Source organism: Entelurus aequoreus, linkage group LG05, assembly GCF_033978785.1.
Source record: "Entelurus aequoreus isolate RoL-2023_Sb linkage group LG05, RoL_Eaeq_v1.1, whole genome shotgun sequence".
NCBI classification, from domain to species: domain Eukaryota; kingdom Metazoa; phylum Chordata; class Actinopteri; order Syngnathiformes; family Syngnathidae; genus Entelurus; species Entelurus aequoreus.
The window spans coordinates 52,491,620-52,563,708 of NC_084735.1; the positions used below are offsets into that span (position 1 = coordinate 52,491,620).

The following is a 72,089-nucleotide window of genomic DNA, read 5'->3' on the forward strand; positions in this document are numbered from 1 at the left end:
ACCTGGCTCTTACCTTTTGTCTTCCTCAGAGTTCCTGTGTTTCCCTGTGGGCGGAGTTGTGAGACGTGCACAGCTGTGTCCAATCTCACCAGCACTACTTAAGCAGCATCTTGTCAGCTGGATGGCACTCGGCAATTCCACTCCTCGACTCTACTTGTATGAAGACTCCTGTGCTCCGTGTATTTATGCTACTTACCTTCTTGGCTATTTCCAGTGCCATCCAGCTTGGTATGTACTATGTTAGTTTGCACGTCTTGCAACTCCGACCCAAGTTTAGCTAGTTTTGTATATTAGCTTTTGTTCTTTTTAGCACGGTGCTCTTTGTGTGTTCTCTTTTAGCACCGTCGCTTTTTGTTATCTCCTATTTTTGGATCATTGTTGTGAGTGCTTTTTCGTTAAGTAAAGAACTGTTTAACTCACATTCCATCTGCATCCTTGGGTTCCTCTGTTCTATATTTAATCGAACTGTGACACTGAGCGCGCCTCTGGACACGTCCACGGGCGATCCTCCCCAGCCGGGGCAACACACCTTACGCTGATGATGACACCACACACTACTTAGACCAGCGCGTCCTGCGTTCCAGTGCCAGAACGTAGCTACCTGTATTGTACACTAGTCTCTGTCTCCTGGATTCGAGCTGTGTCTCGTCCCCCTGGACTTCTTGCTGCCTTCCCGGATCTCGACCTTTCGCCTGCCCATGGACATTGATGCCTCTCTCCAGCCCACGGACTTCCGAGCCTGCCTTGCCCTCTCTGGACTTCCGCATTTTTCACAACAGGCACCTTCAACACCTGCCGGTAATACTGTAAAGTTAATCACATAGTCGCACACCACATATTTTGGCTAGTTGCACACTTTATAATCTTGTACTAATAAACCCGCCTAAGGCTAAGGGACGTCCCTGTCTCAGTGTCGTCTCCTTCTCCACTGCACCATTACAGAAACTAGACCTTGTGAGATGAGGTTTGCCGACCCCGGAAGCTAGCTAAGTTGTCTCGGCGGTCAAATAGTTTGCTTGCCACTTCCACTCGAATCGAGTGGTACCACAGGTTTATACAGCGTTGGATGGATGCTCCAACTTGTGAGTTCAAATATTTAATTTATTTAAACTTTTCATGTTTAGAATGTTTTTTTTACAATTATTAAATTTTTGACAGTACCACGTAATATGTTTCAATTGCTGAGGCGGGTTTATTGCTTTTCAAATGTGCCGTAAAATCGCCTGTTTTTGTACACTGTTGAGAGTGTTCAATTCCCAGTACTACGCAAGTGTGCTTCTGTATTGTATTTCTCCAGCCGTGGTCTTGTGGTTGAATAAATTATGGTACTTTCAGAGGTATTTATTGAAGTCGGACTAAGTAGGACATCACTGAAGGCTGAGGTGGGAAACGCACGGCCCGTCACTGGTAGGTTTTGAGCAAGTTTTTTTAAAATCATATTAATGACACTCTTGAACTGTGACTAATCATGATTAATCACCGATTATTATTTGCTTGCATGAATACTATTTGCTTCAGAAAATACCCAATATTTGGATACAAATGCAATTTTTTGTGTCAGAATGACATACAGGAACATTTTCTAAATGTTTTACTGAACTGCAAATCAGTGATTTACTCACAGTAAGTATAGTGAGAATGAAGTGCACATTTTGAAAGTCTTTGTGATAATATAGCAAACTAGGTGCAGGTGTACAGTGTGCAATGCTCCATGAAAGTCAAGATTGCAAGTGACTTGTACACACGCGGACCGCTGCAATTTCTGCCCTGTGAGGGTCTCCGCTCTGCTCCCGTAGCAGCACCATGAATTTACCATGAATTGATTTACGTGGACCCCGACTTAAACAAGTTCAAAATCTTATTCGGGTGTTACCATTTAGTGGTCAATTGTACGGAATATGTACTGTACTGTGCAATCTACTAATAAAAGTTTCAATCAATCAATCAAAAACCAGCTTGACTGCCTGTGAGTGCTTTGGAACAGGGGAGAGGCTCACAGCAGCACCCGTTACTGCTCGTTGAGGACAGTACTTCTGCTAGTCATAGTCTCCAAGACACAAGAGTCTCTTATAACACCGGAAAAAGTCTTAGATTTGTCGCTAGAAACGGTTTTTTAACTCTAAGGTATCTGTGGTGAACGCAGGTAAACTGCAGCCAGCATAGTTAGTTGTCCTTTGTCTCCTGTCCATGTAGCATTTATGCTAGCGATGCCATCCTCACCTTTATGTTTCGCTTTAAGATACTATTTCGAACTTGATGTGCACCGATGATAAGAAATGTTGTCGCTGCAATACTAACAACTAATTACCTCAATTTTATCTTAAAGTTCAGTTGGAGTTTGTTTTGAAGGGCGCAGAGCACATCGAAAATTAGAAATCAAGCCATGGTGACATTGCAGGATACACTTCAAAATAATATAAACGCGACACTTTTGTTTTTACTCCCATTTTTCATGAGTTGAACTCAAAGACCTAAAACTTTTACTGTATACACAAAAAACCTATTCCTGTCAAATATTGTTCACAAATCTGTCTAAATCTGTGTTAGTGAGTATTTCTTCTTTGCCAAGATAATCCAACCTCACAGGGGTGGCATGTCAAGATGCTGATTATACAGCATGATTATTGCACCGGTGTGCCTGAGGCTGCCCACAATAAAAGGCCACTCTGAAATGTGCAGTTTTATCACACGAGTTTTGAGAGAGCGTGCAGTTGGCATGCTACTGCAGGAATATCCACCAGAGCTGTTGCCCGTAAAATTAATGTTTATTTCTCTACCTTAAGCCATCTCTAAAGGTGTTTCAGAGAATTTGGCAGTGTAACCACACCAGCAGGTGCATCTCCATGATCATCTGAGACCAGCCACCCGGACAGCTGCTGCAACAATTGGTTTGAATGACAAAAAAATTTCTGCACAAACTGTGAGAAACTGCCTCAGGGAAGCTCATCTGCATGCTCCCCGTCCTCATCTGGGTCTCGGCCTGACTGCAGTTTGTCGTTGTAACCGACTTCAGTGGGGAAAATGCTCACATTCGATGGCATCTGGCACATTGGAGAGGTCTTCACGGATGAATCCCGGTTTTCACTGTTCAAGGCAGATGGCAGACAGCATGTGTGGCGTCATGTGGGAGAGCGGTTTGCTGATGTAAACATTGTGAATGGAGAGGTCGATGGTTGGGATGGGGTTATGGTATGGGCAGGCGTGTGTTAGGGAAATTACCGAAATGATTCCCGGGCGCGGCCACCGCTGCTGCCCACTGCTCCCCTGGATCAAATGCAGAGAAGAATTTCACCACACCTAGTGTGTGTGTGACAATCATTGGCACTTTAACTTTAACTTTAACAATGAACGCAAGTGCATTTTATTGATCAGAATTATAATCAGAATCTGGTTTATTTGGTCAAGTATTCTTGCATATACAAGGAATTTGTCTTCGGCAGTTGTTAGCTCTCTAAACATACAACAAATAGACACGTATACATTCACTGAGCAAGCAAGTACTCTAGGTGCATACTTTACAGCAAGACATACTAGTCACCTATCAACATTATATACAGGCAAGACTTTAACAGATTTGGTGGTGCAAAGTACATATATATACATAACAGAAATATGTAGTGACAAAAAATGTAGAGAAGGAGTAGTGCAAAAAAGCCAGGTACATGGTCTGCAATGTAAAATAAGCTTGTGATGTGCTATAAGTCTGTAATGTGCAGGATGCATGAGTAATAAAGTCAGTAGTGTCAGTAAAGTCAGGCTGTGGAACGGATCAGATTGTGCTGGCCACCATATCTACTGTTCAGGAGAATGATGGCAGTGGGAAAGAAGCTGTTCTTGTGTCTAGTAGTTTTTGTGTGCAGGGATAGGTATCGTCTCCCAGAGGGGAGGAGGTTCTTTGGTGATGTGTGGGGTCTTTGGTGATGTTCTCTGCCCTCTTCTTAGTCTTGGACCCCGACTTAAACAAGTTGAAAAACTTATTCGGGTGTTACCATTTAGTGGTCAATTGTACGGAATATGTACTTCACTGTGCAACCTAATAATCAAAGTCTCAATCAATCAATCAATCAGTCCTGCTGGAGTACAAGTCCTGTAGGGGGGAAGGGAGGCACCAATGATCTTTTCCGCTGATCTGATTGTGCGCTGTAGTTTGCATCTGTCCTTTGTTGTGGTTCCCCCAAACCAGACAGTAATGGATGAGCAGAGACTGGATTCAACTGTAGCAGTGTAGAGTATGACCAACAGCTCTTATGGTAGGCCATATTTTCTAAATTGACATAGGAAGTACATCTTCTGCTGAGCCTTTTTGAGGATGGTGCTGATGTTTTTCTCCCACTTGAAATCCTGGGCGATGATGGTTCCCAAGAACTTGAAAGAGTTCACCATTGACACAGGGCTGTTGGATATTGCGAGGGGAGGCAGCACTGAGGGGTGTTTTCTGAAGCCTACAGCCATCTCCACAGTCTTTAGAGTATTCAGCTCAAGGTTGTGTTGACTACACCAAAGCACCAGCCTCTCAACCTCCTGCCGATATGCAGACTCGTGGATGTGCAGTCATCTGTGTATAGGGAGAAGAGCAGTGGAGAAAGGGCGCATTCCTGTGGCGCTCCAGTGTTGTTTGACCTGGTTCCAGATGTGATGTCTTTCAACCGCACATGCTGACTCCTGTTTTTCAGGAAGCTGGAGATCCACTGACAAGTACCAGGAGGCACTGTGAGGTGGGAGAGTTTGGCGGTGAGGATTTCAGATATGACGGTATTAAACGCGGAGCTGAAGTCAACAAACAGTATCCTGGCATAGGTCCCTGGTTGGTCAAGATGTGATGATGAAGGGCATTCCTATGTTAACGGCATCATCCACTTTATTGTTTGCTCTGTAGGCAAACTGCAGGGGGTCCAGTTGGTGGTCTATGGTGCTTTTACAATGGGACAGCACTAACCATTCAAAGGACTTCAAGACGACTGAAGTCAAGGCCACAGGTCTGTAGTCATTCAGTTCAGTGATTGAGGATTTCTTAGGGACTGGAATGATGGTGGAGTTTTTGAAGCATGACGGGACTTCACACAGCTCCAGTGATCTGTTGAATATCTGTGTGAAGACAGGTGCAAGTTGGACAGCACAGGTCCTGAGACAGGAAGGTGTAACTCTGTCAGGTCCAGGAGCATTTCGGATGTTCTGTCTCTGAAAGAGGCGGCGAACATCTTCCTCATGTATTATTAGTGTGGATTGTGTGTCGGGCGGGGGATGGTTAACAAGGTGAGTGGAGGTGTATGCAGCTGGACTGGAGTGGGTGAGGAGTGTAGATGGTCCTTTATCAAAACGACAATAGGAGCTATTCAGCTCCTCAGCAAGGCCACAATTAGCATCAACATTGGGTGATGGTCTTTTGTAGGTGGTAATTTCTTGAAGACTTTCCCACAATAAAGACGAGTCTGATAAAAACTGGACTTTTATTTTCTCAGAGAATTTATTTTTTGCAGCTCTGGTTTCCTTATTCAAAGTGTTCCTGAATGTTTTGTACAGAGACCTGTCTCCCGCTCTGTATGCCTCCTCCTTTGCCTGACTCAGCTGGCTCAGTTTTGCTGTGAACCGTGGTTTGTTGTTGTTGAAGGTGCGTAAAGTTTTTATTGGCACACATACTTCCTCACAGAAACTAATGTAAGATGTCAGTATCTGTGAGTTTGTCCAAGTCACTTGTGGCATCCTCAAACACACTCCGGTCTGCGCAGTCAAAGCAGTCCTGTAACTCTTCCTTTGCCTCATTTGTCCATTTCTTTACTGTTCTGAATGCAGGCTTTGCAGGTTTTAATTTTTGTTTGTAAGTTGGGATGAGATGGATCAAATTGTGATCAGAGCAGCCAAGAGCCGCACGAGGGACAGAGTGGTATGCCCCTCTTAGACCCACAGTGATATATTTACAACATTTTTATTTTATTAAAAAAAAAGGGTTAAAAGTTTTTTCATTTTACCCCCCCCCCTCCACATTAACATAGTCATTGGGGTCTATTGTTCAGTCTAACAACAATGACTTTACATTCGAAATTTGTATTTAAGGACCGCCTACAGGCTATAGAATCTCACACAACTTGAAAATCTTCGCAGAGTGACAACCCTTTTCTTTACTGGACCAAATTGATCAAATCAATGTAAGTAGAATGCATCTAATATTTTTTTACTGTAATCTTTATAATGTCTAGAACATGTACGTATATTATTATTGTGAAATACCTCCAAAAATATGATTTAGATGATGTTTTATATTGGTTGTATATGTACAACCATGGGTCAATGTGGTAGCAAATATTCCCTTGTGACTAGTTTACGTACCAGGATACTGTGTAGTCTAAATAGATATGTTTTGTCAGGAATCTACAATATATTTTTATTTACACACACTTATTCCTTCTGTCTGTGCACATTTGCACTTTAATATTGCAAACTAAAAGTAAAAAAAAACATTTAGTTAGGCAGAAGGCTAAACTAAACTATGCATATTTTCTAAGTGTAAGTGTTGAAACTTACACTTAATATTTTTGTTTTAAGGGTTAATATTTTTTGTTGAAAATTATTATGGTTGTGAATTCATTTTACATTTTTTGTAAATAAGACACATTTTGTACTATTAAAAGGGGCACTTTATTTCCTATGTTACACCGCTATTCTCGCGAGGTTTGGTTTACTATTAGAGACTGCGAGACCTGCATCCGCCCAGACATGAAAAAGACTTTGAGCAAGCCATCAGCAGCAGCAAGAACATTTCGCTAGCTGAACAAGATATTTAGTTATATTGTGTCGAATTGTTCTGTATATTTATTAAGTACATTGGTTTAATTATTGTACGCTTATTTAGTATGCACAAGACTGAAGTATTTGCTGCCCAAGAACCTCCGAAGTGGCAGGTGGCCACGAGGTAGCTATTTTGTTTAGCACTTTAATTTCTTGTGACTGAACTATCTCTAAAGCATTGTATTTCATGTCTTGTCCTGTAGTTTTCACGGCATAAACCCAGTAAAGAGCCCGTCTTTAAGAAGCCGTGCCAGTGTTGTCATTTCGGAGCTACACTAAGTGCTGCTGCAACTTAGTAAAAGTTTGTTGTTCTAGGATGATAATGGTATTTATGATAAGCATATAGATGGGTAATAAATAATAAATGGGTTATACTTGTATAGCGCTTTTCTACCTTCAAGGTACTCAAAGCGCTTTGACAGTATTTCCACATTCACATACACATTCACACACTGATGGCGGGAGCTGCCATGCAAGGTGCTAACCAGCACCCATCAGGAGCAAGGGTGAAGTGTCTTGCCCAACGACACAACGGACGTGACTAGGATGGTAGAAGGTGGGGATTGAACCCCAGTAACCAGCAACCCTCCGATTGCTGGCACAGCCACTCTACCAACTTCGCCACGCCGTCCCTAGGGTAGGTTCATGTTTTCCTTCTCTTTGTGCACATTTGTACATTACTTTTGCAAACTAAAAGTTAAGAACAGTTGTTATTAGAAGGCTTCTGCAACTTTATAAAACAGGTTATTTTGTTCAAGGATGGTGTTGAGAATATAGATTGGTAATTCACCACCAGAACAGGTTCCTTTGTGTACAGGTGAATTAATTCCTTTTAGGATGATAATAAGGTCAGCCAGACAGTATTGTTTGGTTTGTGAATACGGTACTTGGGTACTAATAGGGTACTAATGGGGTATCAGTTTGCCATCCAGCCAAACCCCATGCAATGGTCAATCAGACACTATTGTTTGGGTTGTGAGGATGCTAATTTAGTAGAATGTGGAATCATTCTTCTATTCTATAGCTAATCAATTTGTATTTTTTTGTCTTTTCAGAATGTCAAGGCAAGGACATCGCTACAGTGTTCAGGATGTCATCGACGCCATCCAGAATGGAGAGAGTGATCTGGATGTGGATATTGGTGACACTGATGAAGAGTCAGATGAAGAAACCTGTGGAGTACTGGACAGAGAAAACCAACCACCCACTGACTGCCCAGCCGATGAAGACATTGAGCCTCAGCTGGCCACATCTTCCAAGCCCCATGCCAAGCACCGTGACAGATATCGCTGGGAGAAAAAAGATTTCACCAGGCCCAATACAGACTTTTCTGGTCCACCTCTGACTGAAGACGTGACCACACTACGCACACCACTGGAATACTTCCGTCAGTTTGTGTCCACAGACATGATTCAGTCTCTGGCATCACAGACGAATGAATACAGCCATCAAACAAAGGGGACAACTCTAAACACCAGTGCAAAGGAAATGGAGAAGATGATGGGCATGTATTTGAAGATGGGCCTCGTACAGATGCCAGGAAGTTGCATGTACTGGGAGACAGATACACGGTACCCCCCTGTTTCTGATGTAATGTCCCGCAACAGATTCCAGGCTCTGTTGACATCCTTACATCTAGTCAACAACTTGACAGTGTCTGAGACAGAGAAGAAGGATAAACTCTGGAAAATCAGACCATAGCTTGATTCATTCAGAGAGAAGTGCCAGAAGGTGGTCCCAGAAGAGCACAACTCAGTGGATGAGATGATGATTGCTTTCAAAGGAAGATACAGCAGCATCAAATCCCGCCGCTGGTACCTGTACATCTTCTGGCACACCATCACACTTGCTGTGGTCAACGCCTGGCTCCTCTACAAGCGCGACTGCCAAGCTCTCAAGGACAAACCTGAGCTTAACCTGCGAAGGTTCCAAGCACAGATGGCATCCGCTCTCATTCTGGTGGACACAGCCACTCCAAAGAGAGGACGACCTTCAGGCAATGGCAGCCCAGTCACAAGCAGCCCAGTCACTGGCAAGAGACCATCCTCGGCTCCAACTAGCACCCCATACAAGAAATCGTGTGGACACCTGCCACTGGATGTACGCCACAATCAGATTGGGCATTTACCCAAGAAGACAACGAGAGACCACTGCAGGCATTGCCCTACTGGGTACACCAACACACAATGCCACAAGTGTGAAGTGCGTCTCTGCTTCTCGGACAGCAAGAACTGTTTCCTGGACTTTCACTGCAAGTGAACATAGTCAGCACATGCATGCTGGTTGCCAGAAGAACAATGCAGAACTTGATCACACCAACAGTGATGTACACATGACACATTACCAAAATCTTACGCAAAGCCAACTTGTATATACAGCATAGACCACCCTAGAAGTTCCTGAAAATGTGTGTTTTTCATTGATTCAAATAAAATTGACTGTTCATAAAAATGAGTAATGTTGTTATTATAATTATTATTTTATAGTGTTCTGAGTCAAGGTGATGAGCAATAAGCATTCAAATGAACCCTTAGTTGTTTGACTGAAGTGAAAACATGTGGAACATGTTGTTCAGAAAATGAATACAAATGGCTTATGGAAAATTTTGCTACCCTTTTCACCCAACGTTGTATAGTTACAACGGTTCCATAAAACCTTATCAAAATATGAAAAATTTGCCAACACTTCATTTTAATTCCCAAATGCCCCCTACAACACCATCTGACAGGTTGAATATTTTTTTATTCATATATTTCTATGTCCGGGTCTTACAGGGTTTTTAAGAGCCGTGTAGCAGTGATCTAGTGTGTTATTGTCTCTGGTGGGACATTAAATGTGCTGTCTGTATTTCAGAAGTTTGTGGTTTAATTTAGCTCTGTTAAAGTCGCCCATAAAAATGATCACCGAGTCCGGATACTTGTGTTCTGCAGAGTTTACCTGCTTCACTCACGTCGGTTCGGGCGTTAATATAAACTCTGACCAGAATGAATGAAGAGATTTCCCGCCTGGAGTAGAATGGCTTACAGTTCAGAAAAAGTGACTCCAAGTTCGGGCTGCAGTATTTACCAAGAACAATAACATCTGTGCACCAACCTTCGTTAATGTAGAAGCAGATTCCCCCTCCTTTAGTTTTTCCTGATAGCTCTTTTTGCCGGTCTGCGCGATGTAAACCGAACCAGGGTAGAAGTAATCCGTTATCAGGAATCATATCACTTAAGCGTTGTGGTGAAGCAGAGGGCAGCCGAGTGTGCAAAATCCTTGTTAGTCTTGTTCAGAAGAAGCAGTTCATCTATCTTGTTGGGTAGGGATGGAACTTTCGCCAAGTGCACTGCCGAGAGAGGCATGCAAAATCCCCGCTGGCGAAGTCTCACTAAAGCGCCGGCTTTCTATTCCCTCGCCTCCTCTTACGTCTCAAACAAGCGACAGTTGCTCCACTGAACAAAACTTCCCAAAAACTTCCTGTATCGACGAAGTTGTGTGAAATTGACTCTGAGGTTTGCTGCCTGATGCACAACAGTTCCTCTGTGCTGAAGTAATCCACTTTGCATTGTTAAATTCCACAAAAAAAGACAAAAACAACGCAAACAAGAGAGAGCGATGTACCAAGGCTGCCATCTTGTCACATTTTGAATGCACAGAGATACCCAGAAAGGATCCTGAGGCCCATTATTTTGTCTTTCACCGAGACCATCATCTCATGTTGCAGCATGACAATGCACGGCCCCATGTTAAAGGATCTGTACACAATTCCAGGAAGCTGAGAACATCCCAGTTCTTGCATGGCCAGCCTACTCACTGGACAGGTCATCCATTGAGCATGTTTGGGATGCTGTGGATCGGCGTATACGACAGCGTGTTACAGTTCCTGCCAATATCCAGCAACTTGGCACAGCCATTGAAGAGGAGTGGACCAAAATTCCACAGGCCACGATCAACAATCTGATCAACTCTATGTGAAGGAGATGTGTTGCACTGTTTGAGGCAAATGGTGATCACACGCAGTGTTGGTCATCTTACCCTAAAAAAGTAATTAGTTATAGTTGCAAATTACTTCTCCCAAATTGTAATTGAGTTAGTAACTCAGTTATCTCATTGTAAGAGTAACTAGTTACTCACCTAAGTAACTGATACGTTATTTCTCATTTCGTTATTTTATACTCTATTACGTTTTAAAACATCTTTAACGTCAAAGATGTTTATACTAAGTGATTGAAGAATAAAAACTCTGTATGCAGTATTTTAGAACATTTGGCATTCATCTGAACTCAATAGTGAACTCAATCAACGTGTCATATCATATGCATAGCAATTAAAAATCTATACAAATATTCCGTAAAGTAACAACATTAAATATTAAATGTAAACTCAGGTAAAAAGAAACAAAAGAACATTTGGTCTTTAAGTAGTGCAAAAAAATACAAGTAAAATAAGTAAAATACAGTATCCTTCATCCACATTTTATCAACCATCCCAACATTTATCTTAACTTGATGGCTTAATTCTTAAACTGAATTTAACCATTAGTAGGACTTCATGCACAATAGTCAATATTTACAAAACTGCAAAGTAGTAGTCTTATAAATAATACAAAAACATTCTTCTCAAACGAGTTTATCAAGGATCATCATCAGGTCAGTTGCATCAAGTCTCCAAGTTTATGTATTGTCCACTTATTTACACAGGGAAACGTAAAAAGTATTTTTATGCTACGCCTCTGGCTAAGGACGTGTGTATGTGTGTTGTGAAACGGAGTTACGATGCATGTCTTTGTGATGGGACACAAGTAGGGGATTTTATTTATTATGTTTTATTGCTACAGTGTTTTATTGCTGTGGATTTTAATTGCATGTTTTTTTACATTTTAGAATTTGATTGTATTTTTAATAGCATGTTTTTACACTTTGGAATTTGATTGTATTTTTAATTGCATGTTTTTACTCCTTGTGGACTTTGCTGGCATTTTAAGACATTGCCCCTGGCAACCAAAGTGCCCAATCACACGACACCTGAAGTTAGACGCACCTGTGGAGCATTTGCACTTCACCCATTTAAAAGAGAACAGGCAGAGAGGGAAGCGACAGGAGGAGGAAGCGACCGGAGAGGATTGACAGGCTTTGCCAAGAGCGACCGGGTGGACCCACACAGGGTGGGAAGGAACCCCCGGACTACACAGCAGACCCCGCAGGCTACCGGAGTGAACCCCAAGAAGCCCACAACACGCAGGGGCAGAGGAAACTCTGCCCCTGAAGTAAGTGACGTGTGTTGTGGATTTGTGGGGGCAACCAACTGCCTTGGGCTGTGGGCTTGCGGGCTCGTGCGTAGTACGCTGGCTTTGTGGTCCTGTGGACAGGGGGCGATTGGGACCCAGAGACCTGCGGCGTCCCCCGGGAACGACCAAGAGGCGGAGCGAAACGGGACGGGTACGGCCACGTAGGTCCCGCGAGTGACCGGCGACTGGCGAGGAGAGTGGGCGTACCCAATACTTCGACGCGGAACTACAGCAGAGGCAGGAGAAACCCTGCCTTGCGTGTAAGTGTGGCGTCAGCCCGGAGAGCGTCTCCGTGGTTTTAGAAGATTTTATCCCCGTGGCCTGCCTCCATTTTAATTCTGTGTGCAGGAGGACGCCGTGGAAGTGTGCGGAGCCAGGACGCTAAACCCCTAAGCCTGTCGCGGCTGTACCCTCACCATGATATTGGTATTTTTAGCGTTGTAAACTGGACTGGTTTTTAATTTGTATTGTAATAAATTGTGAACGAGCAAAATCATCTTCCCTTATTTTGGACAGCTGCTCTCACTACATTGGGTTCTTAATATTTATATTTGTTTTTAGCAACATTTTTATTACATTTTAAATTTCCACCACTCGGGTCCATTACATCTTCATCATAATTAGTTTATGAGTGCGGTAGAAGCAGCAAATACACATAGCTCACTTATAGTCTGTAGATGTCACGATGACTCGCCAGCTGATGGCGTCAAAAATAAAAAGGTGACATTTTTACTGTTCACATATTACGGTCTGGAACAAAGCTACACGTTTTTGTTTTGCCTCTTCCATGAAATGCTCAGTCATTCGCAAACAAGGATAGGGCGAGGGTCACCACTTTGTGAACAAATGCGTGAGCAAATTGTCGAATAGTTTAAGAACAACATTTCTCAACGAGCTATTGCAAATAATTTTGGGATTTCACCATCTACGGTCCGTAATATCATCAAAAGATTCAGAGAATCTGGAGAAATCACTGCACGTAAGCGATGATATTACGGACCTTCGATCCCTCAGGCTGTACTGCATCAAAAAGCGACATCGGTGTGTAAAGGATATCACCACATGGGCTCAGGAACACTTCAGAAAACCACCGTCAGTAACTACAGTTGGTCGCTTCATCTGTAAGTGCAAGTTAAAACTCTACTATGCAAAGCGAAAGCCATTTATCAACAACACCCAGAAACGCTGCCGGCTTCGCTGGGCCCAAGCTCATCTAAGATGGACTGATGCAAAGTGGAAAAGTGTTCTGTGGTCTGACGAGTCCACATTTCAAATTGTTTTTGGAAACTGTGGACGTCGTGTCCTCCGGAACAAAGAGGAAAAGAACCATCCGGATTTTTATAGGCGCACATTTGAAAAGCCAGCATCTATGATGGTATGGGGGTGTATTAGTGCCCAAGGCATGGGTAACGTACACATCTGTGAAGGCACCATTAATGCTGAAAGGTACATACAGGTTAGGAGTGACATGTGTTGCCATCCAAGCAATGTTATCATGGACGCCCCTGCTTATATCAGCAGGACAATGCCAAGCCACGTGTTACAACAGTGTGGCTTCATAGTAAAGGAGTGCGGGTACTAGACTGACCTGCATGTAGTCCAGACCTGTCTCCCATTGAAAATGTGTGGCGCAATAAGAAGCTTAAAATACCACGATGGAGACCCCGTACTGTTGAACATTTTAAGCTGTACATCAAGCAAGAATGGGAAATAATTCCATCTAAAAAGCTTCAAAAATTGGTTTAGTTCCCAAACGTTTACTGAGTGTTGTTAAAAGGAAAGGCCATGTAACACAGTAGTACAAATGCCCCTGCGCCAACTTTTTTGCAATGCGTTGCTGCCACTTAATTGTATGTTAATGATTATTGACAAAAAAATTAAGTTCCTCAGTTTGAACATTAAATATCTTGTCTCTGCAGTCTATTCAATTGAATATAAGTTGAAAAGAATTTGCAAATCATTGTATTCTGTTTTTAATTGCTAATTACACAAAGTGCCAACTTCACTGATTTTGGGTTTTGTATTTCTGGACAAACAAAAGCGGCTGAAAAGAAGAGTTAACGGCGAAGGAGAGCATAGATTGCTACAATCAACCGAAATGTAATGTGCTGACGACTTCGTGTTTGTGCGGATCATTTCAAGTAAAACATTTTGTAAGTAAAAAAGAATCTAAAATAAATACTAGTCCCACTTTGCATTAACTTAGTGTGCTTGGTCAAAGAACTTTAAAAGTAGTTGTATTGATAAAAATAGTACTCACTTCTCTTATCCGGACTGTAGCCTCCACATAAAACAAAAGTGAAGCGACATGAGAACAACATTCTCTCAGGCCTGCCTTGCAGGCAGTGTGCTGAGATGACATTAGATAGGTTATCCGTGATTATCCAGAATGTCGGATTTGGAATCATTTCTGAGACTGCATTTTTCTCGCCTGGCTTGACGACACAATGTCTACTGGATTTATGCAGATAAACATGAACGTCACCAACCCATTCACAAACAAAGCCGCCATAACTATCTGGACTCCTATAATTCTGAAAGACTTTTAAAGTGTAAAATGGGTTGGGTTGAACAATTAGGTAGTTCACAAAGTCCAGTAATGAGAGAACAGGGAAGATGGTTTCTGCTCCACTCAGATTTGCCGATCTTGTACGAATCCTTAAATTCAATTACGGCTATTTACTCCTTGTAACGACAAAGGGACTTCTTATCTTATGACCAGAGGTGGGTAGTACCGCGCTACATTTACTCTGTTACATCTACTTGAGTAACTTTTGGGATAAATTGTACTTCTAAGAGTAGTTTTAATGCAACATATTTTTACTTTTACTTGAGTATATATATAGAGAAGAAACGCTACTTTTACTCCGCTCCATTTATCTACATTCAGCTCGCTACTCGCTACTGATTTTTATCGATCTGTTAATGCACGCTTTGTTTGTTTTGGTTTGTCAGACAGACCTTCAAAGTAGGATCTATTGCATGCCTGCGTTCCACCAATCAGATGCAGTCACTGGTGACGTTTGACTCCGTTTCACCAATCAAACAGAACATGACCGCCTTTCAGCGGCAAAATAACAACAAGCTTAAACTTACATGAACTCAACATCAAATTTGAGGAAGCACATCGCGGTAAGTAACGTTAGTAGATATTTTGGCTGTCACCGTAGGCTGATGTTAGCTTCCCTGCTATGAATCACTGTCAAATGTACATCGAGTGGGGACATTTATTAGCGCACTGCAGCCTCATAGACACACATACACACACACACACACACACACACACACACACACACACACACACACACACACACACACACACACACACACACACACACACACACACACACACACACACACACACACACACACATACAAACACCAATCAGAAGTTTGTTCCCAGGTGCAGCCCACACCTATCAGTTTATGGTTTGCGTAAAGGCTAACTTATTTTCCTTTGTAATCTCTGCCTACTGAGCCTATGGTGCTGTTAAGTTATTGTGGCTCAATTTGCCTTAATTTTTTTTATGTTAATGTATTATTATTTAATATATATTATTGTTTTAGTTGCTTAAGAGATATTCCTGGCTCTGAATTTGCACATTGCTATTTTTATGTTTTTGTGCATTATTTGTTGCTGTCATCATTAAACGAACAGGTTACTCATCAGTTACTCAGTAATTGAGTTGTTTTTTCACAACACACTTTTTACTTTTACTCAAGTAAATATTTGGGTGACTACTCCTTACTTTTACTTGAGTAATAAATCTCTAAAGTAACAGTGCTCTTACTTGAGTACAATTTATGGCTACTGATTGATTGATTGATTGAGACTTTTATTAGTAGGTTGCACAGTGAAGTACATATTCCGTACGATTGACCACTAAATGGTAACACCCGAATAAGTTTTTCAACTTGTTTAAGTCGGGGTCCACTTAAATTGACTCTACCCACCTCTGCTAATGACTCACAGTAGTTCTGGTCAAAGGCTTCCAAAGAAGACGGGAGAGCCATGGTGGTGGCAAAAGTGGCAAGAACTGAGCAGAAACGGCTAAATATCAAAGCGGTGTCCCAGGGCCAGCAAGGTCATTGGACATCATGGGAAGGTCTCACAGTCTATGTCATGGTCTGACCTGTGGAAGATCCCCAAGCCAGGCTCAGCTTCCTGATCAGAGCAACGTACGACACCTTGCCTTGTCCCCGAAACCTCCACCAATGGTTTGGTGCAGAGGAGACCTGTCCCCTCTGCAACACCATCAATGCAAGCCTCCAGCACATCCTGTCGGGCTGCACGACAGTGTTGTCGCAAGGCTGCTACAGATGGCGAGGTGTCAGAGACCTGCAGAAAGGAGGCGAATAGCAGACCTTCCACTCTAGCCAGACATCCCATCCAGTTCGCGAGGGCTTGAGAGGGTGCCAAACCCCCCCGCCAGAGAGCTACAGCAAGACTCCTCTCACCAGGAAATGAGTGGAGCATGAGGGTCGACCTGGGGAAGCAGCTCCAGTTCCCCAGGGAGATCGTCGAAACATCGCTACGGCCAGACCTGGTCTTCAGGTCAGAGGCTTTCAAGACGGTTCTTCTGGTCGAGCTCAGTGTCCCATGGGAGGGAGGGTTGGAGGCTGCTTATGAGCGGAAGTGAGCCAACTACTCTGACCTGGCAGCAGAGTGCAGGGAGGCTGGCTGGAAAGCTGTCATCTGCCCTGTGGAAGTGGGGTGTAGAGGCTTCGTGGGTTCCTCAACTGCCCGCCTACTCTGAGACATTGGATGCACAGGAGCGGGGCATCGGAAAGCCATGAAAGAGCTGGCTGAGGAGGCGGACAAAGGCAGCTTCTGGCTGTGGCTAAGGAGGAAGCATAAGAGTTGGGGGGAAAACACCTAGGGCATCAGCAGGGAGTGGCAGGGAGATATCCCTGCCATCGCTCCGCCACCATGAGACGTACTGGGGTTAAAGGAGCGAAACATTGATGAATGGCGGTCCCCAGCTGAGGACCCGTTTATGCCCACAGTGGTGTTCAGTGAGGTTTCACAGCACACCTGTTCAAAAGGCACTGGAGGAGGTGCGTCAGGCAGCAATGCCCAGCAGGAATTCCATCACCTGTATCTTGATATGCTCCATCGTGTCACAGCTGGTGCAATGTTATTTTGCACTGAATAGTTTGGAAATATTACGTGTAGCGTTCTTGTGAATGATGATGCTCCACCTTCAAAATGGCTGCTGCGATGCACTTCTGGAAAAAAAAATCAAAATCCCTCTATACAAGTATACCATGCAAGAAGTACACTGTAACGCGGGGCTGTGACTCCTCCCCTTCGACCCAACGTAAAACAAACAGGAGTAAAATAAACAACTTTACTTAAAATGCTGCACGAAACACTGCACATTGATGTAGTTCTGTGAAAATGATTGTCTTCTGTGCAAATTTAAAGAAAGTGGACAGTGTGTGATTTCCTGCAATACTGTCAGTCTGAAGTTTTTATTTATGGTTTGTTGAAATCACACATTGCACAGCTTTTATTTTTCTATCAATACACAGTGATGCCTAGAAGGCAGGCAACCCTCCTGAACAGTTTCAACCTCAGTTTGTATGGCTTGTTGAGTTAGCACAGGATTAATATATAAACAAGTTGATAAATAGAAGAGTTTTTGTTTATGCTTTACTTTGTTTTTTGTTCAATCCTAGATGGGCTGTGACTTAAAGTTTAATTGCTTTGTAGACACCCTGAGATTAAGTCTACATTAATTGTGTTCTTCATGGTGTTTTTGAAACTGCACCGATTTTTTTCCTCCGAATATTCAACCAACTTGAAGTGTCCTGTCAAGAGGATTATTTGTGATATGTACATTTTCAGAAAGTGCTTGTTCTATTTTGGGCTGAAGTAAAACTAGGAAAACAATCTGAAGTTGTCGTAGTTGTATTTTTTAGTTATTACGCCATGATTTTACCCATACGGCCAACATGGGAATAGATATGCTTCAATTCGCCCCTGAGCTAAAATGAGTTTGACACCCCTGATGTAGAGCCTATCAGATACTTTACCTTCCTTGTTTAGGAAGTTGAAATTATTTGTGTACCCTTTATTATTCTCCCTGTAATTTGTAATACGTGTGTCATTCTATTTCATATTTCGTTAGGGAGTCCGCATTAAGCCGGCATTCAACATTTCCTTAGTTACCTTATTAAATAAATGTCTGTTTCTTTTTCCTACCATCGATGCACTTGAAAATGTTTTATTTGAATTTGAGAAGCAAATAAACAGTCTCCTCCTCATTACAGTTGTTGCTGTTTTTATTGAATGATATCTGCTCTGTAGAACTTGCACCTGGCTCGCTGACAACAAGCTATCTATACACTTGGGTAAAACGGAATCCATCCTGTTTGGGTCCCACATCAACCTTAAGAAAGTCAATGATTTCACTATAAAAGTGGGTGACATTGTTATCACCAGGAAAGATGAGGTCACCTACCTAGGTTCCATTCTAGAGGCTAATCTTTCCTGTGATAAAATGGCAACCAAGGTAATCAAAAAGGTCAACCAACGAACGAGATTTCTCTATAGAATCTCCTCTCTGGTCAACAAAAGCACCATGAGGATTCTAGCGGGAACTCTTGTTCAACCCTTTTTCGATTACGCATGCACTTCCTGGTACCCTACACCTCCAAAACCCTCAAATCTAGACTCCAAACATCCCAAAACAAGCTAGTCAGGTTACTTTTAGACCTCCACCCCAGATCCCACCTCACCCCAACCCGCTCCTCCAAAGTGGGCTGGCTCAGGGTGGAGAACAGAGTAAAACAACTTACACTGAGCCTAGTCTATAAAATCCGCTACACCTCCCTGATACCGAAGTACATGTCAAACTACTTCCTTAACGTAAATGACCGCCATAACCACAACACCAGGGGGAGCTCCACTAACCACGTTAAACCCAGATTCCGATCTAACAAAGGTCTTAACTCATTCTCTTTTTATGCCACATCAATGTGGAATGCGCTCCCAACAGGTGTAAAAGAAAGGGAATCTCTATCCTCCTTCAAAACCGCAATAAAAGCACACCTCCAGGCAACTTCAACCCTAAACTAACACCCTCCCCGGATTGTAAATAATCAAATGTAAATAATCAAATGTAGATACTTTTTCTTATGCTTTCTGATCTCTCTCTCTCTATGTCCACTACTTGCTGTACATACCCTACCAAGTCAGACCTACACTGTTTCAGTGTCCATTTCTCTGTTCTCAATTGTTGATGACTGAAGTGATGATAACAACCAAACCTAACCCCCCCTCCACATCCCACACCCCGGATTGTAAATAATGTAAATAATTCAATGTATATACTCTAATGATTATCTTGTGTGATGACTGTATTATGATGATAGTATATATCTGATAGTATATATCTGTATCATGAATCAATTTAAGTGGACCCCGACTTAAACAAGTTGAAAAACTTATTCGGGTGTTACCATTTAGTGGTCAATTGTACGGAATATGTACTTCACTGTGCAATCTACTAATAAAAGTTTCAATCAATCAATCAATCAATGCTTCTGGGTTATATACCGTGCTGTGAGACTGACGCATGCGCGACACGAACCGTCCCCTCGGCTACACCCCCCCTCAAGAAATCTGGTTTTCATGCGCATAATCCAGGTGTGTTAATCCGATTTTTCAAAAACCAAACATGATCGGATTAAGGTGTTTCCATGGGCTGGAGGGGGCATATTTAGATGTTTCCATGGGCTGTAGGGGGCTTATTTAGAGCTAAACTATTCGAGAAATCTGACTAATTTAGTCCATGGACACGTACTGACTGACAGTGGAGGGACAGCGATGAGAGAAAATGATACTAGTGTATCCTTTGATCAGTGGATTTCTCCGCTACTGCCGATAATTTTATCACCCCCACCCTTAATGCTCTCTGCAGACACTATGCGCTTCATTCAACCAAACTGTAGTGACGCCTCACTCCACATTCTCAGTAACGGCAATGTCGTTGCATAGATGGCAACAGTAATTAATTAGATTACTTACTTACTGAAAAAAAATAATGCCGTTAGCAACACCATTATACTCTAACGTCGTTATTATCAATACTGGTCACACTAAATACTGACTGCTTTTCTGACACCCCCAGACCCCCAGTGAAGCTAAACTTCACATTTCAGAGGGCCCTTTTATTGTGGGCAGCCTAAGGCACACCTGTGAGACAATCATGCTGTTTAATCAGCATCTTGATATGCCACACCTGTGAAGTGGGATGGATTATCTCGGCAAAGAAGAAGTGCTCACTAACACAGATTTAGACAGATTTGTGAACAACATTTGAGAGAAATAGGTATTTTGTGTATATAGTAAAAGTTTCAGATGTTTGAGTTCATCTCATGAAAAAAGGGAGCAAAAACAAAGTGTTATGTTTATATTTTTGTTCAGTGGATTTAGATCGAACATGTATGTTTATATTTGACATTTAGCGCAAACATTTATATTTATAGTTTGGATTGAAATGTAACATTTAGATTTAGTTTCAACATTTAAATCTAAATTTAACAATGAGATTTGGATTTAACATTTTAGATTTAGATTTAACATTTATATTTAAATTTAACACATAGGTTTAGATTTAACATTTATATGTATATTTAACATTTATATTTAGATATAAGATTTACATTTAGAGTAAAACAATTATATTTAGATTTAATATTTAGGTTAAAGTTGCCATATGTAATAATGTGGCCAGAAATGGTATTGCAATCACTGTCAAAATTCTGTAGTCCCCTCCCTCTCTCCTTGACTGAGGTTGCCAGATACGCAGCCAAATCCAACTGGATGGACTGTGCTACTCCAAGGAACTTCAAACTTCCACTGCCTCTTACTAGGGGTTGAGGTGCTGGGTCCATAATAGATGAACAGACAAGCATTTTGTCAATAACAAATCTCTAACGAGCACATTTTACACAGAAAGTAGGCTATTTTCAGGAAGAAGTATGTCATGCCTGCGTACAATATCACAAGAAATGGCAATCATATGGTTATTGTCAGTACTATCAGAAAACAAAGACTAAAACAAACTACAACCAACCCTAGCAGTGGTTATACTGGTGAAAATAAGGACAGCATGCTTAGCAGACATTTTACCAAGGTAGCCTATAGGCTACACCAGTGGTTCTCAAATGGGGGTACGCGTACCCCGGGGGGTACTTGAAGTTATGCCAAGGGGTACGTGATATTTTTTTAAAATGTCTGTCAAAAAGAACTGTGAGAAGAAATGCAACAATACAATATTCAGTGTTGACAGCTAGATTTTTTGTGGACATGTTTTCTGTCTTAAAGATTTCTTTTTTTGTGAAGAAATGTTTTGAATTAAGTTCATGAATCCAGATGGATCTCTATTACAATCCCCAAAGAGGGCACTTTAAGTTGATGCTTACTTCTATGTGTAGAAATCTTTATTTATAATTGAATCACTTGTTTATTTTTGAACAAGTTTTTAGTTATTTTTATATCTTTTTTTCAAAATAGTTCAAGAAAGACCACAACAAATGAGCAATATTTTACACTGTTATACAATTTAATAAATCAGAAACTGATGACATAGTGCTGTATTTTACTTCTTTATCTCTTTTTTTCAACCAAAAAGGCTTTGCTCTGATTAGGGGGTACTTAAATTAAAAAAATGTTCACAGGGGGTACATCACTGAAAAAAGGTTACACGAATGAGGAATTATTTTATCATGTGATTAGGCTGTCTCCATACGTTTCACATTGCCATGATGACTGCCATGCTAATGTTGGAACCCATTTCCTCACTGACACTACCCATATCCAAATAGGTTTTATTTGTCAAAAATATATTTTGCCCTGTCAGTTGGAATACACATCGACATATAGGCTAACAGGCATATATTTCCCCCGATAACCTATATGTGGATGTGTCATTGACCCGAGTTTTAGCATGCTAAGCATTACACTAGGGGCGAAGCGCCATCACACTATGCATTCGTTACACGAACATACTAGCTTTGTCAAACAAGATCATAGACTATATTGGACAATATAGTTTACATACAAAATTTCCATTTCCAATTATTACAAGTAATAAGAAAACGTAAATGCCTTACTTACCTATCAAGGAGGAAATGAGCAAGTTTGGCGTCTGATAAAAAAATCTTCTCCACCTTTAATCGTCTCCATCTTTCAAAAGCATGCCCGATACAAATACTCGTTTTGTTCCTGGCTTTGTCATGAATAAGTTGAGAATCGTAACGACGCCTTTTAGATTTACTAAGGTGTGACATGTTTAGTAACTTTACCAATGGCAGTAGCTAGACCAGGGGTCGGCAACCCAAAATGTTGAAAGAGCCATATTGGACCAAAAATACAAAAACAAATCTGTCTGGAGCCGCAAAAAATTAAAAGCTATATTACATACAGACAGTGTGTCATGAGATATACATTTAATTAAGAGGACTTAAAGTAAACTAAATGACCTCAAATATACCTACAAATGAGGCATAATGATGCAATATGTACATATAGCTAGCCTAAATAGCATGTTAGCATCGATTAGCTTGCAGTCATGCAGTGACCAAATATGTCTGATTAGCACTCCACACAAGTCAATAACATCAACAAAACTCACCTTTGTGCACTCATGCACAACGTTAAAAGTGTGGTGGACAAAATGAGACAGAAAAAGAAGTGGCATAAAACACGTCCTAGAAAGTCGGAGAAAGTAATACATGTAAACAAACTATACGGTGAGTTCAAGGACCGCCAAAATTAGTAGGACAAAACGGCGCTCGCCAAATACTCGAATCGGTGAAGCATGTTTAATATAAACAGTGTGCTTTATAACAATTAGGGAGGTTTGTGTCATGTTTGTCCTCCTACAGAAACCATACTAAAACAAAAAAATAGATTTTTTTTTTTTTTCCCCCCTCATCTTTTTCCATTCTTCATACATTTTTGAAAAATCTCCAGAGAGCCACTATGGCGGCGCTAAAGAGCCGCATGCGGCTCTAGAGCCGCGGGTTGCCGACCCCCGAGCTAGACTAAGATGACGGTGCGTAACTGGCAACCTGGATGTGACACACTCACAGACTTTCTAATTGGTCAAACGGTAGAGGACGGGACATCGAAAAGAAAACAGTAACACGATTTTGGGGCTGTAAATCTAATTTTGAAATGAGCATATCGCGGCTGAACTACGGTTATCAGTTAGAGAGGTATTCTAAAATAACATGATTTATTAATGCCTTTTGACATATCAGGGCCATTTAATGATGACTTGACATGAGATTATTACATGTGGCTCCTTTAATATTTAGAATACACATTTAGATTTAGATTTAAGATCTAGGTTTGTATTTAACATTTAGCGCACACATTTAGATGTAGATTTAGATTAAATATAAGATTTATATTCAAATTTAAGATTTTAATTTATATTTTACTTTTAGGTTTAGATTTTAAAAAATGATTTAACATTTTAGATTTAGATAAAAAAAATTAGATTTAGATTTAACTTTTAGATGATCCCGGGCTCGGGATCTTTCTGTGTGGAGTTTGCATGTTCTCCCCGTGACAGCGTGGGTTCCCTCCGGGTACTCCGGCTTCCTCCCACCTCCAAAGACATGCACCTGGGGATAGGTTGATTGGCAACACTAAATTGGCCCTAGTGTGTGAATGTGAGTGTGAATATTGTCTGTCTATCTGTGTTGGCCCTGCGATGAGGTGGCGACTTGTCCAGGGTGTACCCCGCCTTCCGCCCGAATGCAGCTGAGATAGGCTCCAGCACCCCCCGCGACCCCAAAAGGGACAAGCGGTAGAAAATGGATGGATGGATGTAGATTAATTTTTTTTTTTATTGAGAATAAACATTTAGGTTTAGATTCAACATTTAGATTTAGATTTAAAGACTTACATTTACTAATAACATTTAGCTTTAGATCTAGATTCAAAATTTATGTTTAAGATTTAGATTTGTACTAAACATTTAGATGTATTACTTAGAGTCAACATTTGATTTACACTTAAATGGGATGAAAATGAGTTGTGTTGAATGTGAGAATTATATCTGCTAGAAAAGTGTGACTGAACGTTTGCATTCGGCACCCCATATGTGTATGCTTGAACTACTTCAGAGCAATAAACCAAAAGTGGGTCCAAATTAAAATAAAATTAAAATTAAAATAATTTAAAAAAGTAAATCCAAATCCTGCTATGTTTTCCTTGACTTTGACTCATTTTCTAGTCCATTTGCCAGTTGAGTGACACTGTATCTGCATGTGCATAAGAAACTGCTCGCTACTGCCAGTCATTTTTTGCGTAAAAGAGCCGTTCAAAAGACTCGATTCGTTCGCAAATGTCACATCTCTAATATAGAACTCTTGTATGAAAAAACAATACAATAGAATTAAATACCACCAACTACATTAGTTTTATGGAATAATGTAATCATAATGTACATTATTTACTTTGGCGAGTGGACTTCTACGGTATCTCCTCGCAGCTGCTTCAAACACGCCATCATCAGCTTTTCCATATTTTCATGGACAAATGTTTGCCGTTTAGATATTATTTCAACGTACTTGGCTGGCGTTATCAACCTATCTTGCTTCAGTGTGGTGCAGAGTAGTAGTGCTACGCTCCAACTACTTCACCAAGTTAGCGAGCCACACCCTTATGTCATAGCCTCAATCTCACTGTGCTCTGAAGGAAATGTCCCGCTCCCTGCTACACTTCAGTGACAGTCTATTTTGATCGTGCTAGGGGCGAGATAAGGGTTGGTGCTTTAATGGCCATGAATGAACTTTGCACCCAGCGACAGTTTTACACACAGATGGAGTCCTCTCGCTCACCTGCCCGTTCAGGAAATGGCACATTGCAGTGGAACGGATAGCAACTCTTTGGAGATACTTTTCAGGTACAGTAATTTACATTATGTCTGTGTATATCGTTTCTAAAAGCTATTTTCCAGCACTGCCATTTCTAGAGTGGAGGAATCAATACATTCACACAGTTTTTTTCACTCACAGATTAATTGTTATCGAAATATAATTGTTTTGGTTAATAAGCAGAGTTTTCCTCTTTTTATCTTTCAGGATTTTAATACCATGGACATTAATTATTGCATCTGGCTAATGCTGTGTACATCTGGAGGTCAGTATTACATGACAGGAAAAATATGAAATGGTTTTTACAGTGTTGCCATTTATAAACTATTTTGGCAAAGCTAGTGTTTGCTCCCTTCTGCATCCGTGGTTTGTAGTTATTTTAGGATTCAGTCATCCATCCATCCACAAATATCCATTAAGCTTTTAATGAAAAACTACTTAATTTCAAACCCAATATATAGATTAAAAAAAACAAGAAAACAGCCTACATGTCTGCTTTGTGCTATTATTAGCATCAACATTTCTCCTGTTTGCTCTTTTTCCCCCCCTTTTTTATTTTGTTATGCATTTGACTATTTGTAAGCAACATAACTCAAATATTTTGATTAGACTTTCATGAAATGTCAGTAATGGCATAAGGAACAATGATTTGATTTTAGGTGTGATCCGGAACATTTCTAATATGTCACTTTAAGTTACACAGCTCAAATTTTCTGTGTGTGTACACTACCGTTCAAAAGTTTGGGGTCACCCAAACAATTTTGTGAAACAGCCTTCATTTCTAAGAACAAGAATAGACTGTCGAGTTTCAGATGAAAGTTCTCTTTTTCTGGCCATTTTGAGCGTTTAATTGACCCCACAAATGTGATGCTCCAGAAACTCAATCTGCTCAAAGGAAGGTCAGTTTTGTAGCTTCTGTAACGAGCTAAACTGTTTTCAGATGTGTGAACATGATTGCACAAGGGTTTTCTAATAATCAATTAGCCTTCTGAGCCAATGAGCAAACACATTGTACCATTAGAACACTGGAGTGATAGTTGCTGGAAACGGGCCTCTATTCACTTATGTAGATATTGCACCAAAACCAGACATTTGCAGCTAGAATAGTCATTTACCACATTAGCAATGTATAGAGTGTATTTCTTTAAAGTTAAGACTAGTTGAAAGTTATCTTCATTGAAAAGTACAGTACTTTTCCTTCAAAAATAAGGACATTTCAATGTGACCACAAACTTTTGAACGGTAGTGTATATGACATCGTCCCTGCATCCACCCACAGAGACAAAGACAGTTGATGACTGACAAGAGGATTCACTCTGTTTGATTGATTCCGCAAAGAGTGAACCCTCTTAGTCTTAGACTTGGACAAATTTAATTGATCCACAAGGGAAATTGTTCCACACAGTAGTTCAGTTACATAGGATGGAAAGGATTGTGCACACAGGGGCACAAAAAGAGGGCGAAAACAAAAAGGTATAAAGTAGACTAAAAATGTACCATAGTAGCAATAATATAAAATACAACATATATGTAATATTTACATATTATATATACAGTATATAATATATACTGATAAATTATATATACTCTTGCAGCCTGTTTGGTAGGGTAAAACGAACAAAATGGCAATTTCAATTATCCTTTGAATAATTACCTCCACCAGGAGGTTATATATTTACTGGGGTTTATTAGTTAGCAATACATAGTTAAAAAAAACAATGGGCGGGTTTTAAATAAACTTTAAATAACTTAATTTTTGTCCTTAAAATTCTATAGACAATACCCCATAATGACAATGTTAAAATGTTTTTTAAATTTTTTTTACAAATGTATCAAATCTAAGAAATCACATGGAGATAAGTATTCAGACCCTTGCTCAATACTTTGTTGATGCACTTTTGGCAGCAATTACAGCCTCAAGTCTTTTTGAATACAATGTCATTAGCTTGGCACACCTATCTTTGGGTAGTTTTGCTCATTCCTCTTTGCAGCACCTCTCAAACTCCATCAGGTTGGATGAGAAGCGTTGGTTTTCCCCCAGGATGTTTCTGTATATTGCTGCATTCATCTTAGGCTAGTCAGGGAGGTGACCAAGAACCCGATGGTCACTCTGTCAGAGCTACAGCATTCCTCTGTGGAGAGAGGAGAACCTTCCAGAAGGACAACAATCTGTGCAGCAATCCACTAATCAGGCCTGTATGGTAGAGTGGCCAGACAGAAGCCATTTTTTAGTAAAAGGTTTGCTAAAAAATTATCTGGTCTGATGATACAAAGATTGAATTATTTGGTGTGAATGGCAGGTGTCATGTTTGGAGGAAACCAAGGCCAATACCATTCTTACAGTGAGGCATGGTGGTGGCAGCATCATGCTGTGGGGATGGGGAGACTAGTCAAGATAGAGAGAAAGATGAATGCAGCAATGTACAGAGACATCCTGGATGAAAACCAACATTTCGCAAGCAACCTGATGGAGCTTGAGAAGTGCTGCAGAGAGAAATCGGCAAAGCTGCCCCAAAGTAGTTCCAAGCTTATGGCATCGTATTCAAAAGACCTGAGGCTGTAGTTGCCGCCAAAGGTGCATCAACAAAGTATTGAGCAAAGGCTGTGAATACTTTTATTTTTAATAAATTTGCCAATTTATATTGTCATTGAATTTTGAGGACAAAAATACATGTATTGCATTTTGGAATAAGGCTGTAACATAACAAAATGTGGAAAAAGTGAAGCACTGTGAATACTTTCCGGTGGCACTGTAAATTTAGTAAAAACAGGCCGCACTTTAGTCACACTGATATAGATTGTAAAACAAGTCAACACCACCTTCATCAATCCTCTTGATCAATTCTCCAACAGCCCCACCTGGTGATGTTGTACAGCCAACTGTTACCATAATTGTTACCTTTAGTGCTGTTCTGAACAAAGTGACAACAGTATCACCTGATTAAAACACAAAGATTGTTTGAGAGTCAGGGGTCAAAAGTGGCACTAAATGACTGACTATAGAAACTTTTTCTAGGTCCAATGATCTTCACATAACACATGTAATCCAAACTGTTTGAGTTTCAGTTGTCAAATATAACAAATTAAATATTTGCAGGCCTTGAGCAAACATGCAAGTGCCTCACATTCCTTTTTGTTTTGAATGATGCAAAGAATACCCAAAGGTGACCACTGATAGATGAAAGAGTCACAGACATCCGTTTTGCCTTTGATTCACTTTTTTATTTCATAAAAAAAAAAAGAGAAAATAATCTATATGTGTATATATATGTATATATTGGCTAGTCTATTGAGCTAGCAGCTAAGCAGCTGAGCACAGGCTAGACATATGTAATAAGTGTCCTTAAGTGAACAACATTGCAGTCTAAAACATGACATTTGTCAATATAAACAAGCATCAAATAATTATAGATACATACTATTTACACAAACAAAAAAAGCATATTAGAGGGTGTCCAGAAACAAACGTTTCTGCAACATTCAACTCACTGCGTCTACTCTTGAGCTTAACGTAATGAACTATTGTGGCCACTAGATGTCACCATAAACGCTTTTCACGTTGACTTAAAGGCAGCATTAATCCAGTGTTAGGAGGCTAAACATACACACAGAACAAGCCACGAGCAGGCATGCTAATAGCTAAACTAGTCGCTAAACTAGTTTGAAACAACACTAAGAAATAAGTGCTTGGTAAAGTTTAAGAAGTGTAGATAAAGAAAAGTAAGCAGATATTAACAACAAGTAGATTGGTAAGATTTAGAAACAGGATAATATAACAACTGTTGGTGTGTCAGCATTGACACAGTCAGTACACGTCACGGTACGAGGAAGATCGATCCACGGTGTCGACTACAAGGGTAATATCAATATATAATCCACACTAGTGATCGGTATCTCTATTTTCTCAAAACTACTATTATGTAGTTTTTGGTAATGTTTACAAAAACATGGCCTAATTCTCTGGACACCGGAGGACTTTGAGTACAGGAAGGATTCAAAAGAGTAATAGATAGTTAGATTCTGTTGGGTTATTCTGGACTATGGACTTTGTTTTGATCATCCATCCATCCATCCATTTTCTACCGCTTGTCCCTTTCAGGATCACGGGGGGTGCTGGAGCCTATCAAATCATTGTATATAGTAAAATATAATAAGGAAGTAGTTTAAATGTTGTGCTGATATTGTTAATCTGCCCATGGCACTCACCATAGCAAATTGAAAAATGTACAGTTGATTCATGTGATCGGAATCGGTATTGGTATTGGTCAATCTCACACATGGATGATCGTTATTGGAGTCGGCAACAAGAATCCCTGATCGGAACATCCCTAGTAGTATTTCTAGTAGTATCCCCCATGTTACAACAGAAAGTAACCAGATATTAACAGTAAATTAGCAAGTAGATTAATATTAGCTTTGACAAAATAATACAACTGAAAAAGATGTAATACATCACTGCATATGTCAGCTACAAAATTAGGAGGCTTTGTAACCCTTTTTGAAATACTCACATAATAATTTACATACCAAATGATATATTGTGTTGTATATTGTTATCGCAGAAGGCCTCAATATATATCGCAAGATATATTTAGGGCCTTATCGCCCATACTGATACCCTAGCCCAGCGGTTCTCAAACTTTTTTCACCTACTACCGCCTCAGAAAAAGTTGGCTGTCCAAGTGCCACCCTAATCACCAACATTAATATACAGTAGCGAAGTAGGCCTAAGTGTTCATTAAAAACAAGGCAGTGTCACGCCCTGGTGACTGTTTTGGACTTATGTTGGCTTTTTCTCTGCTGGCTGATTGGCAACCTGAACACACCTGCACCCGGTTGCCAATCAGTCTCATATTTAAGTCCGGCGCTGTCTCCCTGACAGCATCGGTTCATTCTCATTTGCACTTTCTTGTTATGCACTTTGCTGCTTTGCCTATAGATCATTTACAAAAGAAGTTCCGTGTCTTTTGCAATCCCATTTGCACTCGCTTTCTTCAATCAATCAATCAATCAATCAATCAATGTTTATTTATATAGCCCTAAATCACAAGTGTCCCAAAGGGCTGCACAAGCCACAACGACATCCTCGGCTCAGATCCCACAGCAGTTGCTTATTCTGCCACTCCCCTGTGGGTGTGTTTTCTTTTGTTGTACTAAAGAATATAATTTTTTGCTCACCATCTCCCTGTCGTCTGCTGCATCTTGAGGTCACGTGGCTAAGCTGCATTCCAGCTCTTGGCAGGCAGAGATTTTATTCAACAAGTATATTTTTTAATATTTTTGGCCACTGTAACATTGCAAACATTTTGACCTGTAACACTGTTTGAACATCGGAAAATAAAACGTTGTACTTTAATCATGTGATACTTTGGCGTACCGCTAGTGGTACACGTACCACTGTTTGAGAATCACTGATATACGATATTAATATCGGGTCCGAACACCCGTAATAATGAGTCTGTTTTGTCTTGAAAAATTATTTATTCAACATTTTCAATCAAAGAAGTATTGCATTACTATTCTTCTTCTTTCGCATTAGAAGACGAAGGCTCCCGATGTTCTTACGTATTGTCCTCACTTGCCATGTTGTCCTTGTATATTCAGTGATGGGACAGTTCCAGGTGGATCCTCTCGTTGCCACGGTTCTGACAGGCTCTGACGCACAATTCACTGCAAAGGTCCAGGGAACGTGGGCAATCATGACGTGGACCGTCCAAGGTTTTCTGGTCCTCACCGTTCCCAGAAGTGGTAACATATCTTCGTCCTCCGAACAGTTTTCTGCCTCGTTCTGCTCCAGCGTGGACACAGGCTGTGTGGCGTTCACCATCCACAACACCACGCGTGCAGAGGCTGGACCGGTCACCTGCACCATACAGGGAGACTATGGATCCAAGACTGTACAGCTGCAGGTACAAGGTAAATGACTCAACATCTAATGTATCATTCAGGCACAAAGAGACAGTACAGTACAGTACAGTGAGATTGCAATAATTAAATAGTAATACAAGTTCAGTTCAGTTCAGGTTCAGTTTATTTGGAACATATATACGATACAATGTAATGCATCACATATTTCCAGTTTTTTCATTACAGCACGTCCAAAAAGGAGTAGGAAGAAGCAGAGTTTATTTAATCCTGCTCCTTTTCATACCATAGCAATTTTATCCATCTTCCTTGTTCTCTGTAACAGAACAGTGAACAAATAAATAATAAATACATAATATAACATAGTAAGCAAACAAATATTAAATACATAAATAATCTTTGTCTCAATAAAAAAATAAAAAAAAGGTCTTTATTACCATCTGTATGTGAATGTAGTCAAAGTTGACTGAGCGTGTTCTGAATTTGGATTATCATGAGGGCTGTCAAACCAATAAAATATTTAATGATGATTAATTACATGTTGTCACTTGTCAACTCGTAATTAATTGCAGAAATATATAAGTTTCTTTATCTTAAATAAATGTACTTGAGACAGTTTTTTTTCATGTTTTTTATACGATTAGCATGGGACTGGACATTTTGTATGCAGATGTTTAGGGCTTAATTGATTAATTTGATGAGAAAAAATATTTGATTCATAATCTGTTCTATTAACAGTTTAATGAGTGTTACTTGTCACGTATTGGTGGTGACGAACCCCAAGATGCAGAGACGGCAGGCTGGATGCAAGGAAACATGATTTAATGTCCAAAAGAAAATGCAGGAAAACAGGAATCAGGAACCAGAAAACAGGAAAACTGGAAACAGCTAACAGGAAACCAAGAAACAAGGAGCAAGGAGACAGCAAACTGCAAATAGCTATCAGGAACAGCTCACAGCAAACAATACTCCAGCGCTGACTGGAGGGCGAGGCAGGTATAAATAGTGGCCTGATTGGCAATTGCCACCAGGTGTGCCAGACTGCTAATTAGGTACAGGTGAGGGAAACAAGCGCTCAGGGAGACGTGCAGGAAAATTAATCAAAATAAGAGTGCTGACAGGAAATAAAACACAAACAGAGGAAAAACTAAAACATAACCAAACTGTCAGTGAGAATCCTGACATTACTAATAAACACTGATAACATGTGGGTGTCCGGAACTTTAAATGCGGACAGAGTTTACGCACGGCCGTTGCAATGGAGCTAACATGAGAGATCAGTGATCAGTAGAGGTTTTAATTTTTGTAATGTTTTTTGTTAATGCACATATGTTTAGACTGCAATTTCAATGTTTATGATGTGCATTTATTGCAAGAAAGAATGAAGGTTCTGGCAAGCAGAAACATTTTTTATTTCAACTTTTTTCCCTAACATTGAGGTTATAAAATGTGTTTTTACTCGATTAATCGAACAAACTGATCGATCTCAATTACTAAAATAATTGGTAGCTGCACTACCACAAATGTTTGTTTATTAATCATTATGCTTTTTTAAACTACTCAACACAAAATGGACACACAAAAACCTTGTGTGGGCACGTGCATGGAACTGTGCTGGTCCCTAGACCACTTTTTACAGTGATAGTCAGGAAAATATGAAACTAGCATTGTCACAATAGCAGATACCTTTGAATATTCCACGATGAAAATAAAAATGAATAGGACATACTTTTAAATTCAGTATTTAAGATAACTGTGCTTCAACATCAATTTGCACAACTTTCAGCTGCCAAGAGGTAACTGTACATTTAAAAAAAGAACAGCAGCGCTCTATAACTTGCTAGTATACTGTATCAAAACAAACAGTTCTGTGCTTATAAATATGATCATAAATAACCATAGTCAACTATTTAAAATTTTAAGAAGTACAGCAGTGGTATGGAACCTTTAAAGCACAATAAAAAACAATATTGTTCTTAATATTTCAACATACTGGTAGTGTTACATCATCATGTCATTTGTAATGAAATAGGCCAAAGAAACACTAAAACATTTTTAAATATGTTTTTGGGTTTTCTTTTTTTTATTGGTATCAACATTTCCACCCTTCCTCATTTTTCTAGTGCCTTTTTGTTAAATTTTTAAATTTAATTTCTACCAACTACTGCAGGCCCATAAAAAAGAGGTTCCTTCAGCAAATGGCCCCCAGGCCACACTTTGCCTTCCTGGTGAACTAAGTAATTCAGGTGTGGTGTTCAGAGTTTTGCCAAACAACAGAAAAGTGCCTCCAAGCTGGGTTTTCTTAGCATTTATGGAAGTGATAAACGTTGGGTTGCACACTTCTGGAGGTTTTCTGCACGCTGTGGTAATGCACACTCCCTGGGCTTGTGGTGGCGGATCTCTGCTCTCACTGGCGTAGCGAATAGTTTTGTGACCGCTTGTATTTGATTACTTAATAAAAGTATGACACAAGATATGCCTCTCTTTCCCTTTTAAAATGTACCTCTACTCGCTAAATATAACAATAAATTTGTTCTAGGGGAACCGAGGCACAACATAAAAGACAGAAAAACTGGCAATTAAAAATAAACAAATGTTTATTTTTTACATAAGAGAGAAGGCACACAGGCCATAAACACAGACCCAAAAAACACAGTCACAAGGGTGAGCTGAACTTCAGGGTAAACTAAGGCCAAAACAACAAACAAAACAACGTACCACTCAACCAGTCCCTGCCGTGGGAGGAAAAATAACAAAAATACACGCTTCTAAACTCACTACCTGACAGAAAAACAGGAGAAAAAGGTGGAAAAGAAGATGGCAGTTTACCCCTACTGCTCCTTCTAAGATGACTTCTAATTACAAAACAAAAAGTGAACAAAGTGCAAACTAAAAACAATGCTGTAACACAGCAAGAACACACAGCTATCAGACGGATCACAACTAAGGTCTCTAACTCAGAGTTTCCCACGAGAGAAAGCGAGAGAAGACACACTGCTCAGTATCAACTCTGCCGAGCGGCTGAAGCGAGGGCCTCTTAAAGGGGACGTGATCATCAGTCCAATCAGATGCAGGTGCGCTGGGCGGGTGGGTGGTGGGTGGTGGCTGGAGGCGGGTCCTGGACAGGGGGAAAGATCCTTGCAGAGTCAAGAAGTCACACTCTACAAAAAGTAATGCCCACACATCAAACACAAACATAACGGCCGGGGGCCGTAACAAAGTGCATCACAAATGATTTCTGCTACGTCTTATTCTCTGGCAAAGCAGGCGCGTATGAGGTGTGTTGTGAAGCGGAGTTTCGAAATTTTGATACTTTTGACAACTTCATATGAAACCATAATGATAATAGAATAAATACAATTACAGTATATAGAAAATACAGATGCATGTTGTTAGTAAGGTGAATCAGGCCAAGATTACTCTTAGCCACACTTATCATATTTCCCTTTGTTTTAGAGAGCGGAACAGTTCAGATCAAGGAAGGGAACATGACAGTAGTCCAGGACCAGGAGGTTGAGATCCACTGCGAGACATCAGCTTGGTTCCCGATACCTGAAATCAGATGGACCCTGAATGGTGACACAATGGACAGTGGTCCAACAAACAGCACAAACGTGACCCACGGAGATTCCTTCAATTCCTCCAGTGTACTGAAGTTCCAAGCTGTCAAAGATTCTACATTGGTGTGTTGGGCAACACTACAGACGCTCACAAACCCACTAGCCAGCTCTGTCCATGTTTTGGTTGGTAAGAAATGAATTAATTTAACTTTATCACTATGTTGTAGTACTTTAGACTTGTCTTATACTCTAAACTTATTTATCAGCTGCCACGACTAAAACTGTGACACCCAAAAATATGAAAACAAAACACATATTATAGAAGATAGTTATAGTTTTACATGCAGACAGCAATTTGAAATACATATACATGATGAAAGAAATGGATAAATAAACATTTAACATCACTTTTATTGTCATGGACCGACTGGCTGCTGAAGCTAGCTCTCCAATGAGCTGAACATTCTCAATATAACGTCACGTTGAAGGTTTTCAGCAATTTACTGAGGATTATGTGAAACTGAAGCCACACAACGATAATAGCTAATCGCGTTGAAACAAACACTTGTCAGCATATTAGTCCAATGCCAATGACGTTAGCTTGACCACATAGCGGTAGCGTGTGTAAAGTATGCATTAAAACACCACTGCAGACACCAAATACAGTATGTGACAGTTAAGTACATTTAAAGAGACCTATGATGAAATTTGCCTTTTCTGATTTATGCATGTTGTTACAAAGTTGGAAACTTGTGTTAAACAATGTCAACGTATCAAATCATAAAGTTTATGAATTTAGGCATGAGCTTGCATACAGTTATGGATGCCTCTTTTCCCGGGGTTTTGCAGTGGCTTCGAGATGAAGTCAAGGTGAACTAGATGTCCTTATCTGGACATTAAAGGGGTCAAATGATGATATATTTATACATTTAAAACACTTCCTTATGGTCTACATCAGTGGTCCCCAACCACCGGGCCGCGGCCCGGTACCGGTCCGCGGCCCGGTACCGGTCCGTGGATCGATTGGTACCGGGCCGCACAATAAATAAAAAAATTAAAAAAATTAAAAAAATAATTTTTTCATTTATTTTTTATTTTTATTAAATCAACATAAAAAACACAAGATACACTTACAATTAGTGCACCAACCCAAAAAACCTCCCTCCACTTGTTCGCACAAAAGGGTTGTTTCTTTCTGATATTAATATTTCTGGTTCCTACATTATATATCAATATAGATCAATACAGTCTGCAGGGATACAGTCCGTAAGCACGCATGATTGTATTTTTTTAATTCCCCCCCCGCCCACCCCCCGGTCCGTGGGACAAATTTTCAAACGTTGACCGGTCCGCAGTTACAAAAAGGTTGGGGACCACTGGTCTACATAACATGTAATGGTGGTTCTTTGTTTAAAATTTTGCATAGATTATGTTTTTACAAAGCATCTTAATACCAGTTTCTGACCGTTTTTTCAGAATGCGCCATTTTGTGGGCAGTCATATTTAACTGCCTTCGCTTCGACTGCGTCTTCGCTCCGTCACCCATGTTGTAGTTTTTAGCTGTTCGATATTGACTCTACTGACAGATATACTGTAAGTTAGATCTATATGCTACTTTGTATTGGAAATGGCAACAGTGGAGAATGGGAGCCAGTCTGCCCCGCAGCAAGAGCATAGAAAAAAAGGAACTTATTGACTACAGCATCTGACTTAAATGGTGGACTTGCGCAACACTCTTTGGGTAAATTTCTACCATGTATGGAGATTTCAGCTGATGTCACACAAGTTGTGCACATTCCAAATGGCTCGTTTGGAAATAAGAGAAAGGCAAGATTGTTTTATAAATATATTCAGATTTCCTCCATAGTTTGATTTCACATTTTCTGGACTTATGGGGATCCCAAATTCACCAAAATATGTTGGTTTTGCATAATCGGTCGGTCCATGCATGCGCGAGGACTACATCACTTCATTCAAAAAACTATTTGTAATATTTATAAGCGCAGTGATTACAAATTGTGTCAGGATTTGGTGATCGTTGCTTGTAGCGTGACCCCCAAGGAAGCGGAAATACCAGACGGCGTGCAGGTAAAAGTATATTTATTGGCAACAGGGAGGTGCACAGGAAGCCGACTAACTAGTATAATGATCCAGCACAGCAGGAGGGACCCAGGTGGAACTAAATAGAACTAATTAATGACAACCAGGTGTGCTGGCGGGACATGAAACAGAAAGTAAAGGTGCTTCAAACCCCAGAGACCAAACAGGAAATACTGACAAAACAAGAGCACCAAGACCGGAAATTATTCAAAAACACAGGAAGTAGTAACGAGAAATCGGAGCACTGGACAGGAATTAAAACGTCAAACACAGGAAAACACAAACAAGACCAAAGCACCCCTTCCAATGACGGATATAAGATGTTTTAAGTTAAAACCAAGGGAGGGTGGAGGGTCGCCAAACTGCGCCCTCGCCAACAGTCCAGGCCATGTGTCCCCGCAGCCAGCGGGAAAAAGCCAGATATCGGCGGCGGGTGGAACATGATAAGGGGAGCACGAGAAGTGCAGGATGAACACCACAGTAGCAGCAGAGGTCCATGCCCAGGTACCAGACGCTGCTGCTGTTGGCGCAGAAGATGTCCATCGATCGACCCCTGTTGCGGCCGACAAGGAGGAAGATTAACGCCAGACGGACGCTTCTGCAGCAGGCAAGGACGACAAGCGCCCCACAGGCGCTTCTGCAGCAGACCCACTGGAGTTGCGGATGGCAACTGCAGCAGACCCACTAACGTTGGGGGTGGCGGCTGCGGCAGACCCACTGGAGATGAGGATGGAGACGAGGATGGCGACGACTGCGGCAGACCCACTGGAGAGGATGGTGGCGACTGCAGACCCACTGGAGAGGATAGTTGCATCTGCAGACCCACTGGAGAGGATGGCGGAAAATGTAGCAGACCCACTGGAGAGGATGGCGGCAACTGTGGCAGACCCACTGGAGCGGATGGCTGTGTCTGCAGACCCAATGGAGAGGATGGCGGCGACTGCAGACCCACTGGAGAGGATAGTTGCATCTGCAGACCCACTGGAGAGGATGGCGGAAAATGTAGCAGACCCACTGGAGAGGATGGCGGCAACTGTGGCAGACCCACTGGAGCGGATGGCTGTGTCTGCAGACCCAATGGAGAGGATAGTTGCATCTGCAGACCCACTGGAGAGGCTGGCGGAAAATGTAGCAGACCCACTGGAGAGGATGGCGGCAACTGTGGCAGACCCACTGGAGCGGATGTCTGTGTCTGCAGACCCAATGGAGAGGATGGCTACGTCTGCAGACCCACTGGAGCGAATGCAACACCCCCACTAGAGAGGATGGCAGCGATTGCGGCAGACCCACTGGAGCGGATAGCGGCAACTGCAGACCCACTGGAGAGGATGGCGGCGTCTCCAGGACAAGACGGAACGGTGTCTGCATTTTGGATGAACTCAATGGAGCAGAAGGGAGTACTGGTAGAGACGTTGTTGAGGTCATCCCTACATGGAGACATGGTAGAATCGTGAATGACCTCACCGAAGCAGGAAGGTTCTCTGAAGAGGTCATCCAAGACGGGAGGCATGGTAGCGGGGTCGTGGATAACCTCACTGGAGCAGGAAGTTGCTGTGCCTCCTCAGCTTCACAGCTACTCATAGCCCCCCCCCCCCCCCCCCCCCCCCAAGCGATGGATCCCAGACGTTCCCAGAGAGGGACTAGGACAGGAATTGATTCAAAAACACAAGAAGTAGAAACTATAAATAAGAGCACTGGACAGGAAATAAAACGACAAACACAGGAAAACACAAACATGAACAAACTGTCACTAGCAATCCTAACAAATTGGAGGCAGCCACCACAGTTGACATACTACAAACAAAAGTCACAGTTTTTCCGTCATTTTTGGTCAAAAGCTAATGAGGACTTCGGTAAAATGAGGGTAATTTTATGTTTTTTGCGCTGGCTAAATCGTATGAGACAGCCTGCTGGTCACTAAATACTGCATGAATGTAATGTATACAGTAGAGTGCATCAAATACAACCGCAAAATTATATTTTGACAAAATAAAAGCATGGTTTATTGTAAATTTATGAGCTGGAGTATGTTTAAAACTATATTCTGACTAATTGTTATGGTTTATTTTGTCAGCAAAACTAATGTCAGAACGACCGCAATGCATACTACCGGGCAAAGTCGCACACGACCTTGGTAGCAAACACGGTTCCTGTTGTTTAGTTGGTCATACTCTCCTTATACACGACTCTGAACAATAAAACACACAAAACTACACCGGGGCATAACATTTACCTATAATAATGACTTTTATTGGTGACGATTGAGTTTTTTCTTGAATTCAATTGTGTTTCTCACCTTCTGTATCTTAGTGCTTGCACTCCCATATTGATTTTGCCATGGTACGCAATCTAAAAAGCACAGAGAATGAGTCACCAAAATCTGGGATTCTTTGTATGAAGCACTCGATTCCGCAAAATGATATGCGGGCTAACAGAATACAAGGATCCCTCATTTATTGCCTTTGTCAGGCTTGGTCAAAAGGATAGGACTCAGATGCAGAGTAGGGAATATATCGGCAGGCTTTTATTTTGAAAGCTTCCTTTCACCTCCAGAATCAGGGCAATTCAAAAATCTACAATAACTTAACTAGTCGCGAAAAAGGTTCCAAAAAAAGGAACAACCGAAAATCACTCCGACAGGAGGAAAACACAAAAACAATGACAAACTATAATTGGCGACGTATATTCTATGAAACTTATATAAACACAAAACGCTCCAACAGGAGGAAGAAACAATGGCTATGAAAATTCTACACTTTCTCTAATCTAATAAATGTTAACAAAAAATGTCACTCAAAATTTGAGGAAAGAAAGAACTATAAGAAAAACTGAAATCTAACCACTTCGGCTGTGAAAACTAAATAACACAAAATCACTCTGCTGAGGAGGAGAAAAAGAAAACTCAAAATAGCAACAAAGGAATTCAGGATCAAGGTATACAAACGTGAGACGAGGCAAGGCATGGACAGGCATGGACATGGTGCTAGAGAGGCACGAATACTCGAGACAATCTGGCACGGAACAAAGGGAGGCGTGGGCTTATAAGACACATGAGGGTAATAGGGAACAGGTGGAAACAATCAGGGAACAAGGATGACGTCAGACTGATGACACAAAAGGAAGGGCAAGTGACCTGAAACGGGAGGAGAGTTACTTTTCAAACTAAAACATGCAAATCACAAGACAGAAAAAAACAAGACAAGACATCCCTCACAGCCGTGTGACAGCCGTTAATTGGTTGACTGCCCATGGTGATGATATTACGCAAAGTTGGAATTAGAAACTGAATACATTTAATAAATGGAGCATAAAAAACATTTTAATTACTATCTATTACTTTCTAACATTATTAAAGCCCTCTAGACACAAAATAACCCCCATATAGTCACATTTACACTCCTTTAATCCAATATAGTAAGGCTGAGCCAATCACTGGCCAGGATACTGAACAGCTTGCTCTGATTGGTTTGGTCTACTCTTCCATACCATACCATACCATACCATACCATACCATACCATACCATACCATAACATACCATACCATACCATACCACACTATCCCAACCCTCTAGTGGCCAATACTACTGTAGTATTGATATTTTTTTCCTTAAATTGACCCTATTATCCAAAACCAACTCACCGTGCTGCACTATTTATGAATTTTTTAAAGATTTTTATTTCTCTATAACTCAATGCCATCATTATTACTGTCAGTTGTAGTTTTTAATCGTAACAAGCAACTTTAGTTGGCGAAAAAATCTTGTTGGACAATCACAATGGATACTTTGGCTCCTGGGGAGGGTGAGACGATCGTTACGTTCATTTGTACGTGTGCTTTTGTATAAACCGAATCGTACAAAAATGTAAGTACCATTTTACAGTAGTTCAAATCCAATCCACACACTGCAAGTTTTCTCCTTCCAAGTATGCCACACCTCTATGCATTTCTGAAAGGATTCTTCTGGGATGATCCGCAGCTTTGTCGTCATGGCCATCTTGATATTGTCTACTTTTCTCCAGCTCCAGGAACTCTGGAAATTATTGTGAAACAGCCACAACTTGTCCTGTCAAAACGCCCACCTCTTTTTGTGGATTGAACAAAAAGTCCAACGACAGTCCTGGATCTTTTCTGACACGCTACAACATTTAGTTTGTTCGTATGAATATACAATTTTGTTTCATCAACTAACTGTAATTGTGTCATTTTCATCTACAACAGTACCCAAGCCTCCAGACAGGACTGTGCTGATCGCTGTGGTTTGCTCCTTTGGAGGTTTGGCTCTGCTAGCTTTACTGATCCTTGGGATCATGTTTTGCTACAAACGCAGGAAAGAGAAAGGTATTTTTGTCATTATCATATTGTTTTTTGTTTGCAAAATATTTGCAAGCTGTGAAATTTTGGCAGCTGTTTTGCACAGTTGTTGGATTGGATAAGACTGTACAGGCGGTCAAGGATTTATGACGTTCCGTGTCACAATGTTATGTGGTTACCAACAGACTCCCGTACATAAATTGAAAATTTATATGCGGTACTTTTATGGGTACCAACATAATTGCATGGGTACTGCCGCGTACCAATTCATGTCAAATCAAACGGTACAATATTCCGATTCTACCCCTCGCTAATATCACAATTTTCCACGCCAACAGAGTAAGCTTGCCTGATTGAAAGTGCCCATAAGCAAGGCTGCCCTTTTCCAAATGTGTCAGCTCAATGTTAATTTGGATATGCCATATACATGCTACTAATTAGCATTATCAATTTTACATGCCGATTTGTTTTGAGGCAGACGGGTTAGTGTGTCTGCCTCACAATACGAAGGTCCTGGGTTCGATCCTGCGCTCGGGATCTTTCTGTGTGGAGTTTGCATGTTCCCCCTGTGACTGCGTGGGTTCCCTCCGGGTACTCCGGCTTCCTCCCACCTCCAAAGACATGCACATGGGGATAGGTTGATTGGCAACACTAAATTGGCCCTGGTGTGTGAATGTGAGTGTAATTGTTGTCTGTCTATCTGTGTTGGCCCTGCGATGAGGTGGAGACTTGTCCAGGGTGTACCCTGCCTTTCGCCCGATTGTAGCTGAGATAGTCTCCAGCACCCCCCGCAACCCCGAAAGGGATAAGCGGTAGAAAATGAATGGATGGATTTGTTTTGATAGTAAAAACTACAACTAAGATGCACGTTACAATCAAACGGTAATAAGTACAATACTTACAGTATAAACACATTGTAGGACTCAACAAAAGACAAGACTGGCACAGACTACTTCCTGACTACTTCTGAGACTCAGGCGTGTAAGAAAACAAGATGTAGCCCCTGGACATCATAGTTATCATTATCAGCTCACTGTTAAATGTTAATTAAACATCTTTTTAGACGTAATTTTAAAATAAATTATCATTTATTACCACGTGAACACACACAGACAAAAAATTGGTACAGTTGATCAGAGGTAGTGATTCAAAGGTACCGGGACTTGGTATTGTGTCGGTTCGATTTTGAAAACTACTCGACCCTACTCTTTAACAAACAAAAACTAAAAAGCGAAGTGAAATTAGTCAAAAAAGATTAGTTAGTTACATGCTCAGTCCAAGCGGCTCAAACGCTGCAAGGATAAAGGTATCTTTACTATTAAATAGACAGTGATCACTAAGCAGCGTGGTGGTCTCGTTGTTGAGACTTTTAATGACCATTTTATTTAATTATTGTATTTGATCTTGTTATTTCTGTATTGTATATGTTCTTCATGTTTTCTATGGACAGTGTAGCTAAAATACGTGTTAATTTTTGGTATAAATTCCGACTGACACTACAACTCGACTTACATCAAAGTTCGGGGACCAAGAGTCGTTTTTCACCCCAGGACCACCTGTACTGTCATCAAATAGTGTTTCCTAACTAATGCAGATATACATCTAACACTCTTAACTTCTATGCCGTACTGTAGTAGTCACAATGTCATGTTCCACATTGTCAGGTGACAAATAACATTGTCATCTCTTGGCAGAATCCAACTACCAAGACGAGATGACGTAAGGAGACACTCTACATGACTCGCTGTAAGATATACTTATAGCTGTGATAACTATAATGAACCTCCTTCCATGACTGTTGCTAGCAAGAGAGTGAGGACACAAAGCCAGCTGAGTGGTTTGAGGCCTCCTGGACAGAAACAAGGTGCAGTCAATGCAGGTTATGTGAAAGATGGCCAAACAAGTAAGAAATACAAACACAAAACATCTTGTATTGTTTTATTAGAAGTTACTATTTAACTGAAATTACTTGATTACTCATTTTGTATGTTTATATTCACACCATATTCATGTATTAAGCAAAATACAGTAAACACAGTCCTGCTCACCTGGGTTGTTGTTGGTAAATTTAACTTAAAGATCCAACAAACAGCAAATAAATCCCTTTTTTCTACTCAGCGCTGATCTTCACACTCGTTTTCTTCTGACCAGCAGTGTCTCGATGCAACTTTTTCCACTTCCGATACGAAACCGATATTAAAACCGAGACTGATACAATATCAGCACCAATTTGTACACACTTATATTATTTCTAGTGTGGAATGTTGGAACAGGTTTGATCTAGTGAAATCATTAAAATAAAAAACAATGGTAGGTATACAGCTGAGATAGGCTCCAGCACCCCGGCAAGGGACAAGCGGTAGAAAATGGATGGATGGATGGAGGGTAGGTATACAAAAAATGAATGTATGTTTTATTTATTATCTATTTATTACCAACTGTGTGTAATGTAGTTTTGCTGTCTTTAAGTTGAAGTGGAGTGGTGATTTTTTTTGGCGACACCTAGTGGCCACAATAACTCATTTAGTTTTGCTCGTGACACAGCAAGTCGATTGAAGAGGACACATTTTTAAATTTTTAGATTGCAATATTGTTCAATTAAATGCCTTCCGCTCGAGTGCTGCTGGGATAGGCTCCAGCACCCCATGGCCCCGATAGGGATACGTGGTAGAAAATAGATGGGTGGATGGAGGCACTTATTATGTCTAGCTTGTGTGCTATTTTGTGGTTAGCTGTTGTGTAGCTGCTAGCTCCCAGTAGCCTATCAGATATTTTAGATGCAAACCAACATAATCCGATACTTGTTTTTTTTTTGCTGATTTCGGACTGATAGTATAATAGAATCGGACCATCCCTACTTAGGACCTATGGTTTCTAGCTATCCAACAGCTACAAACTAACGAGAGTCCGACACCGGATGCTTTGGTCGGCTCCTATGGAGTCCAGTGTGACATCCGATACGCTGATTTGCCCTCATCAAGGTCACACGTCTACATTAGAGTCTATCCCAGCTGTTTTTGAGTAAGAACCGGGGTACACCCTAGACTGGTCGCCGAGCATTCACACTCACACATATTCCGTACAATTGACCACTAAATGGTAACACCCGAATACGTTTTTCAACTTGTTTAAGTCGAGGTCCACGGGATAGTAAGGTGCACTGCCAATGAATGGTCTATTTGTGATCTTTTTTCATATATAAGGCGTACCGGATTATAGAGTGCATTAAAGGAGTCATATTATTATTATTGTTTTTTTCTAAATGTAAAACACTTCCTTGTGGTCTATCCATCCATCCATCCATTTTCTACCGCTTATTCCCTTCGGGGTCGCGGGGGGCGCTGGAGCCTATCTCAGCTATAATCGGGCGGAAGGCGGGGTACACCCTGGACAAGTCGCCACCTCATCGCAGGGCCAACACAGATAGACAGACAACATTCACACTCACATAACATGTAATGGTGGTTCTTTGGTCAAAATGTTGCATAGATGATGTTTTACAGATCATCTTCAAGCCGCTTTCTGACAGTCGCTTCCGGATGCGCCGTTTTGTGAGCGGTCTTATTTACGTGGCTCACCTTCGACAGCGTCTTTTCTCCGTCATCTTTGTTGTAGCGGTGTAGCGTGCAATGACGGGAGTGGAGGAAGTGTCAGTAGATGGAGCTAACTGTTTTAATGACATTCAGACTTTACTTAGATCAATAACGGAGCAGGATCTCCTCATCTGGAAACAACAACAATGTGTCCCGTGAAAAACCGTCCGACCCCAACTCTCTAATAACTTAAGTTCCTTGGGTGAATAATGTAGACTCACTACACCGGTATGTTTTAGCGCTTTCATGGCGAGTTTACTGACAGATATAAGTAAGAACTTTACACTACTTTATAGTAGAAATGGAAACAGCGGAGGATGAAAAAGAAGAAGCTTATCAACTACGGTGTCGGCAGGGACCACAAAGGCAGACGCGCGCAATTTTTCAGGATTTATGCAGATCCTAAATACAGATCAGCAGGTACCAGAAGGTAAGAAATGTTGCTTTTGCATAATATTGCGAAACAAAACGACAGATGATGTCTTACCTTATACACACACCATTATAATACTTGTATGTTTATTGTGCCGACAATCCTTCAAGTGGTGTGGCTTCATAGCTTACCAAAGTCGTTATTAAACATTATGATATATTTTTGAGTGCCATGTGTAATGTTCTATAGTTTCAAAGGAACATATAAAATGTTGGTGTTGTTAACTTGAGTCATATTGCCATCATATTGCAGTCTACACGTATCTCTTATGTTTGACTGCCATCTCCTGGTCACACTTATCATTACACAAAATTGCTCCGAGGTCGGTAAGCAAAACCAGAATTATTCCGTACATTAGGCGCACCGGGTTATAAGGCGCACTGTCGAGTTCTGAGAAGAAAAAAAAGATTTTAAGCGCGCCTTATAGTCCATAAAAAACGGTAATGCGTTTGAGGGACGGTGGTGGAAGCTGAAGAAATTATTTTATGGGATTTAGGAATTATGTGTTAAAACAAACTAAGGCATCAAAGAGAAGATTGTATTTATTCAGGGAAGCTAAAGCCTCGCAGTCACACAGTCCTTCTGCTCTTGCCACTTCACAGACAGCCGTTTTGTGAACAAATCACAGTAAAATATTCTGCTTAATACGAGAATATTGTGTGAGTGTAAACGTGGTGAATGTGTGGTACAATTTAAAGTACTTAATTACTCTCTCCTGTTTACAGGTGTTGCCACAAGTGACCAATCAGACAGTGGCTACTTTCAGAGAACCAGATCCAACATTTTTGAGGTAGGAATGATTGTTTTGCAGTACATTTGAGGGATAACTGTAGAACCTGCGTGCATGCAGCAGTGGGAGCAAGGGATCTGTTTAAGACAACATTAGTGTGCAGATTTTTCACCTTTTTACAGGAAATATCCTTTTTGTTCTAATGCATTGATTAAATGTATAAACATCATAAACAGTCTGTCAATTGTCAATTAGACTGCCGGAATCAGACTGCATGATTATAAAATGAACAGACTGACTGACAAAGTTGTTCATGTAATTGACATTTTAGTCTTAAACAAAATGTCATTTTCATTGCTCCTTTTCTGAACACATGTTACGAATCACGTCCTTGGTTTAATAAAATGACACACATTTCTATGTGTGTCATTTTATGAAAACAAACGAAAAAGAAATTACAACTAAAAAAAGAGCAGTAACCAAAAACTATACATTTGCACACAAAAAATATATATTTTTAATTAAAAAAAAAAAAAAAAAGTCTTTTTTTAGTTGCCAATCATTATTCAAGATTAGGGATGTCCGATAATGGCTTTTTGCCGATATCCGATATTGTCCAACTCTTTAACCGATACCGATATCAACTGATACCGATATCAACCGATACGATATATACAGTCGTGGAATTAACACATTATTATGCCTAATTTGGACAACCAGGTATGGTGAAGATAAGGTCATTTTTAAAAAAAATTATAAAATAAAATAAGATAAATAAATTAAAAACATTTTCTTGAATAAAAAAGAAAGTAAAACAATATAGAAATAGTTACATAGAAACTAGTAATTAATGAAAATGAGTAAAATTAACTGTTAAAGGTTAGTACTATTAGTGGACCAGCAGCACGCACAATCATGTGTGCTTACGGACTGTATCCCTTGCAGACTGTATTGATCTATATTGATATATAATGTAGGAACCAGAATATTAATAACAGAAAGAAACAACCCTTTTGTGTGAATGAGTGTAAATGGGGGAGGGAGGTTTTTTGGGTTGGTGCACTAATTGTAAGTGTATCTTGTGTTTTTTATGTTGATTTAATAAAAAAAAACAAAAAAAAAACAAAACAAACGATACCGATAATTAAAAAACCGATACCGATAATTTCCGATATTACATTTTAAAGCATTTATCGGCCGATAATATCGATATTATCGGACATCTTTATTCAAGATCATTAAATTTTAACATTTTTATCACAATTATGAGACAAAAACACAGGGTGGAGGTTTAAGACTACCAATTGAATATCTAAATTATTTCCTACTATTGGCTCTAATTTAAATCCTTTAGACATCCAATGTCGAGGGACTTTTTTTCCCCGAGTTTGTAAACAAAAATGCTAAAGATTTTGTGATATCGATATTTATCTAATCACTGTGGTATTGACCATATAATACTTGGTATCATTATTGTCAAAATAATGTCATTTGTATTGATCCGCCCACCATTGAGAGCTCTATTTTAGCTGTTAGCACCAGTTAGCATGGCTTATTGTATCCTCCTACGATGTGTAGTGTAGCATGTTTGTCTGTTCTCGTTTTCAGTGATACTTGTATAAACATAGGTTATTTGCTGCCATGGAGGCCAGGATTGCTGACTTAGAAGCAGCTTTGCACTGTGGCGGGACATTAGCCGGTGATAAAAATCTACAGCTGATTTGTATCGATTGTAGTGACTGCTACTGAGTTACTCACTTGTCAAACCGGATATCCTCAACGCAATAGGATGGAAAATACGTAAGACAAATACGGATGGAGATCAAAAAAGTTTTTGCTACCAAAAAACAATTTGCAACCCAAAACATTATTTTTAAACAAAACAAAAAACAAAAACGATTAGCAACCAAAAATAAAACCTAACAAATTGTTGTATAGAAAACAACAGAAATGTATCTCTGTACACCTTTAACACTATCGAGAGTCTATGTTTCAATGACACATTCTTGCAGAAATACTTAAAAAATTATGTTTGTTTTGCTTTTTGTTTTTAGATGCCTAATTCTGCATGTAATAACCAGACGGAAAATGGTTACAAAAGCACCTACAACGGTGTGGATGATGACTTGACAAAACATAGACATGCTACTATTGTGTAAAGACCGCTGACATCTTGGAACACTCAAAGAGTTGGACTCTCGGACCAAACACTGAAACACTTCTGAGCTCTACACTGTTTCTTAAAATGTTTTTCAGTGCATGTGAAGGTCTGCATGGATGTTGTTGGTATGACAATGGATTTTGATGAATTAATGTATGTGACATTGATTGTACTTAATGTCTATGAAGGTTCTCATTCATCCAGGTCATTGTAATCTCAGGGCATTGAATGGATCGCAACTGGACTGTTTGATATGTCTTAGAAGACGTTTCGCCTCTCATCCGAGTAGGCTTCATCAGTTCATGCTCATACACCAGATCTGACCAATCTAAGTCTAAGACTACATCTGACCAATCTAAGTCTAAGACTACATCTGACCAATCTAAGTCTAAGACTATATCCGACCAATCCAAGTCTATGAGCATGAACTGTTGAATCCTACTCGGCTGAGGAGCGAAAAGTCTTCTAAGACAAACCAAACAGTCCAGTTGCAATCGATTGATTGTACTTAAGTTTTTTAACACTTTGTAAGCAATGTTCCCCCTAATTTTCATGTGTCTGAGCATGCACACAAATTCCCTGGGCCACAGGTGAGCAACATCAGTCGTGCACACTGTGGCCACACCAGCCGCACACCTGTACCAAACCTGATATCATCTTAAGTTGTATTATAATAATCAAATAAGAGCAGTCATTTCCATTATATATAGTCATTTATTTCAGACCCAGGGGGATCCATGTCACAGAAGAAAAAACATACTACAACGATAAAACTCAAATAAAATAAATACAAGCAGAAATAAAATAAATACAAAGTCGTATATAAAAAAAACATACAAACAAAAAACACTCCACAATATTCAATGTCCAGCATATAGGCTTGCTCGCCAATGGTTCCACAGACCGGATGAAAATCTGACAGAACTGCGAGTCAGGTTAGTCAGACCATTAATGACATTGTTGTCTGACTCAGCTGCCCTACACATGAACCTGTACATGAGATGACGTAAAGTGGCAGAGCAGGTGGGGACCCCAATACTGACAAACATTTGGCTTGCACTGCAGTCTCATGCTGTCATTGTAAGCCACTATGAGCTTCTTAACACTGGCATGTTTAAACCGACATCACAGACGGGCAGTATATAATGGTGTGCAATATGCTTTAAAAAGTGTGATCTTCACAGAAACTGAGCACGGACTGAACTTTCGACACAGCATATTTGCTTGAGCCTGTGCCGTGCGTTTCCCACCTAGGCCTTCAGTGATGTCCGACTTCAATGAATGATTACCTCTCAAAATACCATCATTTATGTCCCCACTTGACCTTTGCTGGAGAAATACTATACAGAAACACATTTACGCACGACTGTTCATTGAATCACCTCAACAGTGTGCAAAACAGGTTCTTTTCTGGCGTATTTAAAAATCAATTAAAACGTGAATGGATACTAACTTTGGAGTGACAAGTGAATATCCATTCACAGTCTCGTTAACATCAGGCTACTTGGATAGGCTACTGTCAACATCTTGTGATCTGATTGGCTATCGCAACTGTCTCTCAACTCTATGTGTTCTCAAATTCATCAGCTAACTGATAAACTGATCCGGAAAGCCGGCCAAACTATTGGCACGCAGTTGGAGGTGTTTGTGTCAGTGAGGACAAACTGCTCGCCATCATGGACAATCCTGCCCACCCACTCCACCTGATAATTAAGGGACAGCAGAGTTCACACTCCAACAGGCTCCTTCAACTTCCTTCCCGTACTGTGCGATTCAAGAACATTCCACACTCCATCCAGCTGTATAATCACTCGCCATACAGCAATAGATGACATCTGCCTATTACCTGACACCTGACATGTTTGCTACTTCTTTGTTTATAATGTTTATAATGTCTATTTTCTATTTCCTGCTGGACCTACTCTCTATTTGATGCTGCTGCTGTCACATATACTGTATATACTGTAATATTGTACATGGTCATTGGTATATATTGTATATATGTTATAGACATAATATAATATATCTGTAGATATATTATTCTGTACACATATTATGTATATATTCGTATATACACTACCGTTCAAAAGATTGGGGTCACATTGAAATGTCCTTATTTTGGAAGGAAAAGCACTGTACTTTTCAATGAAGATAACATTAAACTAGTCTTAACTTTAAAGAAATACACTCTATACATTGCTAATGTGGTAAATGACTATTCTAGCTGCAAATGTCTGGTTTTTGGTGCAATATCTACATAGGTGTATAGAGGCCCATTTCCAGCAACTATCACTCCAGTGTTCTAATGGTACAATGTGTTTGCTCATTGGCTCAGAAGGCTAATTGATGATTAGAAAACCCTTGTGCAATCATGTTCACACATCTGAAAACAGTTTAGCTCGTTACAGAAGCTACAAAACTGACCTTCCTTTGAGCAGATTGAGTTTCTGGAGCATCACATTTGTGGGGTCAATTAAACGCTCAAAATGGCCAGAAAAAGAGAACTTTCATCTGAAACTGGACAGTCTATTGTTGTTCTTAGAAATGAAGGCTATTCCACAAAATTGTTTGGGTAACCCCAAACTTTTGAACGGTAGTGTATGTTAGATTTTTTATCGCTATATTAGTCTATTTATACCTGCATTGTCCTTTCCATCCTTACACTTTCCATAATTGTAACTGAGCTACTGTGTTGAACAATTTCCCTTGTGGATCATTAAAGTTGGTCTAAGTCTAAGTCTAACGGTCCCGATGAGTATTCAATCACAGGACGTGTAAATGTCACCTTCAACATGAGGCCATCGAAAAGGCCTTACTTACAACAACTCATGATCTGATTGGCTATCGCAATTATCTATCAACTGTATGTGCCCGTGGACACCCGCATTGTTGATTCTGAAGACACCTGGCAGATTCCGTGCAGGATGACAACATGAGCTAGCTGAATTCTAATTGGATACAAACTAAAACTAAATACAACAGCATAATATGACATGAAGAGAGTATGAATACTTTTAGATATTTATGGAAAGTAAATAAAAAATGTATGTTATCTTTAATTATGATCATGATTTCTGGTGATGTTAGGCCAGCAGAGAAGGCCTTGCTGGCCCTGATGGCACACCACTGGTTTGAGCATATAACTTTCGTCGCCGTCTGTAAATATCTTTGTCATCAGACAGGTCATTGGTAATAATATGTCCCATGTATTTCATTTCACTGCACACACTAAGTGTAGAACCAGATAGAGAGAAGTCAGGAAAGGCTGACTGTCTTCTCTGCTTCTAACTATCATGATCTTGCTCTTCTTAGCATTGTATATGATGTTAAAATCACTAGCATACTGTGTGCATATTTTCAGAAGCTGTTGCAAATCAGCCTTATAATCATCTGCATACATAAGGTGACTGATGACTAAGTCACCAATCCTACAATTAGTACCAGATGCATTTCACATCAGAGACAAATCATTCATATACACATTAAAAAGGAACGGTGACGAAATCCCGCCTTTTTATATTTTGTAATATAAGGGAAGTCCTGTGGGTAGTGCTCAGAGAGTATGGGGTAACAGACTGTCTGATTGTGGCGGTTCGCTCGCCGTATAATCAGTGTCAGAGCTTGATACGCATTGCCGGCAGTAAGTCGGACACGTTTCCAGTGAGTGTTGGACTCCGCCAAGGCTGCCCTTTGTCACCGATTCTGTTCATAACTTTTATGGACAGAATTTCTAGGCGCAGTCAAGGCGTTGAGGGTATCTGGTTTGGTGGCTGCAGGATTAGGTCTCTGCTATTTGCAGATGATGTGGTCCTGATGGCTTCATCTGGCCAAGATCTTCAGCTCTCACTGGATCGGTTCGCAGCTGAGTGTGAAGTGACTGGGATGAGAATCAGCACCTCCAAGTCAGAGTCCATGGTTCTCGCCCGGAAAAGGGTGGAGTGCCATCTCCGGGTTGGGGAGGAGATCTTGCTCCAAGTGGAGGAGTTCAAGTACCTCGGAGTCTTGTTCACGAGTGAGGGAAGAGTGGATTGTGAGATCGACAGGCGGATCGGTGCGGCGTCTTCAGTAATGCGGACGCTGTATCGATCCGTTGTGGTGAAGAAGGAGCTGAGCCGGAAGGCAAAGCTCTCAATTTACCGGTCGATCTACGTTCCCATCCTCACCTATGGTCATGAGCTTTGGGTTTTGACCGAAAGGACAAGATCACGGGTACAAGCGGCAAAAATGAGTTTCCTCCGCCGGGTGGCGGGGCTCTCCCTTAGAGATAGGGTGAGAAGCTCTGCCATCCGGGGGGAGCTCAAAGTAAAGCCGCTGCTCCTCCACATCGAAAGGAGCCAGATGAGGTGGTTCGGGCATCTGGTCAGGATGCCACCCGAACGCCTCCTTAGGGAGGTGTTTCGGGCACGTCCGACCGGTAGGAGGCCACGGGGAAGACCCAGGACACGTTTGGAAGACTATCTCTCCCGGCTGGCCTGGGAACGCCTCGGGATCCCCCGGGAGGAGCTGGACGAAGTGGATGGAGAGAGGGAAGTCTGGGCTTCCCTGCTTAGGCTGCTGCCCCCGCGACCCGACCTCGGATAAGCGGAAGAAGATGGATGGATGGATGGATATTTTGTAATATGCTCAACACCGACATCTATTTAATAATACCACCTTAACATTTGACAACCAAACAATTAAACAAGGCGACTCGGTAAAGAATCTGGGTATTATCTTCGACCAAACTCTCTCGTTTGAGTCACACATTAAGAGTGTTACTAAAACGGCCTTCTTTCATCTCCGTAATATCGCTGAAATTCGTTCCATCTTGTCCACAAGCGATGCTGAGATCATTATCCATGCGTTCGTTACATCTCGTCTCGATTACTGTAATGTTTTATTTTCGGGCCTCCCTATGTCTAGCATTAAAAGATTACAGATGGTACAAAATGCGGCTGCTAGATTTTTGACAAAAACAAGAAAGTTTGATCATATTACGCCTATACTGGCTCACTTGCACTGGCTTCCTGTCTACCTAAGATGCGACTTTAAGGTTTTACTACTTACGTATAAAATACTACACGGTCAAGCTCCTGCCTATCTTGCCGATTGTATTGTACCATATGTCCCGGCAAGAAATCTGCGTTCAAAGAACTCCGGCTTATTAGTGATCCCCAGAGCCCAAAAAAAGTCTGCGGGCTATAGAGCGTTTTCTATTCGGGCTCCAATACTATGGAATGCCCTCCCGGTAAAAGTTAGAGATACTACCTCAGTAGAAGCATTTAAGTCTCATCTTAAATCTCATTTGTATACTCTAGCCTTTAAATAGACTCCCTTTTTAGACCCGTTGATCTGCCGTTTCTTTTCTTTTCTTTTCTACTCTGCTCCCAACCCGGGGTGGACCGCTAGCCTGTTCATCGGATGGGGACATCTCTACGCTGCTGACCCGTCTCCGCTCGGGATGGTTCCTGCTGGCCCCACTATGGACTGGACTTTCGCTGCTGTGTTGGACTTTCACAATATTATGTCAGACCCACTCGACATCCATTGCTTTCGGTCTCCCCTAGAGGGGGGGGGGGGGGGGGTTACCCACATATGCGGTCCTCTCCAAGGTTTCTCATAGTCATTCACATTGACGTCCCACTGGGGTGAGTTTTCCTTGCCCGTATGTGGGCTCTGTACCGAGGATGTCGTTGTGGCTTGTACAGCCCTTTGAGACACTTGTGATTTAGGGCTATATAAATAAACATTGATTGATTGATTGATTTATAATATAATATAATATATTAATTATTTAGCCCACTTAAAATGAAAATAAATGAAAATAAAAACTCTTGTTTTTCATGAGCTGTATGTTGAATGTCTGGGTGGGGGTCCTGCTGTGGAAAAATCTGAGAATGTACCCTGTAGAGGTTGCCCTCTAGTGGGTTCTTCAGACCACCACAGACTGCCAGGAATTCAGGATATAATACCGTTTTATTTTTCCAATGGTCCAAAGTCTTTTGCTTTTCAGCACCGTGTCTCTCAGCAGCACCTCCAAATACAACTACTCGTTTCCTCACAGCTGCTGCTAATAAAGGTGACAGGTGATTAGATAACAAGGCTCACCTGGGCCATCTACGCACCTGTTGCTGTCTTTGAGGCCGGTCCTGACACACCCCGTTCCGTGGCGGGCTACGCCCCCTCCACATACCGCATTCAGAGATCACGTTTAGTTTACCTTAAAACAATCACATTTTTCACAATGAGATGTGTGCTGGAGCACAAGCATGGGATACAGTGTAAAATGTCTGTAAAATACTGTATATAAAAATATATATATATATATATATATATATATATATATATATATATATATATATATATATATATATATATATATATATATATATATATATATATATATATATATATATATATATATATATATATATATATATATATATATGTGTGTGTGTGTGTGTGTCTGTCCATATTATATTAATATAATGGATATATAAATAATAAAATAATTATTAAACAATATAATTGCATACGAAGAGTATCTGAAAGTTTGACTCTTACCTTGCTTACTTCCGTGACGATCTCCTTAATGTTTTGTAATCAGTCAGAAATATCAAGCAGCTGAAAAGCACCAAACATAGATAAATGTGGAGAGTGTTTTGCATTGTTCCCATCTTGCATTGTAGTGGATTTAAATGGCTGTAATTTTGAATTGTTTATGCTGTGTTTTACTTGATTTATACCGGACAGGCTTAAAAGTAGACACTAGGTGGCAGTAAAAGCACATACTCAGAGCTTATTAGTAAATTACTGTACTGTTTTAATTCATTATATCTATTGCAGCCGAGTGTCCTGGGTTCGCTTATACAATGTAATTATATAATAAAATAATAAACGGGAGACATAAGAGCAGGTTCGGTAGCCACCGCCTCTTTAATGTTATTCTTCACACCCCTCCTTCCACAACAACACACACCCTACGTCACAGCCCTACGGCAACTCTGGAGGGATAAAACTCCTCCTCCTTACCTAACACACTCAGGTAACTTGGAACATCCTGAACAGTTTGTTACATACGTCTCCCCCTGAATTAGAAACATCCCCGTTTCGACACCAACAAAATAGGTAACAACCAAGGGGAAATAGAGCAGAGAAGAAAAAAAAATTCACAGTCTTAATGCACGAATAACAAATCAACAATATTTTTATCTGATCAACAGTATTGCATAGGCTAGAACACTGGCCCCTCAAAACATGCAAAAATCTTGCAGATGCGAAGGAGGTCGCACCACTCGCCCCCTGCGAGATAATCCGGGCCTAAGCCCCAAAGAAGCCCCCCACAGTCCATTGTCCAACTCCCCGCACTGTGGGACCTGGGGAGGTGGTGAAGCCTCCACAGTAGGGAAGCTCCCAAGTGGGAAGGGAGAGGAAGGCACCTCCTGCGCCTGCAAAGGCAACGTGCACGGCTTCAATCTGTCATGATGCACTACTTGGGCTCGCTCCATCAAGTCCAGAGGGTCGACGATGCGGTATGTCAAGCCCGCTTCCCCTCCAGAGACCAGCACCTGCATCACTCGGTACGGGCCCTTCCAGTGCGGCGCCAGTTTAGTACGGCTTTCAGTGGGGTTATTCAGCCACACCAACGCGCCCTCTTTGTGGGCCCGATGACAGCACTTATCATCATAATACATTTTCTGTCTCTCATGAGCCTCCACTGAATTAAGCCTGGCTGCACTGAAGGCCGACTCCAGCCGTTCAGCCATAGCTGAAACATAGTCCGTCAGGATGCCAGAGCCCCAGGAGTCCAGGACACTAGAGGGCAGCAGTGTCTCTGCAGGAACCTGGGCCTCACGCCCGTGCATGAGGTAAAAGGGGGTGAACCGGGTGCTGGCGTGTTTGGATGTGTTGTATGCAAAGGTGACCTGCCTCATATACAGGTACGTGTCCCACTCACCCCCGTGAGAAATCAAAATTTTAGCTAACTGGTCAATCAAAGTCCGATTATGACGCTCCACCATGCCATCAGACTTGGGGTTATAGGCAGTGGTGCGTGTCTTTTTTATTCCAAGCAACTGGCAGAGTCTCTGGATGACTTCCGCTTCGAACTGGCGACCCTGATCGCTATGCAGGATTTTGGGGACACCATGCACCAACACATAGTCCTCAAACAGGCAGCGAGTGACAGTGTGAGCTGTTTGGTTGGGCAGTGCATACAATGTAACAAACTTAGTGAAGTAGTCCTCCACCACAAGAACAAATCTGTTCCCCCGGGACGTTAAGGGCAACTCCAGAATGTCCATGGCCACCCTCTGGAGGGGGCGACAAACCTGGAATCCCCCCCATAGGAGCCCTTGGCCCGGGGACCGGGCGCCGGCGGGTCTGACACGCTCTGCACTGCTCACACCACCGTCTGATGTCTCTCAGCATGAAGGGCCAGTAGTAAGATTGCCGGGCCCTTTCCCACACACGTTCCGCGGAAAAATGGGCAGCGGCCGGCCCCCCATGTAACTGTTGTAGAAGCTCCGGCACCATGGAGGCGGGGACCACAACTTGAATTTGCGGCTCTCCCACGGTCGCAGGCGGTAATGTACGACACAACAACCCCTCCTTAACCGACAGTCGGTGCAACTCAGTCCATAAATTCCTTACACCGGCGGAAGACCCGCGTGGGAGTATCTGCTATAATAGGAGCACAGGCCCACAAAGGCCCTGACCTCTGAGGGGGTACGGGGGGTTGGTCATGTTCTCACCTTATCCGTGTTTCTTGGGTCGGGCAGGAGACCACATCTAGAGACTACATGGCCGAGAAATACCACGTGGTCCCGGGCAAAGTGACACTTTCGGGGATTTAGCTTTAGACCCGCTAACCGAATTCTGGACAGGACTTCCTCCAGGTGTACGAGGTGGTCCTCGAATGTACGGCTATAAATCAATATATCGTCCAAGTACACCATACAAATGTGCCAAGGCAGACCCCTCAAGATGAGCTCCATCATGCGCTGAAAGGTGGCCGGAGAGTTAGTCAGACCCATAGGCATGGCCCGCCACTGATACAAGCCTCTGCCGGTAGTGAACGCTGTTTTCTCTCTGTCCTCCTCAGCTACCTCGACCTGCCAGTAGCCATTTGAAAAGTCAAGTGTGCTGAACCAGACTGAACCAGCTAGTGCGTCCAGGCTATCATCAACTCGGGGGAGGGGGTGTGAGTCTTTAATTGTCACTGCATTGAGCCGACGATAGTCGATGCAGAACCTCCATTGTCCCCCTTTCTTCCTCACCAGCACCACAGGGGATGCCCAGGGACTGCAGCTCTCTTCCACCACTCCATCAGCCAGCAACTCAGCCACCTGACGTTCAATCTCTGCGCGTTTTTCAGGAGATGCACGGTAAGCGCGTTGCTTGATGGGGTGGTGGTTTCCAGTTCGGATTTGATGTTTGACTTGGGTGCACTTGCCCGTGTTTTTCCCTGACACGTTAAACACATCCATAAACTCCTGTAGCAGTCCAGCCAGCTCAGCTCTTTGCTCCCCGGAGATAGGCGACTCCTCCAAGGAGATAAGACCTGCAGGAGCTGTCTGGGTGGCTGTATTACAGATAGGGGCACATGGGGGTATTAAATGTCACTTTCTGCCACCAGGTAAAATTCCCCCAGGTGCAGCCCCCGCTTGAGTTCCACGGCCTCCCCTGTAGGATTGAGGATGCGGACCAGAGTCACCCCGCCCCTCACAGTGTTCACTGAATGGGCCACTACTAGTCCTGTTGTTTCCGGAATGTTAGGCTCCAGATAACCCTCAAAGTTTGTGATAAGTCGGCCCGTCCCCGCAGGCGAGAGAATGTCCACCGGCACTAAAGTCTCGCTTAACGGGGGAATTATCCTGACATCAGCCAGAGACACATTACAACATTGTGGGATTAATTCCTGATCCCAGAGCAGGGGAACAGTAACATCCCATAACTGTAAAACACCCCTTCTTAAGTCCAGCAATGCACGATTCCTGCTTAGAAAATCCAGTCCGAGCAGGACACACTGGGTGGATTCTCTCAGTACATAGAAGGTGTGCTGCCAGCATGTAGGGCCCAAACGGAAGGTGACTTCAATAGTACCCAGTGTATCCAGCATCTGTCCATTCACTGCACGGGTATCAACATAGTTCTTTTTCAGGGGTCTGTTTCTCAGTGCCGGGACTGACATGCGGAAATCAGCACTAATTAGTGACACAGTGGCCCCTGAATCGACTAACATGGAAACCTCTGTACCTTCAACCACACCCCTTACAAAAGAAGTTGGATGGTTATTACCTTCCATGCTAGTAGCGTCATTGGAAAAGTCTTGGCATAAGGGGCCCTCAGTCCGAGTGGCTGGTGTTCGGGGCACAACACCAGCTACTGACCGTTTCCCTGATGGTTGACGTCCGTATCCCACCGCTGCCACCAATGTAGCCGAGTGTCCTGGGTTCGCCTATACCAGGGGTCGGCAACCCAAAATGTTGAAAGAGCCATATTGGACCAAAAATACAAAAACAAATCTGTCTGGAGCCGCAAAAATTTAAAAGCCATATTACATACAGATAGAGATATAAATTGAATTAAGATGACTTAAAGGAAACTAAATTACCTCAAATATACCTACAAATGAGGCATAATGATGCAATATGTACATATAGCTAGCCTAAATAGCATGTTAGCATCGATTAGCTTGCAGTCATGCAGTGACCAAATATGTCTCATTAGCACTCCACACAAGTCAATAACATCAACAAAACTCACCTTTGTGCATTCATGCACAACGTTAAAAGTTTGGTGGTCAAAATGAGACAGAAAAAGAAGTGGCATAAAAAACGTCCTAGGAAGTCGGAGAAAGTTATACATGTAAACAAACTAAGGTGAGTTCATGGACCGCCAAAATTAGTAGGACAAAACGGCGCTCGCCAAATACTCGAATCAGTGAAGCATGTTTAATACAAACAGTGTGCTTTATAACAATTAGGGAGGTTTGTGTCATGATTGTCCTCCTACAGAAACCATATTAAAACAAATTTTTTTTCCCCTCATCTTTTTCCATTTTTCATACATTTTTGAAAAAGCTCCAGAGAGCCACTAGGGCGGCGCTAAAGAGCCGCATGCGGCTCTAGAGCCGCGGGTTGCCGACCCCTGGCCTATACAATGTAATTATATAATAAAATAATAAACGGGAGACATAAGAGCAGGTTCGGTAGCCACCGCCTCTTTAATGTTATTCTTCACACCCCTCCTTCCACAACAACACACACCCTACGTCACAGCCCTACGGCAACTCTGGAGGGATAAAACTCCTCCTCCTTACCTAACACACTCAGGTAACTTGGAACATCCTGAACAGTTTGTTACACTATTAAAAGTAATAATTATAACTGCAGAAAGAAACGCCGCCAAACGCTGCCTTTTTGTCCACTGTCTGCTCTGTTATCCACAAATTGCATACATTCGTGTTTGTTTTACACCTGATAAGTGTTTGTCAATCTTAAACATTATTTTATGTTCCAACACATTTACACGTTAAGATCATTTGTGAATAGTCAAGAGCGATCTATAATTTTTGTTGGTAAATGAGAGAGAATTTGTGGTGTACAGGGTGAAGGAGACGGCACAGACAAAAGGGGCGTAGTATTAGCTCAATGCTTTATTTATATATGTATATATTCTATATATAAATAACAAATAATAATATACAAACCCCGTTTCCAAATGAGTTGGGAAATTGTGTTAGATGTAAATATAAACGGAATACAATGATTTGCAAATCATTGTATTCCGTTTATATTTACATCTAACACAATTTCCCAACTCATATGGAAACAGGGTTTGTACATAAACAAGGGAAATGGAGTGTGACTAAATCCAAGCGTGTGTATTAGGGCTGTGAATCTTTGGGTGTCCCACGATTTGATTCAATATCGATTCTTGGGGTCACGATTCGATTCAAAATAGATTTTTTTCGATTCAACGCGATTCTCGATTCAAAAATGATATTTTCCCGATTCAAAACGATTTTCTATTCATTCAATACATAGGATTTCAGCAGGATCTACCCCAGTCTGCTGACATGCAAGCAGAGTAGTAGATTTTTGTAAAAAGCTTTTATAATTGTAAAGGACAATGTTTTATCAACGGATTGCAATAATGTGAATTTGTTTTAACTATTAAATGAACCAAAAATATGACTTATTTTATCTTTGTGAAAATATTGGACACAGTGTGTTGTCAAGCTTATGAGATGCGATACAAGTGTAAGCCACTGTGACACTATTGTTCTTTTTTTTTTTTTATAAATGTCTAATGATAATGTCAATGAGGGATTTTTAATCACTGCTATGTTGAAATTGTAACTAATATTGATACTGTTGTTGATAATATTCATTTTTGTTTCACTACTTTTGGTTTGTTCTGTGTCGTGTTTGTGTCTCCTCTCAATTGCTCTGTTTATTGCAGTTCTGAGTGTTGCTGGGTCGGGTTTGGTTTTGGAATTGGATTGCATTGTTATGGTATTGCTGTGTATTGTTTTGTTCGATTGATTAATGAATTAATATTTTTTTAAATAAATAAATCGATTTTTAAAAAAATGAGAATCGATTCTGAATCGCACAACGTGAGAATCGCGATTCGAATTCGAATCGATTTTTTCCCACACCCCTAGTGTATATGGTGCACGACTATGTGTGGGAATTAACTTAGTGTTACTGTGAGTGTTGAGCGAGAGATGGAAGTCCCGGAGGGGAAAAGCAGGCTCGAAGGTCGGTGAGACAAGTAGGTAGTCAGAGAGATAGCAAGGCATCAGAGGTCCGCGTCCAGGCGGGAGCTGGAGATCCAAGAGGCGGCCAGGGAAGCAGAGGGAACGCGGGAAGACGAGACACACTGCTCGTAACGTGGAAACGGAGGTACGCTGCTGGAAGGGGCGACAAGGAGGACACCAGACAACTGAGCCCGACGGGTGAGAAAACACAGAGAGAAAGACTTGCTAGGTTCGGCTTACTGTACAGTACAGGTCGCTACGTTCTGGCGCGGGATAGCAGGTTGTGCAGGCTTATGACGGCAGGTTTTCTGATCAGCCACAGGTGCGCTGATTGCTGGATTGATTGCAGCCGCCGGACTGACACGCGCCTGGCGCGCTCCTGGAACTGAGCTCCACGCAGCGCACACACAAGAATGCGCACAGACGTGCGCCCGGGCCGTGGCACAATTAGGGATTATCATCACACTTTAACATCTCTAACATGTAAATGCTGCCTCTTTGCTAGGTCATCATTGCAAATTAAAATATGTTCTTAATTGTCTTACTCGAAATAAATAAATATTAAGTGGATATATGTAAACTAAGACTTAGCTCTGTATACAATAACGTGAAGTATGTCTGAGCTAAGCAGAAGGATGACAATTGTGCAGTTTGTGCAATAAAGAATTGATAGATTGTTACTCGTTGTTGGTCCTGCTTTGCGGCGTGGCGAAGTTGGTAGAGTGGCTGTGCCAGCAATCGGATGGTTGCTGGTTACTGGGGTTCAATCCCCACCTTCTACCATCCTAGTCACGTCCGTTGTGTCCTTGGGCAAGACACTTCACCCTTGCTCCTGATGGGTGCTGGTAGCGCCTTGCATGGCAGCTCCCTCCATCAGTGTGTGAATGTGTGTGTGAATGGGTGAATGTGGAAATACTGTCAAAGCGCTTTGAGTACCTTGAAGGTAGAAAAGCGCTATACAAGTATAACCCATTTATCATTTATCATTATTACACAAGAAACAAAAATAAGTTTTGATTAAACAATTGACCACTAAAGGACGAATTCGATTGGCAAAAAAATGCAACAAAATTGCAGGCATCGAACAAAGTTTGAGGCCATGCATAATTCACAGGGATTAGTTAAAGGCCTACTGAAATGATTTTTTTAAATTTAAACGGGAATAGCAGATCCATTCTATGTGTCATACTTGATCATTTCGCAATATAGCCATATTTTTGCTGAAAGGATTTAGTAGAGAAAATCGACGATAAAGTTCGCAACTTTTGCTCGCTGATAAAAAAAGCCTTGCCTGTACCGGAAGTAGCGTGACGTCACAGGAGCTAGTATTCCTCACAATTCCCCATTGTTTACAATGGAGCGAGAGATTCGGAGCGACAAAGCGACGATTACCCCATTAATTGGAGCGAGGATGAAAGATTTGTAGATGAGGAACGTTACAGTGAAGGACTCGAGAGGCAGTGATGGACGTATCTTTTTTCGATCTGACCGTAACTTAGGTACAAGCTGGCTCATTGGATTCCACACTCTTTCCTTTTTCTATTGTGGATCACGGATTTGTATTTTAAACCACCTCGGATACTATATCCTCTTGAAAATGAGAGTCGAGCACACGAAATGGACATTTAAAGTGACTTTTATCTCCACGACAATACATCGGTGACACACTTAGCTACTGAGCTAACGTGATAGCATCGTTCTCAACTGAAGATAGAAACAAAAGAAATAAACCCCTGACTGGAAGGATAGACAGAAGACCAACAATACTATTAAACCATGTACATGTAACTACGCGGTTAAAAATTCTCAGCCTGGTAAGGCTTAACAATGCTGTTGCTAACGACGCTAAGGCTAATTTAGCAACTTAGCAACCGGACCTCACAGAACTATGATAAAAACATTAGCGCTCCACCTACGCCAGCCAGCCCTCATCTTCCCATCAACAGCCGTGCTCACCTGCGTTCCAGCGATTGACGGCGCCACGAAGGACTTCATCCGTGGGTTTGGCGGCAAGCATCGGCTAGGCGTAGTAAGTAGTCCTTGTTGTGTTGCTGTAAGTATTGTACTTAGCCGCTAATACACCGATCGATCCCACCTACAACGTTCTTCTTTGTTCATTAAACAAATTGCAAAAGATTCACCAACACAGATGTCCAGAATACTGTGGAATTTTGTCAAAGAAAACAAGAGGTTTTTGTATTTAGGTCGATGGGGTACAACCACTTCCGTGGATTTTGTGACGTTACGCGCATGAATCATATCCAAAGGAGTTTTTCAACCGGAAGTGTGGCGGGAATTTTAAAACTGCACTTTATAAGTTAACCCGGCCGTATTGGCATGTGTTGCAATGTTAAGATTTCATCATTGATATATAAACTATCAGACTGCGTGGTCGGTAGTAGTGGGTTTCAGTAGGCCTTTAAATTTGCGACATTGCAACATTGTGGAGGGACTGGCTAGGCAAGATGCTGTCACGGTAGCAGAGGAACAAGAATGGCAGAGAATCAGTGGGGCAATTATTAATGAATTAATAAGCGACAAAAATGACTACAACGTAACACAAGAAAAATGCCGATAACCGGCTACAAGCTCACAATTCTTGGCGGGGAGGTACTGTGCCTTTCCACACCACTGATTGGGAAGCGGGTGCAGGTGTTTGTCTCTTTGCTTTGCCTCAGGAAGTCAAGGGATCACCAGAGGAGGTCCGTCACTTTTACTGGAAAAATGTTATTAGCATAGTCATATACTTGGTAGAATAAACCTGGCCAGGTTCAAAACATTATTAAGTGAAAGAAAAAGAAAGCTCAACGGGAGGTATGAAGGACTCCAGGTTTTATTTAAAGAATGCCGAAGGGAACTAAGGGCCTAATGTTTTATTTTATTGTTTTAAGAGCTTATACGTTTGGTGTGTTGTTTATTTTAATCTGCTGATGTTTTGCAGAGGTAACAGCTGTCTCTGACCTTTTATTTATCTTCGTCTAAGAAGCCTAGAAGACTTAAAACTTTTTGTTTTAATCGGCAGATTATTTTTGTCGTTTATTTTACTCTGCAGACGTTCCATAAAGTTAACGAGTGACTTTATTTTTTTTTTATCTTCACCTATTACTGCAGAGGATTGTATTTAAGTATATATTTTTCTACGTACAAATTGTGTAAAAAAACAAACCCCTTGGTTCGAATGAGATAAAAATTAAATATGATACACGACACCTAAAACGAGGTACAGGTGGGGATTAGAAGAATGTTTAGAAGTAGAATAGATATTTTAATAATATGAAGGCCGCCGAAAATCAATTAAACATAAAAATTAATAAATTAATGCATTCGCCAGATATTGTTAAAGGGGAACTGCACTTTTTTGGGAATTTTGCCCATCGTTCACAATCATTATGAAAGACATGACGATGGATGGATTTTTTTTCAATGCATTCTAAATATTAAATAAACGTAAATAAAAGTGACCTTATAGCGGAGCCAATGGGAGCTCCTATTTCACCCATAACATCAGATAACCATTCAAAAGCGCCAACAATACTCCCATTACATTTAGTGACTTGAATATTAACCAAGTATTAGTGATATTGTTATTATAAGCGCTAACGCAGATGAACTATTTATAGCAGCGATGTGATCACTACCGTGTGTCCCTATGTTTACATCATCTAGTGGTCTGCTGTTTCCTTGCTTCCTTGCTGCCTGTAAATTTATTCTGGACAGAAGAAGTCTGAGTAGGTATTCCGACAAGTTGGTACACTTTGACAGCCATTTCGGACTCGGAAACGGCCAGAACGACGCGAAAAGACGCCCGTTTCCCCTGACCCCCACCACGTTTCTTTGTGAGGATTATGAGTCATTCTTCACCTTAATGGGAATATGTGAACATCCGAGCAGTCGGCATCCTAATGACAGCAGACATTGTACAGTAAGTGATGTTTTATTATGTTTGTTGGCTCTCATTAAGTCTGCAATGAGTAATAATCAGTGAGGAAGAAAAAAACCATGTGATGCGTTTTTTAAATGAATGTGCCACGTATGCTTAAAATGAGCAAAATACAGAAATATTGAATGTTATAATAAATGTGCCCCTTACTACATTACATATATGCTTACATTATGTATATAAAACATCAAAGGAGGTGTTTGGATGTTTTTTTAAGGGCCTTGTAAGTGGATTTAATGGGGAAACATATTATTGTCTTTTGTATTCATGTTAGCATTTAAACTAGTTAGCGCCCTAGCCTGCTTTTCAAGTAAATGAGCAGTATGGTCCATGACTTTATCAAAGCGCAGTTCTCAATCACCGTTTTATGATCATGGGAGTTCTACCACAGTTGATCATTAATACCGTTGATCGGTACATACCTACATTGTACATATGTTTAAAAAATTGCAAAATGCTGCATAAGGCCCTTTAAGTCCGACAAAAAAACATCATTGTTGATGTCAATGTGAGTGGAGAGTAAGGATGGGCGATACGGCCTAAAATGTACAATTTGATATTGCAGCCTGCTGCCATAACTATATATATATCACAATATATTATTTGATATATAAATGATAATAGAACCATTTCAAAACAGGTTACAAAGGCTCTTAATTTAGCTGCTGACAAATGCGGTAAAATAATGCGTCTTTTTCCGTTGTATTATTTTCTCAAAACTATTTTTAATCTACTTGCTAATTTGTTAATATCTGGTTACTTTCTTTTCATCTACACGTCTGTTTAAATGTAATAAACATTTTTTCTTCTGTTTTGATACTTAAAATTACTTTTGGGCGAAACTACAAGTTGTGGTATTAATCCAATTCCAAGTAATTACAGGAGCAGTGTTGGTCATACCGATGCGGATGCTGATATTTAAAATTTTCAGCGCCATTGAATTGAATTAAACACAATTATAATCAGACAAAAACACAAGATGGTGATGTAACAATATCAATTACGTATTTAAAAATATTTTCTACTGTTTCTACTGATTTTAAATTTGTCCAGGGACATATTTCCTGAGTTTCTAAACCAGGTGTCCCCAAACTTTTTGACTCGGGGGCCGCATTGGGTTAAAAAAATTTGGCCCGGAGCTGGGTTGTATATATATATATATATATATATATATATATATATATATATATATATATATATATATATATATATATATATATATATATATATATACATTGTCTTTATATTCCAGTGAGTTAATCAGTTTTGTAATTTAACATCAATTAACATTGATGTTCATCAACATTTAACATTGTCACATTATGGATTAGAAAATAAATAAATAAATAAATAAAAAATAAAAAAAATAAAACATTAAATTAAAACTTTTTTTTTTTAACTTAGGACTTCCCGTGGGCCGGATTTTGGATGGTAGGGGGCCGGATCCGACCCGCGGGCCGTAGTTTGGGGAACCCTGTTCTAAACAGTAGCAAAAATAACAAGATATTGTGTGATAATAAAAAAATATCGATCTAATCACTGTGGTATCGACTATATACTTGGCATCGTTACTGTCGATATTTTAACCGATCCGTCCACCCTTTACATTTAAGAGCGCTAGCTTAACGGTTACCATATCCTACTAAAGTGTGTAGTTTGTCATATTTAGCTAGTCCTCCAGCAATATTGATACTTGTAAGAAAGAGATTATTTCCCACCATGGGGCGAGGATTTGTCCTAATCAAAAGACCTCACCTGCACTTTGCCATCCATCTCTGCATCTTTAGGTCGTGCCAACAGCCGCCATACCATACCGTGACAGCTACTTTAACATCATCATCATCACCAAACTGGGAACAGCCATTTTATTCAGCAAATGCCAACATTTTGTTAGTTTCTCTTTATTCCAGTGTCACCCAAAGTGAACACCAAATGTTAAAAAATAAAAGGTGACATTGTTAAAAAAAAAAAAAAAACAATAAAAAAAAAACAATCATCAGAAAGTTAATTGTAGAACTAAATCGTACAAACGGACATGAAAGACCTCGCCGAAAGATGGCTAATAAATCTTCTCCCTTCGGCGGGGGGAACAGAAACACACCAGGGGTGGGGGTGGGGGTGGGTAAAAGACCACGAAAGAATAAGCGACAGTTCTTTTTTCTTCATTTTTTTTTTTTTCCTGGTATTTTTACCATAAGTTATACGTTTGGTTTGAAGGGAGGGATCTGCTAGATTGTCTCACATGTTTTCCCTGTAGAGCAGCAATGTTGGATCTACTGAGGAGCATGAGAGCCCTGAGGACTCATCCTAGTGCACTGAGAGAAGAGGGTCTATTTGAGTGGGGTGGGGCTGGGGGCCTTCATGGTGTGAAACCCTCCCTGTTCTACCTCATGTCAGCACACTCACAACATATTATTATTATTATCATTATCATTATTACAGCATAGAGCAATAGTTTTGATAGACTTTTCTTTTTTTCCTTATATTGCACCATCAGAGAATGGGACACAGAGAAAGATCGACAGAGACGCCATTTTTCTAATTAAAAACAAGTTTGAAGACCATATTAACCAAACCAATTCTTCCCTGTAATATCCACAAATAAAATTGATTTTTCTCTTTATATATATATATGAATATATATATCTATATATAAATCTCTCTATATATAGATATATATATATATAGTAATAAGAATAATAAATCTTCACATTGGAATCGTTTTCATACGCGTGACAAAATGCTCGGCGGAGCAGTCATCATAGTCCAAGAGCGGGTCGTCCCCATGCATCCATAGGAAATAGACTTTTTTTTTCTTTTCTTCTTCTTCATAAAAAGTAACAATTTCACAACAGCTGAAAAGATGTCAATTTCTTTATATTCCATCTTCCGTTGAAGAAAAAACAAACAGAAGTCTGAGTTCTTATCAAAACAAGCTAGATAATAGAACCATCCATAATTAATGATTATTAACTAATTTTGTTGTTAATATTAATAATCACTCATGAATTCTATAAAAAGAATGAACAAATAATATTCCCTCATTTCTTAATTTGTTTGGCTGCAGTCGTTTTGTTTGTTTACTTATGTGTAAAAAAATAAAATGAAAAAAAAAGTTGTAAAATAAATAAAAGTAGATTAGTAAAAGTGACCCCGACCTCAGAGGGCGTATTTACAGAACTGCGTGTTGAGTCCCTTTACTGCACTTGAGTGTTAAGTCCAGCGTGGAAGTGAGTTCGAGTCCCGGACCCCCTGCTGTTATACAAGCGTGTAGGACTTTGCGTAGGGGTTGCTGCTCTGTTTGAGATGTCCACGTGAGTCCAGCAGAGACTCCTGCGAAGTGCTGAGCTTGGCGGCCTGGGCCAACTCCGACCCCTCCCTGTGTGGGAGCGTGGCGGCCGAGCCGGGCTGCCACTGGGCGGCGGGGTCCCTGCTGGCCTGAGGGGCCTCCGATGGCGTCGGGGGCGCCATGCGGGAGGGCCGCTTCAGCGAGCGACTCTTCTGCGGCTCCAGGCAGGCCTGGCCCATGGCCGCCCTCTCCCCGCTGGCCGCCCCTCTGGATGAGCCTGAGCAGGACATGCCTCGGTTTAACAGGAAGTCCATGCGCAGGTAGGGAGGAAGGTGCACCAACTCGCCCCCTGCAGGACGACACACACCGATGAGTCTTGACAGAGAGCCTCCCTATTTTTCTCATAATTGAACTTGCAACGAAAATGTTCGGAAAATTCTGCACCGGTTCTCGTACGGCATTGCACTGTCTTGGGATGTGTAAAAAGATCCCGGTTATTATTATCATCATGGTGTTGTTGAATCTGCTCAAAGAGGTCATACAGTCGTGGTCAAAAATACAACCATACACTAGTAAAGAACATAATGTCATGGCTGTCTTGAGTTTCCAATACTTTCTACAACTCTTATTTTTTGTGATAGAGTGATTGGAGCACATACTTGTTGGTCACAAAAAACATTCATGAAGTTTGGTTCTTTTATGAATTTATTATGAGTCTACTGAAAATGTGACCAAATCTGCTGGGTCATAAGTATGCATACAGCAATGTTAATATTTGCTTACATGTCCCTTGGCAAGTTTCACTGCAATAAGGCGCTTTTGGTAGCCATCCACAAGCTTCTGCTTGAATTTTTGACCACCCCTCTTGACAAAATTGGTGCAGTTCAGCTAAATGTGTTGGTTTTCTGACATGGACTTGTTTCTTCAGCATTGTGAAGTGAAGTGAATTATATTTATATAGCGCTTTTCTCTAGAGACTCAAAGCGCTTTACATAGTGAAACCCAATATCTAAGTTACATTTAAACCAGTGTGGGTGGCACTGGGAGCAGGTGGGTAAAGTGTCTTGCCCAAGGACACAACGGCAGTGACTAGGATGGCGGAAGCGGGGATCGAACCTGGAACCCTCAAGTTGCTGGCACAGCCGCTCTACCAACCGAGCTATACTGTCCACATGTTTAAGTCAGGACTTTGGGAAGGCCATTCTAAAACCTTATTTCTAGCCTGATTTAGCCATTCCTTTACCACTTTTGACGTCTGTTTGGGGTCATTGTCCTGCTGGAACACCCAACTGCGCCCAAGACCCAACCTCCGGGCTGATGATTTTAGGTTGTCCTGAAGAATTTGGAGGTAATTCTCCTTTTTCATTGTCCCATTTACTCTCTGTAAAGCACCAGTTCCATTGGCAGCAAAACAGGCCCAGAGCATAATACTACCACCACCATGCTTGACGGTAGGTAGGGTGTCCCTGGGATTAAAGGCCTCACCTTTTCTTCTCCAAACATATTGCTGGGTATTGTGGCCAAACAGCTACATTTTTGTTGCATCTGACATCACATAGACAAAGATAAGACATTTTGGAGGGAAGTTCTGTGGTCAGATGAAACAAAAATTGAGCTGATTGGCCACAATACCCAGCAATATGTTTGGAGGAGAACAGGTGAGGCCTTTAATAGACCCATAATACATTCATAAAAAAAAAAAACTTCGTGAATGTTTTTTTGTGACAAATCACTGTAATCAATCTCAATTATTAGCTAATCACTCTATCACAAAAAAATAAGAGTTGTAGAAATTATTGGAAACTCAAGACAGCCATGACATTATGTTCTTTACAAGTGTATGTACACTTTTGACCACGACTGTACATATACAATTTATATACAACAATATTCTTGTCAGCATTATTTTGAGACCAAATGAAGGACTTTTGTAGTCATAATATACAACAATAACTATAACAATATTAATAATAATGCAAGTAACCTTTTAAACACAATACACTTCTTATTAGTATTTTTTTACCGTTGTAATTGGGAAGACAATAACTTTTAATTGTCCTTAATAAATAAACAAACATAAAAATGAAACAGACTCAATCTCTGTTAGCAAATATTGCATTTCAATAATTATTGAACAGGCAGTTTTTTTTCCTAAGTTGGAAAAACTGGGTTTTGTACTTTTTTTCATTGTTGTCATCACTTTCCAGGGATTTGGCATACTTGTTCATTCCCACATTTGGATTTTCAATCATATTTTTTCCTTCTACAAAACCCAAAACCAGTGAAGTTGCCACGTGGTGAAAAGCGTAAAACAGAATACAATGATTTGCAAGTCCTTTTCAACACATATTCAATTGAATAGACTGCAAAGACATCATATTTAATGTTTGAACTGAGAAACACATTTTTTTTTTGCAAATAATAATTTAACTAGATTTTAATGGCAGCAACACATTCCAAACAAGTTGGCACAGTGGCATTTTTACCACTGCATATACATATACCATCACAGATGCTGGCTTTTGAGTTTTGCGCTTATAACAGTCTGGATGGTTCTTTTCGTCTTTGGTCCAGAGGACACGACGTCCAGTTTCCAAAAACAATTTGAAATGTGGACTCGTCAGACCACAGAACACTTTCCCTCTTTGCATCAGTCCATCTTAGATGAGCTCGGGCCCAGCAAAGCCAGCGGCATTTCTGGGTGTTGTTGATAAATGGCTTTCGCTTTGCATAGTAGGGTTTTAACTTGCACTTACAGATGTAGCGACAAACTGTAGTTACTGACAGTGGTTTTCTGAAGTGTTCCTGAGCCCATGTGGTGATATCCTTTACACACTGATGTCGCTTTTTGATGCAGTACAGCCTGAGGGATCGAAGGTCCATAATATCATCGCTTACGTGCAGTGATTTCTCCAGATTCTCTGAACCTTTTGATGATATTACGTAGATGGTGAAATCTCTAAATTCCTTGCAGTAGCTGGTTGAGAAATGTTGTTCTTAAACTGTTTGACAAGTTGCTCATGCATTTGTTGACAAAGTGGTGACCCTCGCCCCATCATTGTTTGTGAATGACTGAGCATTTCATGGAAGCTGCTTTTCTACCCAGTCATGGCACCCACCTGTTCCCAATTAGCATGTTCACCTGTGGGATGTCCCAAATAAGTGTTTGATGAGCATTCCTCAACTTTCTCAGTCTTTTTTGCCACTTGTGCCAGCTTTTTTGAAACATGTTGTAGGCATCAAATTCCAAATGAGCTAATATTTGCAAAAAATAACAAAGTTTCTCAGTTCAAACATTAAATATCGTGTCTTTGCAGTCTATTCAATTGAATATACTGTAGGTTGAAAAGGATTAGCAAATCTTTGTATTCTGTTTTTATTTACGCTTTACACAACGTGCCAACTTCACTGGTTTTGGGTTTTGCAATTTTTGCTACTTTGTGGTGCTTCTTACGAGCAACTCGAGAGGCGCTCTGATGGTGCATCATGTGTGTGTTAGCCAGCGGTCCCGCCTCCGCCCACAGAGACAAAAATTGTGGATGACTGACACGAGGGTTCACTCCGTTCATTCAATTTTGCCCCTGAATAAACGCGCTCAGGTGCTGAGAGCGATGCACAGAGTGAACCCTCTTATATTTTGTTTAAAAACAACATGACAATTTATCGATGACGACAAAATCATCGAGTTAATTTTCATTTATCACGTGATGAATTGATCTATTGGCCCAAGCCTTGTCTTAACTGCCGTGAACGTCCACATGCAGGCTTTATATTCCATGTCATTGAACTATTGCACATTATAATGAGTCTTTAAGTTTCACCTGGTCTGTGGGCTTTGGGCACCGCCATGTTCATGACCCGACTGACGTCCTGAGGCTTGGGCGGCGAAGCGGTGAAGCGGCAGATGCCTGATTCGGACGGCGTGCTGGACGTCAGGCTGTCGGTGTAGTCGTTGGTGCCGGCGGTCATCTGCTCCGAGGAGGTGTCGGAGATGAAGCATTCAGTGATGGTGAACTTGGCGTGGCGCAGCTGCTCCTCCATCTTGGCGTGCTCATAGGCTCTGGCCAGCTCTTCGTAAGTGGAGGAGGCACTTTCCGTCGACACCATGCTGCTGCGCGCACGGTCTGGAGATATCGATGATGTTTTGTGTTGACAACTTGATTATTTCCACACCGTGTAAAAATAATAATAAAAAAAAGGTGCTGACCTGTGTCCTGAGATGGGCTGACGCTGTAGCTGTCACTCTCCTTGTCCACAGAGCCCGCCACTCTGGGCGTGGGCAGCCTCCAGTCAGTGCTGAGCGTGTGGGAAGAGACGGGGGGATGTGGGCGGTTTAGGGTCCACTGGCTGGCGTAGCGGTTGCGGGCAGCCGGGCCAGCTTTGGCTGTACGGCGGGCAGTCGG

At 41.1% G+C, this 72,089-nt stretch overlaps 2 protein-coding genes across 9 annotated transcripts in view; one reads left to right on the forward strand and one right to left on the reverse strand.

Annotated features, from left to right (window-relative positions):
- The first annotated feature begins 24,721 nt into the window (after positions 1-24,721).
- Positions 24,722-49,736, forward strand: igsf5a (immunoglobulin superfamily, member 5a). 4 transcript variants are annotated; one of them, XM_062046429.1, is made up of 9 exons: positions 24,722-24,984; positions 25,163-25,220; positions 30,560-30,871; positions 34,277-34,567; positions 40,700-40,819; positions 42,487-42,511; positions 42,598-42,695; positions 45,544-45,608; positions 49,297-49,736. In XM_062046429.1, the coding sequence occupies exons 2-9, from the start codon at positions 25,175-25,177 to the stop codon at positions 49,414-49,416; spliced, it is 1,077 nt and encodes a 358-aa protein (XP_061902413.1). In that variant the 5' UTR covers positions 24,722-24,984; positions 25,163-25,174; the 3' UTR covers positions 49,417-49,736. The 4 variants fall into 4 exon arrangements, with proteins under 4 accessions (XP_061902413.1, XP_061902414.1, XP_061902416.1 ...); XM_062046430.1 differs by lacking the exon at positions 49,297-49,736 and adding an exon at positions 47,603-47,908; XM_062046432.1 differs by lacking the exons at positions 42,487-42,511; positions 42,598-42,695.
- A 16,517-nt stretch (positions 49,737-66,253) lies between these two features.
- The window catches only part of dscama (Down syndrome cell adhesion molecule a), a 304,891-nt gene continuing 299,055 nt past the window's right edge, over positions 66,254-72,089 (reverse strand). For all 5 annotated transcript variants that reach the window (XM_062048353.1, XM_062048352.1, XM_062048351.1 and 2 more), the window contains 3 exons: positions 71,894-72,089; positions 71,508-71,810; positions 66,254-68,035 (listed from right to left, as the gene is read on the reverse strand). The exon at positions 71,894-72,089 is cut by the window's right edge and continues 2 nt beyond it. In XM_062048353.1, the coding sequence (XP_061904337.1) occupies positions 67,656-68,035; positions 71,508-71,810; positions 71,894-72,089 (879 nt within the window). In that variant the 3' untranslated portion in view covers positions 66,254-67,655. The remainder of the gene's footprint in view (positions 68,036-71,507; positions 71,811-71,893) is intronic.

Excerpts from the sequence above, each read along its gene's own strand:
- igsf5a (XM_062046429.1), top strand. The coding sequence starts at position 25,175 with ATGGACATTAATTATTGCATCTGGCTAATGCTGTGTACATCTGGAG. Across the intron at positions 34,568-40,699 it reads CTCTGTCCATGTTTTGGTTG|TACCCAAGCCTCCAGACAGG; the intron begins GTAAGAAATGAA and ends CATCTACAACAG. Across the intron at positions 45,609-49,296 it reads CCAGATCCAACATTTTTGAG|CTAACTGATAAACTGATCCG; the intron begins GTAGGAATGATT and ends CAAATTCATCAG.